Consider the following 72,089-nt stretch of genomic DNA (forward strand, 5'->3'; position numbering starts at 1 on the left):
TGGGGGAGATGACGGTCACCCTAGAGGATGTATACTAGATACTAAGGATACCGATCGATGGGGAGCTAATTCCTTACGATCGAGAGGGAGACAGGGATGCCCTGAGATGAGTGTTCTGGGACCTAGGACTAGAGATGAGGGCAAGACATGTGGCATGGGATACCATGATCGCAACAGGATTGGCACTACCAGCAGTGGTAGGAGGAGTGATCAGTGGGTTCCTGTGTCCAGACAGGGTGACACGAGGGTTGGTTGTGGGCTAGGGGAGCACATTGGAGACACTGGTGACTCAACACACCAGATATGCTTGGGGATCGTGTGTGCTGGCACACTTATATTATGAGCTTCATCAATTTGTCTATCATGGATCAGTGGGATTGGGCTGTGGAGTCACATTGTTACAGGTGTGGGCATATGAGCATCTGCTGGTGACATGATCGATTCATTTCAAGGGCAAAGGTCACGGATGTAGTTTTGTACATTTGTATGACATGATCACCTCGCAGCCATGGATTGGCAGGTTGGAGTACTGGTGATGGGTTATTGATGAGATTGACATGGTTATATGGAGGTCATACCTGGGATGCGAGCAGTGGGAGGATGATGCAGTAGAGCTACCCTACACCTTCGAGAGCAGATATCTGATTGGGCGGATGCCCTATGTACTGGAGAGGTAGCTGGTTGACAGGGTGGGCAAGCAGTTTGGTAGGATCCAGTGGATGCCATGAGGTTCAGGCATGTATGTGCAGACAGTCAGGGATCAGGCACATTTTCAGCCATTGTTTTGTATGATCAAGCCATTACACAGTTGGTGGAGATGATTCCCTTACCCTGGGATATGTGGCAGAAGATCGAGGATGTCGGCATGGATGTAGAGTACACAGGGTATTGGGCCGACCATCCATTTCCATGCCTGATAGATCCGGGAGAGCCACTAGACGGAGATGGTGGTGGGGATGGTGATGATGATGGAGATGGTGGGGGGAGATGCCGATGGAGGAGGTGGGGTATAGTTGGAGAGAGGAGAGTGGCACCGCGGAGGGAGGGGGAGAGGAGAGACATGCTCAAGTGGTGAGGGGTCGTGGTGGATTGCCTCTACAGGTGCCAGCAGCACAGGGTCCTAGAAAGGTGCAAGGATAGGGACAGAGGTAGGTATAGGTATAGCCACCGATATAGGCATAGGCACAGGGGGGCCATAGGCAGAGCCATAAGCAGAGGGGGCTAAGGAGGAGGAGGATGAGCTTCTTGAGCGAAGAGAGATTTGCCTGGGATAGGCAGATGAGATTCGGGAGTTGGAGAGGGAGAGAGATCGACTGAGGAGATAGCTCAGAGACACTGAGTGAGAGAGAGAGATCAGGCCATTCAGCACTACACAGAGGCTGAGACAGCACTGAGGGTTGGGAGGCAGGCGGTAGAGGACACAAGGGCAAGAGAGGAGATAGGTTACTGGCAGGACCTATATTATGGTGCAGTGCCACCAGATCAGCAGACGAGGAGCTTTCGTAGACCATCGCGGACAACGACAGCTATGGGAGGGAGCCAGAGGAGACAGGCATCTAGTGGTGGGGTTATGGGTCCTCCACCACCACTAGAGAGAGGAGACAGGAGGGATGATCCTGGGGTGGGTCCTTCTAGGGTTCAGACTCCGTCGCCGCTAGGCAGCAAAGAGGGAGGGAGTTCATCATAGCCGTAGAGGGCTCCCTATGTATCAGTGTTTTGTACTATTTTGTTTTATGATGTAGACACCTTCAGGTGATTTTGTAGCCATATGATTTTGACATCATTGTATCATGACACTTTGTATATATATATGAGATGATTCATCTTTGTAGCAGCTATATGCATGTGTACCTATGTGATGTATGTTTCATGATGCTTATGATATGGATGCAAATACGTACATAATGAAATGCAATAATTTTGTTCTTTTATGTTTTTAAATGTTATGCAAATGCAAATGTGAATGTATGAAATGCAAATGAATATGAAAATGCAAATAACTATTTAGATGATGAGAATGTAAAATGTGCTAACATGTGTTGTGTGCAGGATGTGATGTAATTGTGATATCTATATGTATGTATGAAATGTTTATATGTGGTAATGCAGGTGCAACTACATGAAATGCAAATATTTTTGGTGTGTCATTATACTCAGTCATGTGATAGTAGGCTACTCGGACTTGAGAAGGATGATGGAGGTCAATCAAGAAAGGGAGATGAAAGATAGAAGATATGAAAATGAAAGAGCTTCTTGTGCGTTATCATCATTGAGCTTTATTATGGCAAGATAGGTTATGACAATCGAGGCATATGTTTGACCTAGAAAGTCATTGTACTTGTTTGCATGGAGATAAGACAGTCACAAACAAGGAATGCCCCAGTTCACACTAGACTCATAGTGTCCTCATATCCTTAGACAATTCATAGCATTACTAAGAGACAATCCACAGACAGCAAAAGAAAAATAGGTGATGATACCCCATCCTCGCCTTTCTAGTCAAAGACATCCTGGAGATGAATCTCTAGTCAAAAACATCCTGGAAAAGCTGAAAGACATGTCACCAAAAGATAAAATCAAAAGAAAACCAAGACTTGACACCAACATCCACTGTAGTCCTCAAGTTTAGTGTCTCTTGTCACTTGTATAAGTCTTATTTGATAGTGGTCACAATGTTTACTTTCACAAAAAGATAGATTGCACTGAACCATATGTTGTCTGAGTCTGCTAAAAGATTTGTTTTGTTGAAGCCCATTGTTGCTATTGTGTCTCATCCGAAACTGACTGAATCCATGAAACTGATACTTTATTGTGGCGAAGATGAAACTTTATTGCGGATTAGTGATAGAAATATTTCTTTATTGTGGATTGTGCATAGATAGACTGAAGAAAACTGGAAGAAACTGTACTCCTCTAAAACATGTGATGCTCTTAGTTCCACACCCATCACTAGACATAGGATTTGCCTTAGCCACAGATAAGAGCTGATTTATTATGAATTGAAACAGAGTGAAAGTAAAGGTTTATTAGGAATGGTGAACCAATCTTTGGTAGATCAATAACAAGCCACGATGGGAATGTGTATGTTTATTGTGGATGAATAGGTTGTGAGTGTGTGCAAAGTGAAAGGATGAAATGGAATCCTAAAGGAGGGAGGAGCAATGTCTCTACACATGGCATCGGTGACCCGGTTTTCACCATGGTACTTGCCCAGGACGCCACCAAAGTGGTTTTCACCGTTGGACGAAAATGTTTTTCTTTACTTTTTTCTTTTTTTTCAATTTTTTTTTTGTGTCACAAGGCGCCTGTTTGCCAGGTTTTCACCAAGTAACAATTTTTTATGTTTTATGATTTTTTTGTATTTTTGAATTTTTTTTATTTTTTTGTATTTTTAAATTAGGATACTCTAAAGAGCTATGTGTAAAACCTGCGAAGGTGCATGCTGTTGATAGGATCCTCCAAAGGTTCACCCTCTGTGGTTGAGAGTTGATATGCACCAGATCCATATGTTGTTGTGATGATGTAAGGACCACGCCAGTTTGGTTCGAAATTGCCCTTCTTCTCTCTGTCTTGTTGATTTCTTGGATTCTCTCTGAGAACTAAGTCACCTATCTCAAATGTACGAGGCTTAACCTTGTGATTTTAGGTGCGACTCATTCAATGTTGATAAGTCTTGAGATGATTAAAAGCAGCTTGTCTTCGTTCATCCAATAGTTCAAGTTCTTGTAAGTGAGAGACCCTGTAGTCTTCATCACTGATAATGTTTCATCAAGATACTCGTAAAGAGGGTAGCTCGACCTCAATAGGCAAGATAGCTTTAGTGCTGTAGACAAGTGAATAGGGTGTAGCTCCTCTAGGTGTGTGAACACTTGTTCGGTAGGCCCAAAGTGCGGGATTAAGTTGGATATGCCAATTACGGCCAGCATCGTCGACTATCTTTTTAAAGATTTTGAGGATTGTCTTATTAGACACCTCATCTTGACCATTACCTTGGGGGTAATATGGCATGGAGAAATGATGGGTAATATGGAAATGATCATAGAGTTCACAAACATCCTGATTTTTGAAGGGACACTCGTTATCGGTAATAATGGAAACAGGAATACCATATCGACAAATGATATAGTTGAGAATGAATGTAGCAATTTGTTTTCCAGTGACTTGCGTGAAAGGCACAGCTTCAATCCATTTTTTGAAATACTCTGTGGCAGTGATAATAAATTTATGATCGTTGGAGGATGGAGGGTGAATCTTGCCTATGCGATCGAGTCCCCATTGACAAAAGGGCCAAGGAGTCACAATTGGTTGAAGTTCTTGTGTTGGTGCATGAATGAGGTCTCCATGAAGTTGACATTGCTTACATTTCTTAACAAACTGATATGAATCTTTTCCCATATTGGGCCAGTAATATCCAGTCTTGATAAGTTTCTTGGCCAAGGTAGGACCACTAGAATGTGGACCACATATCCCTTCATGCACTTCACATAACGCAATCTGAGCTTCCTCACTTTCTAAGCATCTAAGAAGAGTGCCATCTAGACCTTGACGGTATAGGATATTGGCTAAAATGATGTATCAAGAAGATTGGCGAATGAAAGTGTGACGTTGGTTATTGGATAAGTAGGAGGAAGGGTATTGTCACGAAGGCATGTGAAAACAGAACCATATAACTAGGACTCAGGACTGATGACACATATCATCTCAGTAGGAGTGATTTCATATGAAGGAACCAAAAGGTTATCCACCAAGAACTCATAGCAGGTCTCATTCGGAGGTAGATCAATCAGTGAAGCAATTGTAGCCATGGCATCTACAACTCGATTTTGCTCTCTTAGTATCTGCTCAAAGTCTATTTTTGTGAAATGTTGTTTCAAGTCATCCACTATTATTTTGTAAGGCATTAATTTCTCATCCTTTGTTTGGTAATCATCAGTTGCTTGATGAATTACAAGTTGAGAGTCCCCAAAAACACGAAGTTCTTGGATCTTCCACTGAATTCCAATCTGTAATCCAGTTGTTAATGCCTCATATTCTGCTATATTATTAGTGGAGGGAAATGATAATCGATATGATTTTGTTATAGAATCCCCTTGAGGAGTTATGAAGAGAATGCTAGCTCTTGCCCCATGCTATGTGTATGAGTCGTCAAAGTATAGTTGCCATGGCTTTGCCTGTGATACTGTTAAAATGGATTCATTTGAAAATTCTGAAATTAGAGGAACATCATCTATCATGGGGGCATCTGCTAATTGATCTACAATGGGTTGTCCTTTTATTGCTTTTCTATCCACATACTCGATGTCAAATTCACTCAGGATCATTACCCATTTGGCTAGTCGCCCAGTAAGCGTTGCTTTATTGAGAAGGTATTTCAATGGATCGATCCTTGCAACCATCTTAATCTTATGAGTTAGCATGTAATGTCGTAATTTCTGTGAAGCAAAGACCACGGTGAGACATGCACGATCAATTGGTGTGTAGTTTAGCTCATATCCCACTAATGTGCGACTAATACAGTATACTACGTTTTCTTTGCCTTCAGCATCTTGTTGTGCTAAGAGTGCCCCCAGTGTTGTTGAAGTAGTTGATATGTATAGTAATAAAGGCTGATCTAGAACTGGTGGCATCAAAACTGGTGGGTTCATAAAATAATCTTTGAGTATTTGGAAAGCCTGTTGACAATTATCATCCCATTTGAATTTGATGTTTTTATGTAGCAAGTGTTGAAAAGGATTACATTTATCTGCAAGTTGCGCTATGAATCTTCGTATAGACTGGAGTCTTCCTTGCAAAGATCGAAATTGACTGATGTTTCTTAGTGGTTGCATCTCTAGAATAGCCTTAACTTTTGCAGGATCGGCTTCAATTCGTCTTTTTGATACAATGAATCCTAGAAGATTCCTGAAAGTTACTCCAAAGACACATTTCTTGGGGTTTAATCTTACTTTATACTTTTCCAACCGATGAAAGTTGATTGAAAGTATGTCCAAATGTGATTCTCTATCGAGTGATTTACCCAAGAGATCATCAACATAATCTTTCATAGTTACGTGCATGAGATCATGAAAGATTGTAGTCATGGCACTTTGATATGTAGCGCTCGCATTTTTTAGCCTAAAGGGCATAACATTCCAATAGAAAGTTCCCCAAGGACAAGTGAATGCTATTTTGTGCTCGTCTTCGGATGCAATTTTTATTTGATTGTAACCAGAAAATCCATCCATTAAAGATAACATCGTGTGACCTGCTGTGAGATCGACAATCAAGTCAATATTTGGTAATGGAAAATCATCCTTAGGACAAGCTTTGTTGATGTCTCTGAAATCTATACATATTCTAATGCTATGATCTGGTTTACTGACAGGCACTAAGTTGGAGATCCATTCAGGATAATCAATCGGGTGTATGAATCCTACATCCCATAATTTCTCAAGTTCTACTTTGACTAGTAATGCCACTTGTAGATGCATCTTTCTTAATTTCCATTTCATTGGTTTTGCCCCCGGTTTAACTGTTAAATGATGCATTACCAAATCCGGATCTAAGCCAGGCATATCGGTGTATGACAATGCAAAGTTGATTTGTCGTTCCATGAAGAAACTTATGAATTTTGACCTTTCTAACTCTGTCAAAGATTAAGCCAAGAATATGTTGTGTGGAACTTCTTCTATACCAATTTTTGTTTTGATAGTCTCCTCTACCAACATTGATGACTTCTCCTCATATGATGCTGGGAGGATGTTGAGCCTTCCATTTTCGGGTGCCTCAGGGAGGTTTTCGCCCTTAGATACATCCTTTCTTTTAACTTTTTTGGGGTTAGATAGTACCACAGTGTGGTTTTCACCATAAGACTGACCCTTGATTTGTTTTTATTTTTATATTTTTGTGACTAGAAGGTCCGACAGCCTCACCAAAATATGCCACACTATTGAGTTCTATAGTGTATCCCACTTTATGGTCCCCAGGGGGAATATCCTCTCAGATGCCAAGATAGTCAATAAGGGCTTCATCATTTTCGAATGTGTCAAACTCTGCAGGTCCTTCATGGTCCTAGTCAATAACTTGGTGGTGAACTAAGGGAAGGCCTTTGATGTCGTCAAAGCTAGTGGGGTTAAGAGTGAAGATGCAGTTATATTCAGGTATGTTGAGGTAGTTATCAAGGTCATCATTGGCACTCTCCTCATCAGTCTCGATTGTGAATGAATCCAAATTATCATCACTAGTAGCACATTTCGGGATAGGTGTTCTCATTCTATGTGATTTCAACCTAGGACCTAGAGACAAAGACTGTATGGGTTCCTCTGGAGTTGTTTCTTGACCAGTTTTGAATTTCCTATTAAATTCCTCTTCTTCTATTGGTTCACTTGGTTCTCTGAATGTCTCGGTGAGCTCATAGTCACTAGAGGATTTGTCTGAACCCCATTCCCATTCATTGGAATCTGTGGAATAGCAGTTTTCTTGTTGAATTTTGGCATCTTTGATTTGTAATGCTTCTTCTATCTTTTGAGTATGAACCTTGGAAGTCATGAATCCAAGTCCCATGGAACATTCATTTTTGAGTGTCAATTCAGGTTGTAAAGGCTCAATGAGGCCTTCTTTTCTTAATCCAAGAGGACTTTTTCCATCATACCCGAATTTTTGTAGGATCTTGAACCCTTTGCCATACTTTTCACATGGTATACTGATGTGATCTTGTGTATCATTTTCAAGGTCTTTGTAAAGCATTTTGTATAAGTCTTCCTCATCCAGTTCACCCCATTTTGGGAAGGTAGTAGTGTCCCATTTGAGTATAATGATAGATACCTGCTTATTAGGATGTGGTCTTCCATATTCTTTTGGTGAATTCATGACTTGTTGTAAGTAAATGGTCTGATTAGAAGTGTATTCACCCATGCCTTTGTCCTGGAATTTTCCTTTAAGGTCACCTTGTTTTGATGTTGAAGGCTTTAATGACTTAGGATCATTGTATGCAGAAGAAGGAACAGCTTCGCGATTGCTAGGAATGATGGTCTCAGTTTTTGGTTTCAAGTTATTGCAATATATGAATGGATTAGGATCTCCATTAACTGTTATTTCGACTCCATTGTGAGGAAACTTGATGCATTGGTGATATGTAGATGGGATCGCCCTCATTTCATGATTCCAAGGATGTCCTAGCAATATGTTGTATGTGAGATCCAGGTCTAGGACTTGACAAACCACATCCTTTGTAACTGGCCCAACTCTGAGAGGTAAGGTGACTGTGCCCTTGGAGGAATGCTCTTCATCATCATATGCTTTTATGGTGATTTTGTTTGTAGAATTCACAACTTTGTCAGAATATCCCAATTGTTTAATAGTGCTCAATGTACAAATGTTTAGACCTGCTCCTCCATCTATCAGGACTCAATTGATTCGATGTTTGTGTATGAAAGCTTCAATATGTAAGGGTGCATTATGTGGCTGACTTATGGAGGCATCATCAGCTTTTGTGAATGTAAGAGAGTGTGGAATGGAAAGGTATCCCACCATGGCTTGAAACTGGTCCACGTTCAGATCAGTGGGGATGGAATTTTCTCTCAAGATTTTGTCAAGAATCGCTTTATGTGCAGGAGATATGCGCAAGAGCTCAAGTATGGAGATGAGCATGGGTGTCTTCCCTAACTGTTCTACAAGGTCATACTCAGGCTTGGTTAATGAGGAAGTAGTGTTTTTAGATGGAGCACCTTGCAAAGTGAATTTACCTTGACGAGTTGTAATATTGCATTCAGAGGTAGATTCGAAAGAAGATCCAACACCTTTTAGGACAATCTTGGGTCTTTGGGTAGAATTCTTAGGGGCTTTGTCCTTGATGATAATGGTAGAGACATGATTGTCCATCGAGATGTGATTGATAGTTGAATCATAGTTATAGGATGTTCTGGTATAGTTGGTTTGATCATCTGTGGCTTTGGCTTTTCCCTTGTCATGTTTTGGGAATGGTTCCTTAAACATCTCATGCTCCTAATTGGATGAATGCCCTTCAATTTCAATGTCACCTCTATTAATAAGATCATGTATGATATTCTTGAATCAATGACAATTTCCTATTTTATGACCTTTTCTCTTATGAAATTCACAATACTCATCATCATTCCACCAATTCGGTTTAACCTTTGGTTCATATGGAGGCAAATCTAGAATTGTGATTATCTTGTTTTCCACTAGCTTCTTGAAAACTGACTCAAGTGGTTCTCCCAATGGGGTGTACTTACTTCATGATTTTGAAGTTGTTTGAGTATTCACTTGACTGTTCATGGAGCTTGATCTAGAAAAAAAAAAATTAGGTCGCACTGTATTGGCATCAACAACACCATCATTGATTGTGTTCTTGTTTTTGTTCCAAAATCTTGGCTTATCTTTTCCTTTAAAGTCATATTTGTTTTCTTTGAATATTTTAATGACTCCTTGTTCAATTAAGACTTTTTCTATCGCTAAGCCTTTTTCAATGACGTCCTTGAAGGTGGACAAACAATCTTTTCTTAGGTCATAACCAATGTCTTTGTTAACATTCTAAGTGAACATCTCTACCATTTGTTTTTGTGGAATTTCACAAGAGCATCTGCTAGCTAAATTTCTCCATCTTTGTAGAAATGATGCAATAGATTCCCCATCCTTTTGTTTGGTGTTGCACAAAGTAGTGACTGATATGTCTGTCTCTATGTTGTATGAGAAATGTTGGATAAATGCCTCTGCTAAGTCACCCCATGACTTAATTCTGGGTGGAAGTTGGGAGAACCATTCCATAGCTTGATCACCTAAACTCCGTGGGAATAATCTCATCAAATATGTATCTTTTGTTGCTACTTCAATGCAGGATGTGAAAAAATGTCTTATATGTGCTTTAGGATCCCCTTTTCCTCTGTACTTATCAAACTTAGGTGTCACAAAGTGTTTAGGAAATGGAGGCATTGGAATGCTCTTGTCAAATGGATATGGACATATGTCTCTCATTGTATAACTTGGCTTCAGTGTATTCATGTCCTCTATTTTCTTTTGTAAGTCCTTGATTTGCGGCTCCAAATTGTTCTTAGGTGGAGATCAACCTCTTAGACCATATCCCATGCCTGAAGTGCCAGGTGGAGGTGGAGCATACTGCATATATGGATGATATTGATCATACACATGTTCATATGGAGGAGGTCTATAGTGATGCTACGTGTATGGACCACTAGGTATAGAGTCATGATGAGGCATAGAATATCTACTTTTTCCATGTATACCATACTCTACAGGCATGTCATGAGTTTGTTCAAATGTGTTGCCCCCAAATTTGACGCAGGGTTTCCTTGTGTCCAAATTTTGAACATGTCCTTGAATATCCAATTGCTTTGGTGGTTGGTCCTTTGCGTTGGTATGTGATTGAGTATATTTTTCTACATAAGACTTCCATAATATTCTGCAAAAGTGAGCATCATATGCTTGACCATGTGTATGTGGGACCTTAGGTTTTTGAAACAAAGATGATGGTGATTCAGGCACCATATGTGGTCCTTTATTGCCTCCACTATTAGGCCTCCTTTGATCCATGTTGGGGTGAGGTTGTTGCAAAGGTCTATTTTCCATTATTTGAGACATGTCAAAATCATGAGGAATCTTGGCTCCAGTTTGTGCCATCACTTGTAAGAAATATTGTCTATCTCTCCTCATTAGTTCCTCAACCAATCGATTAAAATGGGGATCCATAATGGAGTCTTCCACATCTGCTAAAAGTATGGAAAAGCTGTCCATATTGTCATTGTGTGTATCATTGTTGTTTGTAGTGTCAATGTTCTCAACATTTGAAATGTTTCTATAAGCATCCATGTCGGGTAATGTAGTATGATCAGAATTGAAAATGATATCATTATCATACTCATAGGAACTCATGTTTGCGGACTCTTGAGCCTCTTTAGCTTCTCTCCTAGATTTTTGGGAATGGGTTTCAACCATGAAATAGGTATTGACCAAGATGTTTGAGACTAGATGAAAATGGAAAAGAGTATGGAAGACCAAGAGTTGGATGGAATGTAAATGAATCTGAAGTGTACTTTCAATGTCCAAAGTGTAAGACCAAGTATGCATATAGTAGACTAGGTGTGGCTTCCAAAGAGATGATAGTTTCTCTTGATGAGGTAAGTTGACCTTGACTCTAAGTAAGACCAAATGAGACCCAAAGGTGATAGACCTTGATGAGGGACCACTTAGCAAAATGTTGTTGTATGTAGTATGTTGACAAAGTATGATGAGGACAAGCAAGTGACTTTTGACTCAAGTCTAGACAAATGTGTATGTAATGCAAGGTGTAAAGAAATGATGGACTTTGTGAGACCCAAAGACAAGTTGAATACTAGATGAAAAACCCAGAGAGATACCTAGGAAGCTCAATAATTTTGAAACTGACTATGTTTGTTTGCTGGACTATAAAAAATTTTCAATTCTGAACACAGACGTGCCTGTATACTGCACAGACGCGATTTCCTGACATAGACGTGGTTCTGCTTAACCCAAACGCGATTCTGAGACTTTGCAAATGCAATGTTGATACTAAGAACACAGACGTGTTGTTGCCCTTCATAAACACAACTATACAACATAGACACGGTTATATCAGACATAGACGTGTTTCTGCAAAATTTTTGCAATTTTTTTCCAATCTGTGAAATTGTTTTGTGACCAAATCTGAATGTTTGACTATTTTTCATGATAAGAGGACACAGTGTTGATGAGGACTTAATGTTTGCAAGTGTTTAGACTCAAAAACGACTCCAAGAAAGTGTGTTGTTTGATGTAAAATGTTTTGCATGCACTTGAAGACACAAAAGACACAATGTTTGTTTGTTTGTTCTTGAATGTTCGAATGTTCAAAATAAGACAACACAATTCTTATGGCTAGCCAAGACAATAGTTGTTGATCCCACATGGAGTTTCCCCCCAGGCTATGTTATTCAAAGTAGATACTTAGATGCTTCACCTCACTGGCTCCACCCTCAACACTCACTTCTCGGGTCAGCCAAGCATCAGTCCCCATGAAAACTCCCCATGGTGAACTTTGTATCTCTACTAAGAACCGTATGTGTGTGGGCCACTACAAGAGGTCCGACCTCCTGCCCCAACAACTAGAAGGATTTGGGCTTCTAAAACATAAAGGTGCTAGTAAGGGCATCCGCTCGCGTGGCCATACATGCGGCACTTTTAGCTCTATAAATACAGAAGGCTCCTAGTCTGTAGGGGTTACACCCTACAAATGATCAAATAAATTTGATCAAATGGGTTTATGGGGAGACATAGTGTCGGTATGAACTAATTAGCAAACATTATCCATAGCTTTCACCATGAATATAGTTATTTATAGTGGTTTGGAAGAAGATGGCTTTTCTTTTGCTACCACTTGGGTCGTTCTCTCCTCACTAGTAGTCCTAATGACCACACGGGGAGATAGGCCCTCTAAAGATGAAACAAAAAGAGCCTATTACTCAAGACACAAAAGACAATGGTTCAATTTTACTGCACCAATTGAAGTGTTTTCTAATCTATGAAAACAAGGCACACAATGTAAGATCAAAAACCCTTGCCAAGGTCCTACAACAAAGATCTATTAGTAGTTTGGATTGTTTCAAATGATCACCCCTTCCTGCAAGCACACAAGTTAGCTAAATTTTAGATCCAAAAGACTTTGTGAAAATAGGGGCCTTCAACAAAACGATTTTTGCTTTCAAGACAATCTGCACCAATTTCGTTAGCTAGATCTGCAAATGTTAGCTCAAAATAATCCAGATCTAAAAATAAAACCGAATGACTAAAAATTGAATCAATAAAACCCAAAAAATGAAATCAATGCACACAGATGCGGTTACCACAAACATAGATGCAACTTTTTGACATAGATGCGCTTCTGTGAAACACAGACACGGTTCCAGAATGCAGATGCAGTTTCTGGACACAGACGTGCCTAAAAACCCCACAGACGCAACTAAGGAACATAGACATGGTTTTCGGAATCTACAAATATAAAATACTATCAAGGATGTAGACGTGATCTGAGATGTCACAGACATGGCAAAAAACCAAAAACGTGATCCAAAAGTACGCAGATGTGAAAATACCAAAATGTTGTCGAAAATGTCAGATCTGCAACTTCAAAATACAAAATCTGCAACAAGGATGTTAAATGCAAAAGGGACAAGGGTCCCACCAGGCATGCCAAAATGTGTATGGTGAAAATGAATACAAAAATAATAATGTTGAAAGACTAAAATAGATTCAACCACAAAACCCTAGCCTAACAACAACAAAGATCCACCATAACATATGAAGATTACCTAAGACAATGCAAATCAAATGAAATCACAAAGATTATACCATCACATGTCCAATAGGGTTTGAATCTCCATTCTTCCTATCTCCATTGATCTTGCTCGATATATTTGCTCTCAAATTTTGTGTGCACAAGAGCTCAACAAAGAACGGAATGTGGTTGCAAGTAGGATCTCATATGCAAAGTGTAGTGTAGTCAAGTGCATAAGTGTAATAGCCAAGTAGTAGTTAGTTAGCTTGATTCATTAGGGTTTGATAATGAAGGAAGCATCTCCTTATATAGAAAACACAATATGAAATGGAGGGCTAAGATTGAGACGTGTAAAAGAGGTTGGCTATGATTAGAGGGTAGGTAGAGAAAATAAGAAAATAATGAGAGGGTAGGTAGGTAGTGTAGGAATTAAGAGATGAATGACAAGTGTCATGAGTAGAAAAGGTTAATGAATTAATTAAATAAGTAAAGATTCATTTAATTAATAGAGGAAGTGAGATCAATTAAATAAATAAGATATTTATTTAATTTAGGAAAAGGAATAATTTAAATAAATAAAAGTATTTATTTAAATGAGAAATAAGGCTAGAAGTGGATAAATAAATTAATTAAATAAATAAAGATTTATTTAATTAATAGAAGAATTAGGCTAAAGTAATTAAATAAATAAAATATTTATTTAACTAGACTGGACAATTTTAGGTGTCTACAATTACATTTTGAGAAATTGGTCTATTTCCCTTGAAGGTTTATTTTATTATTTGATGAAGCATTTGAAATAGTTTTGCCTCAAAAGTTTACCATGGGGATTATGTTTTTAAAGCTTTTAAATTTTATCCCTAATGTGAATATTTTGATTTATCATTATTTGTTTTATTTATCATCTGTAAAAAACACAATAATTTTATTCCTTGCAAAATTACTTTGGTAAGAATAATATTCATTTTTAGTTACCTTTTGAATAATTATAAATGAATATATCTTATCAAAGGGAAATTACATAGATGCTCTGAGGTAGAAGTACCTGTTGATATTTCTTATCATTTTTTCATAAATATTGACACCCTAAATTAATAAATTGAATAATTTATTGAATTATTTATTAGGGTAAATTATAAAGAGTTTGATTCGCTTTATGATGATACGTTTTCCTAAATTGAAAAGTGAAAATAACCCTAGCAATATGAGTTTTTGATAAATAAATATATTAATTACATTATTTAGTGTGCAAGATGTTCGCATATGGAAGTTTACATTTATGACTAAAAGCACATATTGAGGAGGGAGTATTTCTCACTAACAATCTTTATTTACTTGCAATAACATAATGGAAAATAAATATCATTTATAGCATTTGACATAATTATGATAATTTTTTATTTACCTTGAGGAATTATAAAGGTATATATGTTTTGCCAAAAGGGAGATTGTATTACATAATTAATATTATTTTGATATATTATTTATCATTCTTTCTACATTAATATTTTTACCCATAAATCATTAAATCGAATATATATTGGGAAAAGTATTATGTCTTATTATATGGATGATGCTTTTAAAGATCAAAATATTATATTTGGACCAAAAGAGAAAATGTGTTTTATTTTGAAGAGTTCTTTTTTACCTTGAGTAAAATGATGAAAATAGTGTGTATTAAAATGGACTTATATTGCATATGCTTATTATTTGCCCTAGGTCATAAAATCAAATGTCTATATTAGGGTAAATTATTATTTTATTATGAATAAATATTTACAAGTGTAAAGTGCTTTGAGTTTTATGAGGGAATAAAGATTACTAATACTTGAAAAGTAAAACCTAATCAAGAGTAATATATGATTTATCAATGAAATTGATTGGTTTAATTTATGTGCAAGATATTTCATCAAAGCTTGATGACGAGGAATATCAATGAATGCATAAATGGAAATGGAATTTTATCAAAGTGAAAGATTGAAAAGAGTATTATTAAAGTTTTTATTTAGTATGTATTTAAGGTTCTTATTGGTTCATTTAATAAACCAAAGGGTGTGTCCTTTGGAAGGCAATTGTTTGTAACTCCCTCCTGTGTGTGAAAGGGTGTGTCCTTTCATATGTGCGTGTTGATTTATATATTTAAAGGGAGTCAATTTGGAAGGAGGGAGATTTTCATAGAACATCATGTTGCTATAAGGATTTAAAGTCATTTGTATTGGGGAAGTCTATTGGAAGAAGAAGTATCATTGTGTGCAAGCAAATTGTAATGAAGTATCTCCAAGTGTAGCTTTTGTGTGCTGTCATTTCACAAAGGTTCGTTGTTTCTACTTCAAATATAGTGTATACTTCTATGTTGATGAAATATTCTTTGTCCTCTTGATAAATTTGTTTAAGGATTTTCTATAATATGAATCACATGTTGTTACATTAAATGTGAGATTGGGGTCTTATCATTTAAGTGACACATACTAAACCTTTATAGTGATGATTAACATTATCTCCTGAGTTGATAAAGTTATTTGTCCACAAAGTATCATATATATTATTGGATAGAGGCACTGGCCTGTTATTCATTCTTTGAGATTCTGATTTGATATGCATAAGGTCCTTGAGAGAGAAAAATTCTTCTAAAGCCTTTTGAACTAATCTATTGCATATTTTGTGAACATCCTAAAAGCATTTTATTTCCAAAATACAACAATCTTTATACACAATTATCTTTATATTCAGTTTTCAATTTCAAAAGCATTCAAATAAAAGAACTCAATAGTAGCAGGAAATTATTGCGATTCTTGCAAAGAGTTGTTTTAGCAAAGTTTAAATCCACTTTAAATAACTCTTGTTGTGCTTGAGAGGGGGAGGTATACCCACCTAGGTTCAGTGGAGCCTAAAGTGTAGAGGGATTTAGTCTTTGACTATCCCTGTTCGATGGCCAAGGCTGATTGGACTGCTTTTGCATTTGGCAAGTCTTTTGGTTTTCCAATCCGTGGTTTTGGGCACCAACAGAATTGATACCTTTGTGCTACGAAATTTGGTCAATTAACTCTTCCACTATTTTGGTGGGCATTTTTTAATTGGGGATTCCTTATAAAATTAGTTTTTTGATCCAAATTACCTGGACTCGTATGAATCTTTTGATCTTGTTTTATCAAAATTTGATACTTGTTGCCCTCTAAAAATTAATTTTTGTTCTTCCCTTTTCTGAGGCCCTACAGGACCTTTCTTGTCTTTTGCAGCTTGCCAGGGGATAGCCATGGGAGCAATATTTTCCTTTTTTGTTGTGTGGTACGAATTTAGGAGGTTTTGAGATAATTTTTGAATTATTCTTGTCCTCGTAGATTTAACCAACTGCTACTCATTTTTTGAGCTTAAGATTTTAGGGATGAATTTTCCCTTGGATTGCTTACTCTCCCAGGATGCAGTTCTTAAAGAAGGGTTGTTATCTTTTTGTCACTAGTGATTAAAATTTTGTTGCATTCCTTTGCATTTATCCACCCATCCTCCATTTTTTAAGACCCATTGAGGTCAATATTCTTGCTTTCCAGTGGTTTCCCATGGGGCTAACATGTTTGCATCTGCTCTATGATTTCTCATTTTTACTACCCTATCATTGATTGCTCAAATTGTTTGGTTCAAATTATTAAAATAAATTTTACCAAAACATATTTATTGTGTGTTATGTTCTTAATTAAATTTTTAATTTTTATTTTCAAATTAATTTAAAAATTGAAATTTTTAAACTTTGGTTTTATAATTATTTTTAATAGGATTAATTTTATGAACTTTTATAGTGTGTAAGACTTATTGTGTGTAATCTAATATAGAATAAGTTGTGTCATTGAAACTAGGTTATGATTGATCTTTCATGATATAACATAAAATACAGAGAGATATTATTATAGAGGATCTATATTAATCGCATTTTTCTTTATCTACATTTTTCATTATTTTTTATTGAAATGGTTTTTATTAAATACATATTATCTAATTTGATGAATAAAGTAGTATATATTTGTATACTTAAACAAATAAATAAAAAAATAGTCTCGTATGTTTTAAATAATTTTTAATCACATTATGTATTTTATTTTTATTAGAAAAAATTAGTTTTTGATAGTTCGTAAATTTGTATACAAGTTTTTGAGTTATACTATGTGTAGTTTTTAGAATAGACCAAGTGATTCATCATTAGGAAGAGATGAAAGTAGGAAAGGAAGAGAATAAAGTAATAAAGTATGACAAAAAAATTGTATTTTTTCTTTTTCCTCATGATGAATCATTGGATTTGTCCATTCTGAAAAATACACGCACTCTTCCTAATGACGAATCATTCGATGTATAGAGTTTGAAAAATACACACAATGTAACCCCTCTTCCTAATGATGAATCACTAGGTGTATAGATTATAAAAAATACATGCACTATAACCCATAAAATTGAATATGAATAAAAAATATTTTTATTGTTCATGAGTACCATTTTTAATATTTTTTTAGAAAAGTCAATTATATTTTTACAAAAGAGTCATTTGGTTTAATTAGGATTTATTTTATAATTAGTATATTCCTTTAAAGTTTTATTTATTTATTTTTTGTCATTTCATGTAGCTATTTTATGATTTTAGTTTTACTTTTTTATTATTTTCGTATGTTGGCTCTATAGTTATGAATATCATTTTTAATATTTACTTAAAATTTTTAATTATATTTTAAGTTTTTAAAAATATTTATTTTATAATTTGCATATTTTTTATGTTTGCTATATTTTATTTTATTTACTTAATATTTCTATTTTTTGATATTACTGTCTTTTTTATTATTTTTTGTTTGTAAATTAGTGTGTGCAACAAACATGATCAATATAGCAGGACTATGAAGTTATGAAATCGATGTTTCTTTATGAAGAATTGGATTGTGTATTCTCCATGAGAACATTTATTTAAATCTAGATAGAAAAATGTATAAAAGGTAACAATTTGGTACATTATAGTAATTTAGAGTGTTTTAAATTACTCAAAAAATAATGAATATTATTATTATTTTTCTCATAATATGTCATAATATTTTATCCATCATAGATTATAAGTGAATATGAAATGCATAGTTTAAATTTGATAAAAAATATTTGCCATGATATTCTCTCATACTATCGTTAATACATAAATTCAAATTTATTTCATAAATTAAACAAGTGCCATGTAGTGGCAAGTACTTGCCTTTATAGTATTGTAATAAAAATATTTATTAGAATTCTTAATTAATTATTATAATTTTAAATTATTGTTATTTTAAAATCATATTCTTTTAATTATATTTTTACAATAATAATTAAAACTGTTACTCCAATAAAATAAAATTAATAATTATAGTCTAATATAATATAATATAAATATTATAGTGAAAATATATATTTTTCATAAGAATATAATCCTAACTTAATTATAAAATCTACAGAATTATAATTATAATAATTAAATTAATCTTAAACTTAATTATTAATTATTAGTTTAAGATTATATATTATTTTAAATATATTATCATAATATTAATTATAATTGATTTTTATAAATAACTATTAATATTTATAAAATTATATAACATAAATAATAAAGTGAATTAATGACAAAATGAAAAAAATTTAAACCAATATATGGAGATTTCTTGAAGAAACTTGAGATAGAAAATAATAATTTATTGTGGTGTTTCCAAACCTCCAACCATAGTCTTTGTATCCCACAGTTGAAAATTAGTGAAGTATGACTATTTCACTGAATAGTCTATCAATCAAGTCTTTGGTCCAAATAGTGGTGAATATATATTAGATGATCATGTGGTTGTCGTATGATACTTATTAATTTATATGTTCATATTTTTTATAGTTGAAGATAGTTAGGTTTGAGTTCTTGTTGGTTCAGTGATAGAGTACCAATATGCAGAAATGCATTGCATTCCTTTGCCTTCAATTAGTTAAAGTTTAATGTTATTTGTTGTTTTGGGTTCACTGATGTTTTGTGTAGCTATTTTGGTCATCTATGAGTATGTTTGGTGTATGCTTTGAATATAAAATGAGTTGTATTGGTGCACATTAACAAAGTTATTATTTACAATCGATATATGGTATTTTGGTCCAAGTGGTCGCATGCAGTTGCATAAGAGCTAGTTTGGAAGTGTCTAGAAGGTGTGCCGACATGGTGTGGTCCCGCACACATTTCATTTGTCTTCTACATTGTCTTGGAGATTGGCTTTTGGTTTGACCATTCTACTTATACATATTACACTTGTTTTGGCCAACCTAGTTGTGGATGATATATAAAAGATGCAATGTTTAAGTAGATAAATTAATGAATTGTGCAAATTGTGTGAAGAAAATGTGAAGCAGTATAGAAGTTCAGATGTATAGAAGACAAATGATCAACATTTCAATGAATGTGATTCTTTGTAGTTTAACCTTTTTGATGTTTTTTAATCAAAAGTCATGTATCCTACCCTAAAGAAGTAATATTTAGTTTTTGCAAGTCCTTATTGTATCTTCACCTAAGATTGTGTTCCTTAGTTTTGCAAGTCCACTTAGGTACAATGAGATCCTTGGCCTTTGGTCTAAACATGATAATCAGTTTAATGACTTGTGAGTGTGATTCTTGTCATATTTTTTCTCAGTTTAGATTTTCCACATAAAATCGATATCTCATAATATATAAAATTATAAGGATAAGAAAAAATATTAAATAAAAATATAATGATATGATACTATAATAATAATAATAATAACAATCAATTTTAATATTTTTTTCTTTTCTCAAGAGTTTAATAAAAATATAATAATAAGAATATAATAAAACAGAATAACATAATCATATCTTATAATACTTTAATATTAGTTATAATATAATTATATATTTATTTTTGAAGTCGAATAATGAACAAATATTTGACATAATTTACCTACATTCATCAATAAATATTTTAGTAGAAATATTTCTTGTGTAATGCTTGTAATGAAATAGTTTAATTATTTATTTAAATTTTTACTTTATAAAATTTAAATGGGTTGAATAAAATCCCTATGTAATAGTTAACTGATTTTGTTACCTATGAAAAAGTGCAATACAATCCTTATTAAAGGATATTAGCAACCCTAAAAGTGTGCAACCCTAAATATGTGCAACCCTAAAGAAACCCTAAAGGGATAATGAGTATTTACTAATTAGAATAATTATTAAATATCTACAATATTATTAAATGCCTAAGTTTAGCTTAAGCGTAGAGTATAATAAACTAATAATTAAATAAATAATTATTAGCTAATACAAGATAAATTTAACACCCCCCTTAAGATGAACTTAGGGAGTAGCTAAAAAACTAAATTCATGAAAGCCAAAAACAACTACATGATGAAGGCAAATTTGGGTCCTAGCAACAAGGTATGATGAGGTACCCAATCACAACGAAATCTCTATGAACTGGAGAAATAGAGAAAACCACGTGGGAAAAAACTCTTCTCCAAAAGGAGATGGAAAAAGTAAGAATGTTTCAAAAGATAGGAACAAAATAAGAGCAGAAGAATCACTGAAGCATGAAGAACCTGCAAACATTGTCGAAGAATAACTGTCGATCTAAAGAACCTTCATGGAAATAGAAGATGATTAGGTAGAGAAGATTGTAATCTGCATGAGTGCCCTCAAATAAAATTACTTGAATCAGATGGCAAACAAAGACAAACAACTAAAATCGAAGATATAGATGGCATAAAACACCAAATCCTAAAGAGTTAATCCTACAAACCAAGGAAGCATTAGAACAATAGAAGATTCCTCCCTATAATGTTGACAAGGGAGAGGGGTAGGTACACTAAAAAGAATGGCCAACAAGAACTACATGATGAAGAACCAGGAACATCGAAGATGCAGAGAAAAGTACATAGTGTCATGGAAGGAACACTCACTTGACACACATGATGAGGCTAATGTCATGGAAGGAACACTCATGTGACAAAGGTAGATGGAAAAAAAATCCAAACATCAACCCCCCCATGGCACTTTATAATGTAGTGCATGTACAATAAGACACAAGATGTGCAAGATCCCAAGTATACAATGCATAGTGTCACTTTATCTCACTCATTTGCATTAATAAAATGCTTAAAAAAAATATCTACAATGATCAGAAGATACACAAGGTTGAAAATATAGAAAAAACAACCAAATTGTTCTCTGAAACCTTCTTGGTAACCTCTGAATATCTCTGTCAATCTTCTTGCTTCATTCTTGACTGTATCATTCATTTGTATCTCCACTCTTGATTGACATATAAAAAATACTCAAATCATTCTGTTTATATAGATCTCTGAGATGGTGATCTATTCATGCTTCTATCATACAAATATGTTTTATCGAATGAATAAACATAGAAATTATTTCATTGGATATTATTCCTCAAAATCATACAAAATCTGTAAATGCAATTTCCTATGTAATAATAGTTTCATCTTCTCAAAGCTTGTAACACGTTTCACATGTGTGTCTAGGTTCATTGAATCTAGTAACACATTTTCACTTGGTTCAGATTAACTCAGTATTCCTTCTTTGCTGCTCGGTAGACATATGAACCTTACTCGCTAGACACTCTGTATTCGTCTCAGTTCATAGTATTTCAGTGACTTGTCTCTCTTCTGTAACCGACACCGGTAACCTTTGATATTTACTGACTGGACTATTCGGTAGTATTAACCGACTAGTGTATATAGAATGACTTTGGGCATAAAACTAATGACAACTTAGTAAATAGAAACACCTAGAATGTATATACAATATCATATTGATGAACTAGGTGATGATGAAATTAAAAATATGTATGACTGTAATCTGTGATGAATCTAGAAATGTCAAAGCTGAACATAATGTGATAGAAACCCTAGGTTTCACTGAAATTCTTAGTATCCCGGATTTCCCCAAGGATATCATAAGAATTGTGTTAAGCAGACTGCATGGTGAATTTTTATGGTTGGACTCTATTCAGAAAATCACAAAAGAAGCAGTAAGAGGCGTAACAGGGTTACCTTCCACTGGTAATAGACTAGACAAAACTAAGAAGGTCTCAAATGACTTAGTGATGAACCTAACCGGTGCAACATTTGATAAGAGATCACTAAGGGTAAATGATGTAAAGGATTTAAATATCAGATTTATCAGTATGATCTTAGCTAATAAGGCTAAACATACAAATAGGTTAAACTCAGTTTCTAGCCTATGTATTAATAGTGCCTATGATATGGTAAATGATAATACAAGGACAAACATATGTGAATGGCTTAAAGATGAGCTAATAGACAATCTTGGAAAGATTAAGAAGGATAAGAAAGGTACATTCAGATTCGGAAGCCTACTTGTTTGTCTGATGCTATACATAACCAAACAAGTACCTGGTATTGGCTCTAAAGACACTGGTTTTGATATACTAGTAGGTAAACAACTATCAGACCTACTGAACAATATGGGAGAGAACAAGGAGAAAAACATTAATTAGTATTTTCAAATACTAAAAGCTCAAATGAAAACTAGAGTAAGGTTATCACAAGCCATTGTGGATAAATATCAAAAGGAAATTTGTTTTGTGATCAAGAAAGATGAAATTTGGATGGAGGCAGTTATCCCAAGAACTATTTGGGTAACTGAAATGGGCTATGAGACAGATGATAACATAATAGAAACCTATGCAAAAGCCCTCTTGGAAGCTCCTAAGGAACCGAAAGAGAAAGTATTTGGTGATGCAGAGACTATAGAAAGCCAAATTGAATCTAAGAAAAGGGTTAAAAAGGTTAAGGCAACTGTGAGGAAAGGAAACTGGCAGGCTAAAGCAATCAAGGAAGATGTTTTGAAGCAAACCGGTATAACTGAAAATGAGTTGGAAGCACTTCAACCAGAAACTCACCTTTCACCGGTTGGAACTTCTTCAGAAAGTGACATGCCTGCTGTATTCGAGAGAGTTGAAAGGAAAAGAAAACCTTCACCAGCACCTTCTCCTATACCTAAAAGAACAAGATAAAAGCAACAGGCAGTGAGGCCTCGAACAAAGAAATTAACTCTAAAGAAAAAGAAGGTAAGTTGAAGAACATCAACAAAATATATGACACACTATCCACTGATGACAAAGAGAAAGTAGTGAACAATGTAATCTTACACTTGGACATTTTCAAGAAATTTTTGATGCAAGTTGTTGATGAAATACCAACTGGTCTATATTATAGACTAGAAGCTAGAAGAGTAGCTATTATAGAACTAGAAAAGAAAATAAAGGGTGAAAAACTACTTTCAGTGCACCCTGTAAACTCACTTGAGGAAATAGATCAATTAATCTCTGAGGCTAACCAGTCAGTATTCTCAATTGCTCACCGACATGTAGCACTGATGGTCGGGAGAGTGAATGAAGTATCCAAAGAAACTGCAGATGCATGGGATATATTCCTGGTAGAAAAAGAGAAATAGGAAGAGTATCAAAAACCTAAAACGTTCAAAGTATATCAAAAGGATAGGGATAAGGGAAAATGTAAGGTAGGTGGACCTCCCAGTATAAAGATAACTAATAAATTACCTCTACTACCTTTGGATACTCCACCAGTAGACACAACTGACAATCAACCGGCAACTGAGAGTATGGATACACCACATGAGGATACAAATCCTAATTCTGAGGTGTTATATACAATGAAGATTGACACTCAGGAAATCAATATTGTGGTGGATAAGGAATCCACTAAGAAAACAAATGTGGCAACAAAGCCACTGACAGGAAATGTTGAAATTGAAAACATTGGAATTGGGGAACAACAACCAACTGATGTATCAAATGAACCTCTAGACACTGGAAAGGAAAAGACCACAGATGTACATACTAATGCATCCACTGAGCCACCGACACATACTGAAACTGGAAAACCAACTGAGTCACCAACAATAGGCAGCACAGGGGTAAACGAAGAGAAACCGACAGTAGACACCACAGAGAAAAAGGTAGAGCAACACGATCCTTCACACGTACCTACTCAAAATATACCACCAACTACATCTGAAAAACCCAAGCCTTTGCTAGTGGAAATGCAAACTCAGATAGATCCTCTAGAGAAAGAGGTAAGCACAACCAGTAGAGTATAGATTGTGAATACAGTTGGACAGTCATCCGACAAGTCAATGACTCAATTCAGGCCAACAAATGTAATAGAGGTACTATTGGACTCAATAAAGAAAAAAACAAAATGCAATGCACGAGCTTATAAGGCTATAAATGACACTTTACCAATTTTGAAGATGTTAGCTCCAAAGTGTAATATAGATGATAAAGATTATTTGAGCCAATTAGACACATTGTCTAAGTATATAACTGACAACCTAATAACACTAGACAAAATAAATGAGGATAAATTTAAGGAAAGGATTACAAAATAAAAAGAGAAATTCTTTGAGGACATTGTAAAGAAGTTTAAGGAAGAAATGGAGACCCTTTTACCAGAACTTGGAGAAATAATTCTTGACTTCGAGAAACTGTACAGGGACACTTGCAAAACAAATGTATTAATAGAAGATCTTGACAAGGAGATCAGCAAAATACAAGAGAAGATAAATAATATTGCTGATAATCTGATTGGGACATCAAACTCATTTTTGGAATTAGAGAAGAAAATTGCAGGGCAGGAAGAGAAAATCAAGAAACTAGAAAATGACAAACAGGGAATAAAGGACAAGACTAAGGACTTGAGATGCAGACTTAGTCCACGAATTGAGTATCTTATTTCTTTAAGAAAAGAAATATCCGAGGCTCTAGTTCTTTGACTGAAGACAACGGAAGAGAAAATGCACATACTCATCGGTACATTGTAGAGAACACAAGAGGCAATAAAAGAAAGCAAAATATTTAGTAATAGCGTACATCAAATTTTGAAAGACATTTTTCAGATTGTAACCCACCAGTTACAAGAATTTAGGCAGGAATCCACTAAGAACAAATGACAACCTTTGTCATTGATGTCAAAGGGGGAGTAGTGGTATAAGAAAAATAAAAAAGCAGAGATCATCCGCTCAGGGGGAGCACACATCAGGTAAAATTTTGGCACAGTTTTTGGAAATATTTTTGGACTTCAATTTTGGATACATTCTTGAAATTTTTTCTCATGAGTGTTGCCATCAATGCCAAAGGGGGAGATTGTTAGAAAATGCACACTCCAATGAGAATTGTAGGTGATTGAAGGTTTTGTCATTGATGGCAACCTTGCAAATAGATGATACCAACAAGACAAATATACCAGCATCAGCAACGACAAACTCTACACCGACACACAAAACACCGGCAGTGAAAAGAGGGATACTGACATCCAGGCTGATAGGAATTTTGTTGATAATATATTTTGTAATTAATTGTTAAATCATTGTAAGTCGACATGGTGAGTTGTAATATGGCTCATATATGTATGAGATCATTTTGTAATAAACATATATGTGTGAGTGAGAGATAGAAGCAAGATGCAAAGTATGATGTATAATTTGTAGACCTAATATGTGAATTATTGGTTAAGGGTTTTTGCATGTAGCAGAGCTGAAACTAGTACTGAATCTAGCATAGCAGATGCTTATTTGAAAAGTACGAGGCATTGGATTTATACAATCCATTTTTGTAAGTCAGTGTGACTTCCTTTTGTATTTGAGCAGTGAGCTCTAGGCACTTGGCCTTCCTGAATGTGCAGGCCCCTATTGTAACAGAAATATTCTCTTATTGGCCAGTAAGAGAATATTGTGGGTCACAAATCTCACCAAGGTTTTTCCCACATCGGGTTTCCTCGTTAAAATATTGTGTTATGGTGTGCTCTTTATGTTGTGGTTGTTATTCGTGGTTGCTGCATTAATTTCAGTTTACTGGTATATAGTTTTGATATGCTCTTCATGTTTTAAGTTAGTAAATTTATATAACCAGTTAGATATTGATTCACCCCCCCTCTCAGTATCTCTAGGAATCCTAACATGAATCTCCAAAATTAATTTTAGAATTAAAATATACTTTTGAGCATTGCAATTTCAAGTGGATAGATGGCAGTTAAGCTTCTTTCATGACCTAAGTAGAATAATTTTTGACATTACAAGAGAATTACTGTCATTTAAAATAAGATAGCAGAAATTGTTCAAAGTATAGATCTTAATTACTAAAGCATACATTGAAGATATTTAGATATGAAATCATATACCTAAATTCAGTTCATATTATACAAACTACTCTATTTCAGTACAAAATTTACCATTGCGGATACATTAAACTCATACAATTAACATATCTTTAAAAATATAAAATAATATCACAATGATACTTAAATCCAATATATAATTTAAAGATACGAAAAGGATTGCTGACAAATTCGTATGACTGATACAATTGTGTGGAGCTTTGTATGCCTATAAAACATTGCTTTGTAAAGCCTACCTATCTATTCTAACGTGCAAATTGGTTTTTTTTGAGATGCAAAATGGTTGTTTCTAGAGATGGGGAACGACTGAGAAAAAATATGATAATGCTCTAACTTAAATATGCATCCATACCAGAACATAATCCAATGCATAAGGTTTAAAACATATTTTTTTTTAGGGTTTAGATTGTACCTTTTTTTTTTTAAACAAATAAATAACACATCCTTTTTTGGTTGTTTATTTTTAAGGATAAAAATTGTTTTGAAAATTATTAGTGTAGAAAATTTCAGAGAAGAACAACAATATATAAAACTTAGATTTTGTGAAATTTATATAGGAGCTAGAAATGCAAATCGAATAGACCAATGTAGGAGACATGAAAATTTCTTTTTCTTTCTATTAAAATGACTAGAGAAATCTTCAAAAATAAAAATTGTAAAATAACTATAGATTACAAATCTACAGGGCAATGAGTGGGAGTTGCATTCAACTACACAAAAAAAATCTTCTCTAAGCTCATACAAACACAAATTCTCACTTGGAGGTACCTACAATCAGGAGCAATCACCGCTCAACTGATAGACCATACAATCTAGAGCTATCTTTCTCTACTAACAAAGCACACATGTACACACAGGCTACTATTGTGCACAAAATCATCTGCACTCAATCTTGAGCTGCACTTCTTTTGGATCTTCTACTGAACTCTCTCTAAACTTTTCTACCCCTAAACTGCAGAACATTATCCCTTTTGTCTATTTTCTATCTACTTTGAATTCCTCCAAAATTGAAAATTCAAAAGTTCAACTACCTTCATTAATTCTCTATATTCATGTTAGCGGTTGTTGTTGGCATTTGATTGAAGATTGCATTCATTAAGTTTTAGTATTGTCATTGATGTCAATTGTAACTGGTAATGATGTTGTTATGCAACCGGTAGTTTTGCAAGTGATGGTAACTGATATTACTTAAGAAGCAAGGAGATCAACCGGTAACCCTACCTGTTGATATGTCAAACCCTAACCGATGGAGCTTGGTGAATCGATTGTGTTGATTTGTGTTGGTCTATGATCAAATGGTGATAGGTGATGATTATGTCACATATGCATGATTGCATGTGATGAGTTTCAAAGTGTTTTTGGCATGTAGAGATAATTGTTTTATCTTGGGAATCAACAAGAGCATTGCATGAAGCGGAAGCCTCATGATGAGGTACAGGTTTCAATTTGTGATGATCAAGGAGCGGTCGAGGTTGTCTTGGGCAATGTGCAATGATTTCTATGTAATCCAATGACCATGTTTGAACATATTTTTGTTTGTAATCTCTATGAGATCTTAGGTTTGTGATGTGTCACTGACCTATCATTTTTCCTATAAGGTCGATGAGTTGTTTTGTTGTAGTTTTGACAATTTTTAGTTAAATTTTGGTGTGGTTGATTGTCAAACCAAAAGGATTATTTGCAAAATGTTTGAAGGAAGATAGGACCATGAAAAGGATATGATCAAGTAGGTAGTGCTATTTACTAGATCAACATAAACCATGTTGTTCTCTAACAATTACAGTAGTTAAATTCCTTAACCGGGTAAGCTTTCATAGGGTTGGTGTTTTCTAAATCCTCTAACTAGGTGATCCATTAGCTTGGATTTTCAAATCCTCTACCGAGGTTACTCTTAATAGGGTAATGCTTCTAATGGGGCATTATAGTCAATCCCTTGACAAGGTGATCTTTAATAGGATTTGTTCCTAACAAGACATTTTGTAAATCTTTAACAGGCTTGGCTCTTAACAGGGAAAACATCAGAAGAGTTCACAATATTTGTGGGTATTCAACCCCACCGTGGTTTTTCCCATTTGGGTTTCCATGTCAAAAATCATTGTATCAAGTGGTGAATGGTTTTTGTGGTTATGTTTTTGATATGGTTAATTTGCTTAACTGATAAAGCCACTTAGATGTGTTAAGATGATCGACAGTAATATGAAATGTGCTTTTACTATTGTTAGTAAAGTGGTTTTATTTTTTGGTAAAATGGTTTGATGTTTTAGATCTGTTATTCTATTATATCAGTCAACCGGTAAACTTGTAAGTTTAGTTTCAGTTTATTGTTTAGTGTTTGAACCGGTTAGTTCAGGAATTGTTTTATGAGTTGGTTTTTAAGTTTGGTGAAAATTTAATTTTTTTTCTATCTACTGATTCATGCTCCTCCTCTCAATAGTTATCTCGATCCTTATTGATTCATCATACCATCAATTGGTATCAGAGCATTTAAGGTCTTCTAGTGTCTAAGCCTAATAGCTTGAAGTAAAGATCTAGGAGAACATGATGAAGAAAGGAGGTCCAAAGTTCAATGGGGAAAACTACAGAATCTGGAGTGATAGGATGAAAATCTATATTAAGAGTCTAGGAAGCCAATAATGGGAACATGTGGTTACCAAATATACCTTACCTAGTTGGATTCTATTTGGTGATCAAAACAAGGAACTACAAGAGAATAATCAAGCATTGGAGGCAATAATCAGTTCCCTATCCGATGCAAAGTATATTGATGTCTATGGTTTGGAGACTTCTTATGATGTGTGGAAGAAACTTGAAGACATTTACAATGGTGATGAGCATGAGAAGATTGCCAAATAAGAGAGTTTGAGAGGTAAATTTGATGACATGTAGATGGCTGAAGGTGAGAATATCCAACAGTAGAGTCAGAGGATCAATGAAATATTCGGTGAGATTAAAAGTATTGGTGGTAAAGTGGAGGATACCACAGTGGTATCCTATTGGTCTATGCTATCCAAGTTGCACCCATTCAAAAGCTAAAGTCTATTGATAAAACTAAGATAACTCTTGACTCCATCATTGGCAAATTGACTACTTTTTAGATAAATAGTTATGATGGAAGTATTAAGAAATCAGACTCTACATTTAGAGCTTCAATTTCTAATCCACCGATAAGGAAAAGTAGAGAAGTCGGTCATAGTCATGAGGCTCTATCCAGTAGAGAAGTTGATGATGAAGACAGTTTGGTTTAGCTTGAATCACTATGGGACAAGCACTTACCCAGAGGTACTAGTAAGTACAGAGGTAAATTACATTTGAAGTGTTTTGCATGTAACTTGATTGGACACATTGTAGATAACTATCCAAAAGAAGATAATGATCATAAGCAAGAGAAGTATAAGAAGTACAAAGACAAAGGCAAAAGAGATTGTCTCATTACTATTGATGGAGGAATCATAGATGAGGAATCCAAAGATGATGCAAATGAGGATATTATCTTTGTTGCCATTAAAGAGGAGACATCTGGTAAGAAGGCATTAGTCTCTCACATGGATAGCTCTAAAGATTGGATTATTGACAGTGGTTGTTCACACCACATGACCGGTGACCGAAGTAAATTTATTACTCTAAAGGAATTTGATGGAGGTGTAGTAAGATTTGGAAATGACTCACCTTGCATGGTAAAAGGAAAAGGAACCATTTACCTTAATGGGAAGAGCAGTGCAGAAGATGTCTACCAGGTTGAAGGCTTGAAGCACAATCTTCTGAGTATTGCTCAACTCCATGATAGAGCTTATCCATTGGAATTCAAGAATGGAATGTGCAAAATATATGGAAGCAAAGGTGAACTAATTGCAACCAAAAAGTAGAAAAAAGGTAATCTGTTTCACCTAAATCCTAAAGTCAACAACTATTTAAATTCTAAAGTAGATCATAGTTGGCTTTGACATAGGAGATTCTATCATGTAAACTTTGATAACATTTTCAAAGTCAGTAAGTGTAAAGCGGAAAATCGTGATCGAACCCTTGTTGCTCTCCCCTCTTCCAACTCCAAGGAGGGAGAAGGGAGATTCACTAGGGTTGATGGTTTTCACTTAGGGGAGAGACTTTACATTCAAAAGAGGGGTTGAAACCCACAAGATCCAATCCCACACAATGCAAGATTGGATGCTAAATGTGTTTCAAGGGTTAAGAAAGCAAGGCTACCCTCTTTTGTAAAGAATGTGCATAGAAGAATTAAGCTAGCAATGCATAGAAAGTGACAAAGATTCACTTATAAACTGAGATAGGAATACAGTATGAAGCTGCGGACCTGGAATTAGCAGTGAAATGTCGATACGGCGTTGTCCTGCAAATTTGAGCAAAAGTCGCTGGGACGATGGCGCCCAACCGCCACGGTCCTCCGAAAAATCCGCGAAACGAAGGGGGATTTGTTCGTCTTTGCACAAGGATTCCAAATCTTCAATTTCAGTCACGTACCTGCAACCTACACACAGAAAAGCGAAGACGATTGGGGGGTTAGGGATTAGGGGTTTGCCTTTAGGTCAAACCCCGGTTTTGGAATTAACCAAGAAATGAGCAAGTGCTGTAAATGTAAATGTATGTAAAACAAGTACTAATACCTTGTTCTAAGGATGTTTGTATCCTTATGTGCGAAGGTATAGATGTTGTATGTTGTATGTTGTAGCATGTAGTATGTGATCTCCTCTTCAATGGTTGAATCCTTGACTTGAATGCAACACTTAGCCTTGAATGGAGACTTGAAATGATCAATTGCTTGAAGGAATGCTTGAATGCTTGAATGCTTGAATGCTTGAGTATAGTTTCCATGCTTTTACATATATCCTCTTCATGCCAAATGAGAGAGAAAAATGTAGTTTATATACTTGTCATTTAGGGCTGATAGACTGATTTTCCCGACCTTAGGCCGACCAGGAAAGTTAATTTCCAAATTGCAAACAAAAAGACCCGAGACCCCTTAGGAGACCGGGCCCAAAATAGGACCCAGGGACCAGGGCGCTGGGCGCCCTAGTCCTGAAGGACCAGGGCACTGGGCGCTCTGGTCCCACCTCCCGGGACAGCAGGGTGCAAAGGAGGTTCAGGCTAGGGTACAAGAAAATGCAGTTTTCAGTGTCATAATCAGGTTTCGGGGTCTCCATTCAGGTTGCGTGTTGCGTCGCCATCGTGAAGACCGAAATGCAGTCGAAATTGCAAGTGTCGCAATTTTAGGACGCTACATTTAGCCCCCACTTTAGCGGGAGTATGTATGCTCATACTTCCGGTAAAGTACAAGGAAACAACATTGAAAGACTTTCACCACATCAAGGAGGCAAGACACACCAAGCCCCCAGTGGACTAAGGATCTTACGACTTCGATTGACAAAGTAAAAGGGAAGATCACGAGGGAGAACCATGACTGTCAGTAGTAAGGTTCCCTCACTATGAGTCATGCAAGAAAGATATCAAAAATTTTCAAGGCAAGGCTAAATTTGCCAAGAAATTTCCAAGTATCTTGAAAAGATATGGACGGGATGTATGCCCCCCTACGTTAAAGCGATCGCACACGCCTCACCGGGGGTGTTTGTTTTAACGTAATGATACATATAAGAAATGAGAAAGGAGCACGTTATCGCAAGGATTTAGCCCCCAAGTGTGAGATAAACCCAAGGATAATAGACACAAAACACAAAGCACGAGGTGACCTCGCTTTCCTCGGGGTCAGTATGCTGTATGATAATTCATGTATATCATATGTATGTATGCATAATTGTTCTTCATTCCCCAATCAAGGAAGGTCACCTAGAAGAAGGGAACACATGTGTCTTTTGAGTCAACATGAGAGAGACCAAGAGATCTCAATGCTTTGCATCGTCCTCAAGTAGACAACACTAAGGACAACAAATAGAAGAATGAGAATAACATATAGAAGAAGTAACAAAAGAGAGGGGGAGAGAATCTGCTATGCTAATGTAACTAGTCTAGCATGTCATCTACCCCCCGATCTTGCTGATCAATGTTTCGGGAAGGCAGGGAATACGCTAGAGGAGGAACATCCAACATAGCAGATGGAGCTATCACAAGATCCAAACAAGGGCTATGTTCATGTTCCGAGCCACATTGTTCTTGTCTAGGAGCTAGGATAAGTGCTTTAGAAAATTCATTAGATAAATGGTTATCAACATCAACAAGTTCATATTCACTATCAGAAGCAAGAGGAGTAACATTTTCATCATGAATAACATTTTTATCTATATCATCATCAAGATTTATAAAAATAGGATCTTTAACTCACACAGGATCAAGACCATCATGCATCTTATGTTTAGGAGATTTAGGCTCAACGTCCGGCTGAGGAGAAAATGGAATAATGCTTGTTGAAGGTGTTTTTGGTTCTTGCAAAGTTTGAGCTCTAAGACGACGCTTTCGCCAGTGTTCACGTGCCGAATGATTTCGTCTAGTCTTAGTAGGAAGTGGAGAAGATTGAGGAGGAGGAATGTTCTCATCCTTAGCACTTGGGTGTTTAGGTTGTGGTCTCTTAGGCTGGATAATAGGAGAAGAAGAAGGTCTCTTCTCTCTATAAAAAGAAGGAGGAGGGACTGCTCCATACAAACGAGGAATATTTGGTTTAGGAAGAAGACCAAGTCCATCATGACGAGGAGGTATAGGTCTACTTTTAGAAGGTTTATTAGGCATAGACATAGTCACATCCATAGGGATGGGTTGAGAATCTTCTTGAGGAAAGACATTAGTTTTATCTTTCAAAGGAAGAACTTCCTTCTCAAGAATGATAGGAATATCAAGTTTAGGTGTTCTAGGTTCACTTAGAGATAGGATCATATCTTTTTTCCACTTTTGATAAGATTTGAAAAGATGATCACTTCGCGGAGGAAGAGATTGGAATTGTTTAGGCCAAAAGTAATCAATAGGAACACTAGAAGTTCTTTCAGCTGGTTTAAAGAGACTATGATTGACAGTAACAACTTCACCATTATGGGGAAATTTCAAACACTTGTGAATAGGAGAAGCAATAGCTTTCATGGAAGATAGCCAAGGATAGCCAAGCTTCACACGAAATTGTTCGGAAGATGGAATAATAGCAAAGTTCACATCAAGAGATTTGTTATGGACTTCAATAGGTAAAGTAATAGAACCAATTGCAGGAGAAGAAAATGCATCAAATAATTTCACAATCACATCTGTTTTGTCATAGATCACTTGATTCAATTGCAAAGTAAAAAGAAATTCTTCAGTAATAACATTAACCATGCACGAAGGATCAATAAGCACTCCACGTCAAGGTGTATTCTTGACTTTTGCAACTATGTATAAAGGACCATCAGGTGCCCTAATGGTTTCACTGGAATCAAATGTGATGGAAGGTTCTTTAGGGATTTCTTGCTGCTCTACAAAGTTAATCACATTCGGAGTCATAGACACAAGACCATCAGATGAGAGAGAGGAATCATTAGCCTCAATTGCATTAGAGGTATGAGAAGGTAATGGATCAGTGAAAATCTGAAGATTTTGATTAGGAGGAGCTACAGATGTATTGCCTTTATCATTTACTCCAGAAACAGAAATAGTGTTATTATCAATCAAATCTTGAATTTTACCCTTTAAAGAAAAACATTTTTCAGTATCATGCCCAGGCTGACGATGAAATTGACAAAAAGCTTTGTTATCAAAATAAGGTGAAGTAATCTTTGCAGGATCAATTTGTCTTATAGGAGGAAGAGTAAGCACATTTTGTTCCAATAACTTATTCATAATACTATGCAATGATTCATTCAAAGGAGTATACTTTCTTTCTTTCTTGAAAAATTTAGAAATAGGAGGCACACCTGATGCTGCATTCACATTGTTGTTGATGATGTTTTCATTGAATTTGATGGAATCTTTGTTCGGTTTAAACTTCCCAAATGGTTGTTGACTGCTATCACCCTTATCACTCGGAGCCATAGGATGTGATTGTTCCATTTGACTCACAGTCAGTTGATAATTGTGAAGAGTGGCACACAACTGTTGGAAAGAAGTAAACTCAGAAAACAGAAGTTTGTCTCAAATATCTTTTTGTAAATTAGAAATAAAGATTCTTTGAATATCATTGTCAGGCACTGGAAAGGAAATTTGAGCATACAAATGCTTATATCTACCAATGAAATCAGTCACTTTTTCTTTAACACCTTGTTTACAATGCATTAAATCAATCAAAGTAACTTTAGGACTTATATTGTTTTGAAATTGTTGAATGAAAGCATTTGCAAGTTGTTAAAAAGAAGTAATAGAATAAGAAGGCAACGAGCAATACCATTGTAAGGCTTTGTCTCTTAATGTTCTGGTAAACAGTTTTGCAAGCAACCTTTGGTCATAAGCAAAATCGGTACATATTGTTTGAAATGTCTTAACATGTGTTAGAGGATCACCTTTACCATTATAAAGCTCCAAATGTGGGATTTCAACATTTTTAGGAGGGATAGCTCGAACAATGTCAAGAGAAAGTGGGCTCGCAACATCAAATGTGGGCACACTAAACTTAGATTGATTCATAGAGGCAATTTGTTGCTGTAAAGAAGAGACAGTTTGTGCAAGATTGTTAATGGTCGCTTCAGTCGAAGAATTCATATTAGATGTGTTAGATTGAGATGGAGGTGTTATGTTATTGAAGGAAGGTAGAGAGTAAGGTGGTGGGACCCTATGATAATTAGTCATAGGAGATGATTGGACAGGAGGAACACTACAAGGAGGAATGGAATGGTTAAATGAATTGCCCCCTTGCGTCATGTTCATTTGTGGAGATGTAATAGGAACACTCATTGAAGGGACGAATGAAGAAATCGGATTGAATGAAGGAAGAGGGTTAATTGAAGAAGAAGGATTGCCCCCATGACTGGTGATCACAGGAGGAATGTCTTGTGTATAAGTACCCATTATGTTTGATGTAAAGGTAGGTATGCTAGCAATAGAAGTCATCAAAGGAATAGAATGATTGACTTGAGTAGGAGGTTGTGTATAACCCAAATTTTCAGCACAACTCTTCATAGGCATCACATTCGAATCCACAATGTGTGCAATACCACGCAAAATATCAATTCCATTCTTATCACTTTGAAGCATACGTTTTAGACCCTCAATTAAAGGAAGAGCTTGACTATCGGGATACTCATGAGACATCCATTGGTGAAAATCGTCAAATTGGTTATCCAATTTCAAAAGTTGTTCTACAGAAACCTCATGGAGAGCTTCTTCATCATTAGGAGGATTAGAGGAATTACCCATGTCCTCGTTAAAAAGGCTATTCAAATTAGGTTCCATCTCCTCAGTAGTTAAACCTCGGAAAGACTTAATTCTACGGCTTTGTCTAACGGGAATAGTGTAAGTAGGGCTTATTGTTGTAAAACTCATGCACTAGAAAGAGAGAAGATTTTGAATTTAGAGGTAGCAATTTTCAGTAAAATCAGCCAATCTTCTGGATTTAAGCTGTTAAATGCAATCACGACAGTCTCCCGAAATTTCGGAAAAAATGTCCGGGACCGTGGCGCTCGGAGTGCAACACGGTCCTTGCAACTTTTTTCGAAATTTGCAGGGATGAAAGGTATGATGATTTTAAAGCTAATCTGAAAAAATTGAGTGATTTTACAATCTGTAGATAGGCCAAATTAAAGTTGCAATCTCGAAATTGAACCCTACCAAGATTGTCGAAAAATGCAAAAATTTGAATTTTGAAAAAGAGAGGGAAACTGAAATTTTGAATGTTATGATTTTAGAGGGAATGTCAAAAGCAATGCAAATTTTGAAATTCAAAAGTTGACTCAATTTCACGCAAAATTCAATTTTGAAAGCGGAAATTAAAGTTGTTGTAATTAGGCATTTAATTTCAAAAGTCACAAATTGCAAGAATTTGAATAAAGCACTGAAATTTTTAATGAACGCAAACACACTTTTCAGATTTAGGACAGTAAGAACACAATTTTGACACAAAATTTCAATTTCAATGATTTTTGAATGATTAGAAGCGTTAATCCAAGCAATCCCTAGACCAACTTTGACTGTAATTTTGAAAGTGTTATAATTGATAAAATCAGCCAAAATTCTGGATTTTAGCAGGAAAATACAGTAAGATCTCGCTCCCGAAATTTCGGAAAAAATGTCGGGGACGATGGCGCTCGGAGTGCACACGGTCCTCGCAACTTTTTTCCAAATTTTCAGGGATGAAAGATATTGTGATTTTATTGCGGAATCCAAAGTTACAGCTGATTTGGAGATGTTTTGATTAGTGAAATTGTCGGACAAAGGTTGAATCAAGAGGGTTTCAAAAATTAGGGTTTTGACACTTAACCACTTAATTTTCAAAATTAAAGCACAAATATGAATTGATAATTTGTAATAGAAGGGCAGATCTGAAACAAGCATTAACATTTAGACATTTCACAAGCTTGATTACTAAAAAGAAAATTTAGGGTTTTTATGCAATTAACCTCTAAAATTTTGCAAAAGATCAAACATGGAAATGCAATCAAGGAATCCAATTTTCAGATCTAACTATGAATAATCAGAAAGGATGTTCACGTCGGGTTCACCAAAATGTAAAGCGGAAAATCGCGATCGAACCCTTGTTGCTCTCCCCTCTTCCAACTCCAAGGAGAGAGAAGGGAGATTCACTAGGGTTGATGGTTTTCACTTAGGGGAGAGACTTTACATTCAAAAGAGGGGTTGAAACCCACAAGATCCAATCCCACACAATGCAAGATTGGATGCTAAATGTGTTTCAAGGGTTAAGAAAGCAAGGCTACCCTCTTTTGTAAAGAATGTGCATAGAAGAATTAAGCTAGGAATGCATAGAAAGTGACAAAGATTCGCTTATAAACTGAGATAGGAATATAGTATGAAGCTGCGGACCTGGAATTAGTAGTGAAATGTCGATACGGCGCTGTCCTGCAAATTTGAGCAAAAGTCGTCGGGACGATGGCGCCCGACCGCCACGGGCCTCCGAAAAATCCGCGAAACGAAGGGGGATCTGTTCGTCTTTGCACAAGGAATCCAGATCTTCAATTTCAGCCGCGTACCTGCAACCTACACACAGAAAAGCGAAGACGATTGGGGGGTTAGGGATTAGGGGTTTGCCTTTAGGTCAAACCCCGGTTTTGGAATTAACCAAGAAATGAGCAAGTGTTGTAAATGTAAATGTATGTAAAACAAGTACTAATACCTTGCTCTAAGGATGTTTGTATCCTTATGTGCGAAGGTATAGATGTTGTATGTTGTATGTTGTAGCATGTAGTATGTGATCTCCTCTTCAATGGTCGAATCCTTGACTTGAATGCAACACTTAGCCTTGAATGGAGACTTGAAATGATCAATTGCTTGAAGGAATGCTTGAATGCTTGAATGCTTGAATGCTTGAGTATAGTTTCCACGCTTTTACATATATCCTCTTCATGCCAAATGAGAGAGAAAAATGTAGTTTATATACTTGTCATTTAGGGCTGATAGACTGATTTTCCCGACCTTAGGCCGACCAGGAAAGTTAATTTCCAAATTGCAAACAAAAAGACCCGAGACCCCTTAGGAGACCGGGCCCAAAATAGGACCCAGGGACGAGGGCGCTGGGCGCCATGGTGCTGGGGACCAGGGCAGGGTGCTGGGCGCTCTGGTCCCACCTCCCGGGACAGCAGGGTGCAAACGAGGTTCAGGCCAAGGTACAAGAAAATGCAGTTTTCAGTGTCGTAATCAGGTTTCGGGGTCTCCATTCAGGTTGCGTGTTGCGTCGCCATCATGAAGACCGAAATGCAGTCGAAATTGCAAGTGTCGCAATTTTAGGACGCTACAGTAAGTCCAAATCAATAAGAGGTTTTCATCAGTTGAACAAAATGGTGAATTCTCTATGTAAGGAATGTTAGTTAGGAAAGATGACATCCTCAAATTTTAAGAGAAAATCCTTTTCAATAGAACATTTGCTAGATTTGGTTCATACAGATCTCTGTGGACCAATTAGGACTAGATGCATTCAAGGTGATCGGTATTTTATGATCTTCACTGATGATTGCTCAAGAATGATATGGGTCACATTCTTGAAAGACAAAACATAAGCCTTTACCAAGTTCAAGGCATTCAGGGCCTTAGTTGAAAAGGAAAGTGGAATGAAGATAAAGTGTCCTAGAACAAATCAAGGTGGTAAATTTACATATGAGGTATTCACTAAATACTGTGAAGACAACATAATTAAGAGGCAAATTTCTATACCAAAGACATCACAAAAGAATGGTATTGCATAGAGGAACAATCGGCCAGTTGTTGAAGCTACCATAAATATGCTAATACAAGGTGGTGTTGCTAAGACTTTCTGGAGAGAAGTTGTCAGCATAACTGTCTACACTATGAATTGGGTATTGGTTAAAAGATGTAAGGATAAAACTCCATATGAATACTGGTATGGTAGATCACCTAATGTTAGTTACTTTAAGGTTTTTGGTAGTAAATGTTTTATCAATAAAGGTGACTATGTTGGTAAGTTTGATGATAAGTGTGATGATCCTAATCAAATTATTGGTGATAAAGATGTTGGAGTGTTAGCCAGAAGAATAATTAGAGAGAATTCTTATATGATCTCCACTATTGAGCCCAAAACAACAAAGAAAGCTTTTGGAGATGATCACTGGTTCAAAGCAATAGAAGAAGAGCTTGACCAGATTGAGAAGAACAAGACATGGACCCTAACACCCAGATCGGTGAACAAAAATTTAATAGGTACTAAGTGGGTTTTCAAGAATAAACTAAGTGAAGATGTTGTAGTAGCAAAAACAAAGCTAGAATGGTATGGAAAGGTTATGCACATGAAGAAGGACAAGACTATGGCAAGAAATTTGCACCAGTTGCAAGATTGGAAGGTGTTAGGACTCTACTTGCATTTGCAGCATATAGGGGTTTCAAATTATATTAGATGGATGTGAAGTCAACATTTCTAAATGAAGTACAAGAATATGAAGTCTACATTGAACAACCAGATGGTTATGCTTTTACTGATGCAAAGGATATGGTGTGAAAACTGCACAAGGCATTATATGGACTAAAGCAAGCACCAAGAGAATGATATGAAAGACTGCATTCACATTTGGTGAAGATAGGTTTTTAAAGAACCAATGAAGACAACAATATATATCTCAAGACTGAAGGAGATAAGATGCTTTTAAGTGAAGTGTTTGTAGATGATATTATTTTTGGAGGCAATGATGACATGAGTGATTACTTTGCAAATGAGATGAAAATTTAATTTGAGATGTTTCTAGTGGGAGAGATTACATTCTTTATAGGTTTGTAAATTTAATAGATGAAGAATGGTATCTTCATCACTCACTCCAAATATGTGAAAGAGGTATTGAAGACATTTGGAATGGGAGACTATAAACTAGTTGGGACACCAATGGTTACAGGTTGTAAAATATCTAAGGGGGATGATGCTACATCCATTGATGGAAAGGAGTATAGGTCAATGATAGGAAAAATGCATTTGTTGTTCAGAGCAGACCAGATATCGCTCATCCAGTTGGATTAGTTTCTAGATTTTAGAAGAACCCAAAGCATACACACATTTTATCTGAGTAAAAGGATATTCCGATACTTTAAAGGTACTATTGATGGTTTTCACTTAAGGGAGAGACTTTACATTTAAAAGAGGGGTTGAAACCCACAAGATCCAATCCCACACAATGCAAGATTGGATGCTAAATGCGTTTCAAGGGTTAAGACAGCAAGGCTACCCTCTTTTGTAAAGAATGTTGATAGAAGAATTAAGCTAGGAATGCATAGAAAGTGACAAAGATTCGCTTATAAACTGAGATAGGGATATAGGATGAAGCTGCGGACCTGGAATTAGCAGTAAAATGTCGATACGGTGCTGTCCTGCAAATTTGAGCAAAAGTTGTCGGGACGATGGCGCCCGGCACCACGGTCCTCCGAAAAATCCACGAAACGAAGGGGGATCTGTTCGTCTCTGCACAAGGATTCCAGATCTTCAATTTCAACCGCATACCTGCAACCTACACACAGAAAAGCGAAGACGATTGGGGGGTTAGGGATTGGGGGTTTGCCTTTAGGTCAAACCCCGGTTTTGGAATTAACCAAGAAATGAGAAATGCTGTAAATGTATGTAATGTAAAACAAGTACTAATACCTTGTTGTAAGGATGTTTGTATCCTTATGTGCGAAGGTATAGATGTTGTTGTTTGTTGTATGTTGTATGTAGTAATATGTGATCTCCTCTTCAATGGTTGAATCCTTGTCTTGAATGCAACACTTAGCCTTGAATGGAGACTTAGAATGATCAATTGCTTGAAGGAATGCTTGAATGCTTGAATGCTTGAGTATAGTTTCCACGCTTGTACACATATGTCCCTCTTTTATTTCCTCTACCCAAATGGGAGAGAAAAATGGAGTTTATATACTTGTCATTTAGGGCTGATAGACTGATTTTCCCGACCTTAGGCTGACCAGGAAAGATAATTTTCCAATTTGCAAACATAAAGACCCGAAGTCCAAAAGAGACCGGGCCCAAATTAGGACCCAGGGACCAGGGCGCTGGGCGCCATGGTCCTGGGGGACCAGGGCGCTGGGCGCCCTGGTCCTGAAGGACCAGGGTGCTGGGCGCTCTGGTCCCACCTCCCGGGACAGCAAGGTGCAAAGGAGGTTCAGGCCAGGGTGCAAGAAAATGCAGTTTTTGGTGTCGTAATCAGGTTTCGGGGTCTCCATTCAGGTTGCGTGTTGCGTCGCCATCGTGAAGACCGAAATGCAATCGAAATTGCAAGTGTCGCAATTTTAGGATGCTACATTTAGCCCCCACTTTAGCGGGAGTATAAGCGTATGCTCATAGTTCCGGTAAAGTACAAGGAAATGACATTGAAAGACTTTCACCACGTCAAGGAGGCAAGATACACCAAGCCCCCAGTGGACTAAGGATCTTACGAATTTGATTGACAAAGTAAAAGGGAAGATCATGAGGGAGAACCATGACTGTCAGTAGTAAGGTTCCCTCACTATGAGTCATGCAAGAAAGATATCAAAAACTTTCAAGGCAAAGCTAAATTTGTCAAGAAATTTTCAAGTATCTTGAAAAGATATGAACGGGATGTATGCCCCCCTACGTTAAAGCGATCGCACATGCCTCACCGGGGGTGATTGCTTTAAGGTAGTGATACATATAAGAAATGAGAAAGGAGCACGTTATCACAAGGATTTAGCCCCCAAGTGTGAGATAAGCCCAAGGATAATAGACACAAAACACAAAGCACGAGGTGACTTCGCTTTCCTCGGGGTCAGTATGCTGTATGATAATTCATGTATATCATATGTATGTATGCATAATTGTTCTTCATTCCCCAATCAAGGAAGGTCACCTAGAAGAAGGGAACACATGTGTCTTTTGAGTCAACATGAGAGAGATCGAGAGATCTCAATGCTTTGCATCGTCCTCAAGTAGACAACACTAAGGACAACAAATAGAAGAATGAGAATAATATATAGAAGAAGTAACAAAAGAGAGGAGGAGAGAATCTGCTATGCTAATGAAACTAGTCTAGCATGTCATCTACCCCCCGATCTTGCTGATCAATGTTTCGGGAAGGTAGGGAACACGCTAGAGGAGGAACATCCAACACAGCAGATGGAGCTATCGCAAGATCCAAACAAGGGATATGTTCATGCCCCAAGCCACGTTGTTCTTGTCTAGGAGCTAGGATAAGTGCTTTAGAAAATTCATTAGATAAATGGTTATCAATATCAACAAGTTCATATTCACTATCAGAATGAACAGGAGTAATATTTTCATCATGAATAACATTTTCATCTATATCATCATCAAGATTTATAAAAATAGGATCTTTAACTCGCACAGGATCAAGACCATCATGCATCTTATTTTTAGGAGATTTCGGCTCAATTGTCGGCTGAGGAGAAAATGGAATAATGCTTGTTGAAGGTGTTTTTGGAGATTGCAAAGTTTGAGAGGCAGCTGCCTGAGCTCTAAGACGACGCTTTCATCGGCATTCACGTGCAGAACGATTTCGTCTAGTCTTAGTAGGAAGTTGCGAAGATTGAAGAGGAGGAATGTTCTCATCCTTATTACTTGGGTGTTTAGGTTGTGGTCTCTTAGGTTGAACAATAGGAGAAGAGAAAGGTCTCTTCTCTCCATAAGAGGAAGGAGGAGGAACTGCTCCATATAAGGGAGGAATATTTGGTTTAGGAAGGAGACCAAGTCCATCATGATGAGGAGGGATAGGTCTACTTTTAGGAAGTTTATCAGATATAGGCATAGTCACATCCATAGGGATGGGTTGGGAATCTTCTTGAGGAAAGACATTAGTTCTATCTTTCAAAGGAAGAACTTCCTTCTCAAGAACGATAGGAATGTCAAGTTTGGGTGTTCTAGGTTCACTTAGAGAAAGGATCATATCTTTTTTCCACTTTTGATAAGATTTGAAAAGATGATCACTTCGCGGAGGAAGAGATTGGAATTGTTTAGGCCAAAAGTAATCAATAGGAACGCTAGAAGTTCTTTCAGCTGGTTTAAAGAGACTATGATTGACAGTAACAACTTCACCATTATGGGGAAATTTCAAACACTTGTGAATAGGAGAAGCAATAGCTTTCATGGAAGATAGCCAAGGATAGCCTAGCTTCACACGAAATTGTTCAGATGATGGAATAATAGCAAAGTCCACATCAAGGGATTTGTTACGGACCTCAATAGGTAATGTAATAGAACCAATTGCAGGAGAAGAAAATGCATCAAATAATTTCACAATCACATCTGTTTTGTCATAGATCACTTGATTCAATTGCAAAGTAAAAAGAAATTCTTCAGTAATGACATTAACCATGCACGAAGAATCAATAAGCACTCCACGGCAAGGTGTATCTTTGACTTTTGCAACTATATATAAAGGACCATCAGGTGCCCTGATAGTTTCACTAGAATCAAAGGTGATGGAAGGTTCTTTAGGGATTTTCTGTTGCTCCACAAAATTAATCACATTCGGAGTCATAGACACAAGATCATCAGGTGAGACAGAGGAATCAGTAGTATCAATCGCATTAGAGGTATGAGAAGGTAATGGATCAGTAAAAATCTGAAGATTTTGGTTAGGAGGAGCTACAGATGTGTTGCCTTTATCATTCACACCAGAAACAGAGATAGTATTATTATCAATCAAATCTTGAATTTTACCCTTTAAAGCAAAACATTTTTCAGTATCATGCCCAGGTTGACGATGAAATTGACAAAAAGATTTGTTATCAAAATAGGGTGAATTAATCTTTGCAGGATCAATTTGCCTTATAGGAGGAAGAGTAAGCACATTTTGTTCCAATAACTTATTCATAATACTATGCAATGATTCATTCAAAGGAGTAAACTTTCTTTCTCTCTTGAAAAACTTAGAAATAGGAGACACACCTGATGCTGCATTCACATTGTTGTTGATGATGTTTTCATTGAATTTAATGGACTCTCTGTTCGGTTTAAACTTCCCAAATGGTTGTTGACTACTATCACCCTTATCACTCAAAGTCATAGGATTTGCTTGTTCCATTTGACTCACAGTCAGTTGATAATTGTGAAGAGTTGCGCACAACTGTTGGAAAGAAGTAAACTCAGAAAACAGGAGTTTTTCTCTAATGTCTTTTTGTAAATTAGAAATAAAGATTCTTTGAATATCATTGTCAGGCACTGGAAAAGAAATTTGAGCATACAAATGCTTATATCTACCAATGAAATCAGTCACTTTTTCTTTAACACCTTGTTTACAATGCATTAAATCAATCAAAGTAACTTTAGGACTTATATTGTTTTGAAATTGTTGAATGAAAGCATTTGCAAGTTGTTCAAAAGAAGTAATAGAATAGGAAGGCAACGAGCAATACCATTGTAGGGCTTTGTCTCTTAATGTTCTAGTAAACAGTTTTGCAAGCAATCTTTGGTCATAAGCAAAATCAGTACATATTGTTTGAAAGGTCTTAACATGTGTTAGAGGATCACCCTTACCATTATAAAGCTCCAAATGCGGAATTTCAACATGTTTAGGGGGAATAGCTCGAACAATGTCAAGAGAAAGTGGACTCGCAACATCAAATGTGGGCACACTAAACTTAGATTGATTCATAGAGGCAATTTGTTGTTGTAAAGAAGAGATAGTTTGTGCAAGATTATTAATGGTCGCTTCAGTCGAAGAGTTCATATTAGACATGTTAAATTGTGATGGAGGTGTTATGTTATTGAAAGAAGGTAGAGAGTAAGGTGGTGGGACTCTATGATAATTAGTCATAGGAGATGATTGGACAGGAGGAACACTACAAGGAGGAATGGAATGGTTAAATGAATTGCCCCCTTGCATCATGTTCATTTGTGGAGATATAATAGGAACACTTACTGAAGCAATGAATGAAGAAGTTGGATTGAATGAAGGAAGAGGGTTAATTGAAGAAGAAGGATTGCCCCCATGATTAGTGATCATAGGAGGAATGTCTTGTATTGAAGCAGTCATTATGTTTGATGTAAAAGTAGGTATACTAGCAATAGAAGTCATCAAAGGAATAGAATGATTGTCTTGAGTAGGAGGTTGTGTATAACCCAAAGTTTTAGCACAACTCTTCATAGGCATCACATTTGAATCCACAATGTGTGCATTACCACGCAAAATATCAATTCCATTCTTATCACTTTGAAGCATACGTTTTAGACCCTCAATTAAAGGAAGAGCTTGACTATCAGGGTATTCTTGAGACATCCATTGTCGAAAATCGTCAAATTGGTTATCCAATTTTGAAAGTTGTTCCACAGAAACCTCATGGAGAGCTTCTTCATCATTAAGAGGATTAGAGGAATTACCCATGTCCTCGTTAAAAAGACCATTCAAATTAGGTTCCATCTCCTCAGTAATTAAACCTTGGAAAGACTTAATTCTAAGGCTTCGTCTAACGGGAATAGTGTAGGTAGGGCTTATTGTTGTAAAACTCATGCACTAAAGAAAGAGAGAAGATTTTGAATTTTAGAGGTAGCAAATTTCAGTAAAGCCAACCAATCTTCCAGATTTAAGCTATTAAATACGATCAGGACAATCTCCCGAAATTTCAGAAAAAATGTCCGGGACCGTGGCGCTCGGGGTGCATACGATCCTCGCAACTTTTTTCGAAATTTGCAGGGATGAAAGTTATGATGATTTTATAGCTAACCTGAAAAGATTGAGTGATTTTACGATCTGTAGATAGGCCAAATTAAAGTTGCAATCTCAAAATTGAACCCTACCAAGATTGTCGAAAAATGCAAAATTTGAATTTTGAAAAAGAGAGGGAAACTGAAATTTTGAATTTTATGATTTTAGAGGGAATACCAAAAGTAATGCAAGTTTTGAAATTTGAAGGTTGACTCAATTTCACGCAAAATTCAATTCTGAAAGCGGAAATCAAAGTTGTTGTAATTAAGCACTTAATTTCAAAAGTCACAAATTGCAAAAATTTGGATAAATCACTGAAATTTCGAATGAATGATAACACACTTTTCAGATTTAGGACTGTAAGAAACACAATTTTGACACAAATTTCAATTTCAACAATTTTTGAATGATTAGAAGCCTCAATCCAAGCAATCGCTAGACCAAATTTGACTGTAATTTTTGAAGGTGTTAAAATTGATAAAATCAACCAAAATTCTGGATTTTAGCAGGAAAATACAGTAAGATCTTGCTCCCGAAATTTCGTTAAAAAATGTCGGGGACGATGGCGCTCGGGGTGCACACGGTCCTCGCAACTTTTTTCCAAATTTTCAGGGATGAAAGATATTATGATTTTATTGCGGAATCCAAAGTTACAGCTGATTTGGAGATGTTTTGATCAGTGAAATTGTCGGACAAAGGTTGAATCAAGAGGGTTTTAAAAATTAGGGTTTTGACACTTAACCACTTAATTTTCAAAATTAAAGCACAAATATGAATTGATAATTTGTAATAGAAGGGCAGATCTGAAACAAGCATTAACAATTAAACATTTCACAAGTTTAATTACTTAAAAAGAAAATTTAGGGGTTTTATGCAATTAACCTCTAAAATTTTGCAAGAGATCAAACATGGAAAATGTAATCAAGGAATCCAATTTTCAGATCTAACTATGAATAATCAGAAAGGATGTTCACGTCGGGTTCACCAAAATGTAAAGCGGAAAAATCGCGATCGAACCCTAGTTGCTCTCCCCTCTTCCAACTCCAAGGAGAGAGAAGGGAGATCACTAGGGTTGATGGTTTTCACTTAAGGGAGAGACTTTACATTCAAAAGAGGGGTTGAAACCCACAAGATCCAATCCCACACAATGCAAGATTGGATGCTAAATGCGTTTCAAGGGTTAAGACAGCAAGGCTACCCTCTTTTGTAAAGAATGTTGATAGAAGAATTAAGCTAGGAATGCATAGAAAGTGACAAAGATTCACTTATAAACTGAGATAGGGATATAGGATGAAGCTACAGACCTGGAATTAGCAGTAAAATGTCGATACAGCGCTGTCCTGCAAATTTGAGCAAAAGTTGTCGGGATGATGGCGCCCGGCGCCACGGTCCTCCGAAAAATCCGCGAAACGAAGGGGGATCTGTTCGTCTCTGCACAAGGATTCCAGATCTTCAATTTCAGCCGCATACCTGCAACCTACACACAGAAAAGCGAAGACGATTTGGGGGTTAGGGATTGGGGGTTTGCCTTTAGGTCAAACCCGGTTTTGGAATTAACCAAGAAATGAGAAATGCTGTAAATGTATGTAATGTAAAACAAGTACTAATACCTTGTTGTAAGGATGTTTGTATCCTTATGTGCAAAGGTATAGATGTTGTTGTTTGTTGTATGTTGTATTTAGTAATATGTGATCTCCTCTTCAATGGTTGAATCCTTGTCTTGAATGCAACACTTAGCCTTGAATGGAGACTTAGAATGATCAATTGCTTGAAGGAATGCTTGAATGATTGAATGCTTGAGTATAGTTTCCACACTTGTACACATATGTCCCTCTTTTATTTCCTCTACCCAAATGGGAGAGAAAAATGGAGTTTATATACTTGTCATTTAGGGCTGATAGACTGATTTTCCCGACCTTAGGCCGACTAGGAAAGATAATTTTCCAATTCACAAACATAAAGACACGAAGTCCAAAAGAGACCAGGCCCAAAATAGGACCCAGGGACCAGGGTGCTGGGCGCCATGGTCCTGGGGGACCAGGGCGCTGAGCGCTCTGGTCCCACCTCCCGGGACAGCAGGGTGCAAAGGAGGTTCAGGCTAGGGTGCAAGAAAATGCAATTTTTGGTGTCATAATCAGGTGTCAGGGTCTCCATTCAGGTTGTGTGTTGCGTCGCCATCGTGAAGACCAAAATGCAGTCGAAATTGCAAGTGTCGCAATTTTAGGACGCTACAATACATATGCAGTCTAGGTAGGAAATATTGATGACAAAAAAGTGTACAACCAGAGGTGCATTCTTTCTTAGAGGAAGACTTGTATCTTGGAGTAGCAAGAAGAAAAGTTGTACATCAGAGTCAACTGTTGAAGCTGAATATGTTGCAGTGTATATGGATTGTACCTAGGCAATCAGGATGAAACACACTCTAGAAGGTTTTAAGTTGAAGATCACAAAACCGGTAAGAATTTTTTGTGATAACACCAGTGCAATAAATATTTCAAAGAACCTGGTGTTTCATGCTAGAACCAAACATATTGAGTTGAAATATCATTTCTTGAGAGAGAAAGTGTAGAGTAAAGATGTGATACTAGAGCACGTGTCCATTGAGGAACAACTGGCAGATATATTTACTAAACCTTTGCCTAAGGCTACTTTTGAGTTCCTTATAAGTTAGCTAAGGGTTGTGCCCCTACATGATGTTAGTTGAATAGATGTGGAAGACATTAGTCCTGGTGCTAACTAAAGAATCTTGAAGCAAGATTGGTGTAGAGTAGAGCTACTCCACATGGGGAGAAGCTTGATGCAAAAAAGTGAAGTATGATACTATATGTTTTACTTTCACTTTGGCATTGTTGTCAAAGGGAGAGAAGAACTGTATGATTATGGGGAAGAAGAACTGAGAGAAGAACTGTAGCCAGTTACCAGTTGAAGACATGGAGAGTTGAAGGAGAGTACATGGTAAACTTTAAACTAGGATCCCTATACATTTGTATGTGCATTGTCTCAATCATCACAATATAAGCGTATTGATATTTGTATTTCCATTAATGCCAAAGGGGGTATATTGTTGGCATTTGTTTGAATATTACATAAATAAATATTTAGTATTGTCATTGATGTCAATTGTAATCGGTAACGATGTTGTTATGCAACCGGTAGTTGTTCAAGTGATGGTAACCAATATTACTTAAAAAGAAGGGAGATCAATCAGTAACCCTACTCGTTGATGTGCCAAACGCTAACCCACAGAGCTTGGCAAATCAGTTGTGTTCATTTGTGTTGGTCTATGATCAAATGGCGATAGGTGATGATTATGCCATGTATGCATGATTAAATGTGATGAGTTTCAAAGTGTTTTTGGCATGTAGAGATAACTGTTTTATCTTGGGAATCAGCAAGAGCATTGCATGAAGTGGAAACTGCGTGATGAGTTACAGGTTTCGATGAGCAGTGATCAAAGAGTGGTCGAGGTTGCCTTAGACAATGTGCAACGATTTCTCTATAATCCATCAGTCATTATTTGAATTGATTTTTGTTTGTAATCTCTATGAGATCTTAGGTTTGTGATGTGTTACCAACCTATTATTTTGCCTCTAAGGTCAATGAGTTGTTTTGTTGTATTGTGGAAAAATTTTAGTTAATTGTCAGTGTGGTTGATTGTCAAACCAGAAGGAGTATCTGCAGAATGTTTGAAGGAAGATAGAAGCATGAAAAGGATATGTTCAAGTAGATAGTTCTATTTACCAGATTAACATAAACCCTATTGTTCTCTAACAATTATAGTAGTTAAATCCTTTAACCGAGTAAGATTTAATAGGCTTGGTGTTTTCTAAATCCTCTAGCTAGGTGATCTATTAGCTTGAAATTTCAAATCCTCTACCGAGGTTACTCCTAATAGGGTATTTCTTCTAACAAGGCATTATAGTCAATCCCTTGACAAGGTGGTCTTTAATAGGATCTATTCTTAATTGGACATTTTGTAAAGCTTTAACAAGCTTGGCTCCTAATAGAGAAAACTTCAGAAAAGTTGAGAATACTTGTGGGTATTCATCCCCACCATGGTTTTTCCCATTTGGGTTTCCATGTCAAAAATAATTTTGTCAACTGGTGAATGATTTTTGTGATAATGTTTTTGATATGGTTAATTTGCTTAACTGATAAAGCCACTTAGATGTGTTAAGATGACCGACAATAATATAAAATGTGTTTTACTATTATTAGTAAAGTGGTTTCATGTTTTGGTAAAATGGTTTGATGTTTCAGATCTGTTATTCTATTATATCAGTCAACCGGTAAACTTGTAAGTGTAGTTATAGTTTATTGTTCAGTGTTTGAACCGATTATTTCAAGAATTATTTTATGAGTTGGTTTTGAAGTTTGGTGAAAGATTAGTCTATTTTCTATCTACTGATTCACCCCCCCATCTTAGTAGCAGTTTAGATATTTATTTATTCATCATACCGTTAGTTTGGATGGAGATCTTAACCAAATCCTCTGGGTTGTTCATGCTACAACTATCCTGACGGGTAGGTGGGGAGTTATGTGGCGAATTGACTACTTGGCTCAAACACTAATAAATTCCAACACTCCCCCTTTGTCCCAAGCCAACAAAATCTTTCAAAATCCAAATCTACTACACCCATATTTCTCCTTTTGTGCTCAAAGCTATCTCTGTGCAATGGCTTGGTGAAAATGTCTTCTAGTTGCTGCTAAGACCTACAAAAATTGAATTTTATTTTACCATTATCAACTAAAATTCTAATGAAGTGATAGTTGATTTCAATGTTCTTTCTTCTTCCATGAAGCAAAGGGTTTTTTCTTAATGCAATTGATGAAACATTGTGACAAAATATTGTTGTTCAATCCTCTTAGTTTTCCTTCAAATCTCCCAAGATTTTTCTCAGCCAAATAGTCTGACACGCTTCTACTTTTGTTGCTATATACTCAGCCTTATTTGTTGATACAAAAATAATGGGTTTCTTCTTAGAATCTCATGATATTACACCTGAATCTAAATCAAGCACATAACCCGATGTTCTCTTCTTATCATCCAAACTTCTCGTCCAATCACTATCTGTGTAACCAATTAGCCTGAAATCACTTACAACATTATAAAAAATGCCATATTCCTTGGTTCTATTCACATACCTTAGGATTCTCTTACCGACTTGTCAATGGGTGTCCTTTGGAGTCTCCATAAATCTGGAAATCAGACTCACTGCATGTATTATATCAGGCCTAGTTACTGTCCGATACATTAAACTTCCAAATAATTTTCTATACCTTGTCAGAACAACACTACTAGTGTAATATTTCTTGTTCAACTTAATACCTATAGCTATTGGAATTGGTGCAGGATTGCTACCATGCATTCTAAATCTTTTCAAGATCTCATTAGTGTACCTTTCTTGAGAGATAAATATACCATCATGCATTTATTTTACTTCTATTCCTAAAAAATTCCTCAAGAGACCTAAATCTATCATTTCAAACTCTCTTTTCATGGCCTCTTTAAAATCAACAATGAGGAAATCATCATCCCTAGTGAAAACTAAATCATCAACATAAAAGACAACAATAATAATCTTACTATTAGTTGTCTTGATGTAAAGAGTGGGCTCATCATCACTTTTGCCAAAGCCATTGCTCATCAAATATGTGTAAATCTTGTTGTACAATGCCTATGGAGAATGCTTGAGCACATAAAGAGCTTTCTTCAGCTTATATATCTTGCCTCCATGACTAAAAACTTCATAACTAGATGGGTACTCCACATAAACCTCTTCTTTTAACACTCCATTGAGGAAGGTGGACTTCACATCCATTTGATTTATACCTTACTTTTTTGTTGGGATGCAATAGCTATGATTTCCCACATAGTCTCCATTCTTGTGACAAGGGCATACGTCTCTTCATAATCTATTCCAGATTGTTGTTTGTACCCCTTGACCACTAATTTTTCCGTGTCTCACTCTATTATACCTTCAATATTTCTTTTGTTCTTGTAGACCCATTTAACACCATTGAATTTGTTGCTCGGAGGAAAATAAATTAACTCCCAAGTGTCATTCCTCTCTATTGAATCTATTTCCTCATCCATGGCCTCACACCGTTTCTCCTCTTTAATAGCATCCTCAAAATAAATCATATCACTATGAGAAAATAATGCAAATCTCACATTTTCATCAAACCCATCATAATACCTTTCATTTTGGTAGATCTCCCTTAGACTCTTGGTCTTCTTTGGCATTAGGGAGGTGAGAGTGGAGTTTTAACTCTCACTAATGCTACTGCTTTGCAACACTAGACTCTAATTTGTATCATCCAGAGCATTCAGGAGCTAATTCTCTAGCTGTATTTGGCTTCTTATGTCTTGATTCTTTTAAGAGCCATCTAGAGCTATTGGGAGTTCTCAGGGGGTGTTCGGATCTAAAGAGAGCTCACTGAACTAAGAATTCTATGAAAATCTGCTTAACTGCCTATTCACACTAGGAGATGTCGAGAGATCTTGGGAGTTGTCAAGATATTCCTAATCCTCATATTCATCATCATCATCATTGATGGCCATGCTTTGTGAGGTGGATGAAGAGGTATCCACTGAGCCATCCCATGACCCATTCTCGAAGAACTCAACATCTCTACTAATGATGATCTTCTTGGTGATGGGGTTGTATAATCTATAGACCTTAGAATCAACATTGTAGCCCGTGAAAATTCATTTCTTACCCTTGTCATCAAGTTTTGTCTCTTCTCCTTTGGCACATTGGCATATTCCACACACCTAAACACTCTAAGGTTCTCAATCATCCACTTGCACCTAGACCATGCCTCTTACGAAATATTGTCATGAACTGCCTTGGTTGGACTTCTATCTATCAAATATACTACTATTGCTACAACATCTCCCCAATATTCATTTAGCAATCCATTTGCTTTAAGTGTACTCCTTTCCATATCAAGAATGGTCCTATTCTTCCTCTTAGCCATGACATTTTGCTATGGAGTATAAGCGGTTGACAGCTCCTTCTTAATGCCATTTTTCTTGCGAAAAATCATAAAAGCATTTTGAGGTATACTCTCCTCCACAATCTAATATTAGAACCTTTATGCAATGTCCACTCTCATTTTCAACTTGGAATTTAAAGAACAAAAAGTTAACAAAAGATTCAAATTTATGCTTCAAAAACTAAACGCATGTACCACAGCTGAAATCATCAATAAAGGTCATAAAATATTGGTTGCTTCCAATAAACATGATTTTCATAGGGCCAACCAAATTAGTATACACCAGTTCTGATGGTTCTATTGCCCTTCTAGAGTTGCCTTTTTGAAAGGGAAGCCTATGTTACTTACCCAAAATGCAAGCCTCACATTTGCTACTATGCTCTTTTATCCTTGGTAACCATCTAGCATTCTTTTCTTGGACAATAAACTCAAACCAGCATAACCCAAGTGTCCATACCTGAGATGCCATAGCTTGGAAGGGTGTTCAGTACTTCTCTCGAGGGCCTTTAATGGTTGCACTACTGTACATGCTTGCCTAGGAGGTGCACTAATGGACTGAGAAGAGAAACATGTCTTTATTATCAAACGAAACATCTGATTCTTTGTCATTTGTACTGCTGGAACAACTTTCAAACTCCCATATTTGTCAAAGATGACAGACTCACCCTTTCTCTATTAGCAACTTGTATCCATTTTGGATCAATTGTCCAACACTCATGAGATTTTATTTATGTCCTAGAGAAAAATAAACATTCTCATTCTCCTTCTTCTCACCTTGCTTGGTGAGGATGATAACAAATCCTTTTCCCACAACTGGAGCTATTCCATTCTTCCCCATTTTGATCTCAGATTTGACATTTTTGTCAATAAAAGAAAACAAACTCTCATTACCACTCATGTGGTTACTACAACCGTTGTTGAAATACCATAGTTAAGGGATGCCTTTAATCACCAATGTTGCAAATGATGAAGGTCGTGGATTGATTATTTTGATCCATATTCACATAAGCCACGTTAGCATTTTTCTTTGACTGATTACCTTGCCTTTTCCAACAATCTCTAGAATAATTCTCTGGCATAATGCCCAAATTTATGATAGTTAAAGCATTATACATTACTCTTGTCATACATTTGATTCAAGTTGTTGCTCTTCTTGCCTTTTTTGGAGCTATTTTGAGAGCTTCTTACTACCTCTTGGTTGTAAGCTCATCCAAAATTATCTTCATTTCCTCTACCTCTACCTCTTGAACTCCTTCCATCATTTCTTCTTCTCCCTCTTCCTCTTGCAATGACTTGAGATTTGAAAGCTTCCTCTTGTGAAGAAGTAGTAGACCTATTTAGGCATTGCTCATGGGTTTGAAGAGAACTCATCAACTATCAATACTGACAAATCCTTTATCTCTTCAATAGAAATCACTATTCAATCAAACTTTGATGGCAAACATCAATGGATTTTCTCCACAATCCTCTTCTCCTCCATGGTTTCTCCATTTGTCCTTAGTTGGTTCAATAAATTAGACTCGCATATAAAATTCTCAAATGGACTCACTGTCATTCATTTGTAGAGTCTCAAAATCTCTTCTAAGCATTTAGAGCTTCACTAATATGACTTTCTCAGTCCCCTTATAGCTAGTTTGGAGTATTTCCCAGACTTCCTTAGCATAGTTAGTTGCTACTATTTTGGAAAATATTGCCTCTATTAAGGCTTCTTTAATCATACTTAATGCCTTATCATCTTTCCTCCTTATCTCTCTCAACTGGTTATTCTAATTGTTTGTGAGGGCAACATATTAAGTTGGGTCAGTTGTATCCACAAACTTAGTTGCACAAAGTTCCCACAAATCATTTGCAACCATGATGGTCTTCATCCTCTTGGCCCAAAAATCATAATTATGTCTATTAAAGGATAGTGGCTCCTACCAGCTCTTTCCTTCATCCCTAGCCATTCCTCCTACACACAAAACTCAAACACCGAGGAGAAAAGAAAAACCCTGCTCACAAGGATTTAGACTCTATATAGCTCTAATACAATGTCAAATTTATAAAGGGGTTGGAAATGCAAATCCAACAGACCAATGTAGGAGACATTCAAATTTCTTTTGTATTCTATTAAAATGACTGGAGAAATCCTTTAAAATACTAACTATAAATTAACTATAGATAACAAATCTACAGGGCAGCAATGAGAAGCTGCATTCAACTACAAAAAGAAAAGCTTCTCTGAGCTTAATACAAATTCTCACTTGGATCTGTTTACAATTAGGAGTAATCACTGCTCAACTAACAAACCATACAGTCAGAAGCTATCTTGCTCTATTGACAAAACACACACATACACATAGATTGTTGTTGTTCACAAAATTCTCTACACTCATTCTGGAGTTACACTTCTTCTAGAGCTTTTGTTGAACTCTCTCTACACTCTGCTACACTTGAACTGGAGAACATTCTCCCTTTTGTTTCTTTTTTGTCCACTCATAATTCCCCCCAAATTCAAAATTCAAAACTTCAACTATCTTCATTAATTCTCTGGATTCACGTGAAGAGCTATTGGGATGGAGATCCCAACCAAAACCTCCAGATTGTTCATGTTACAACTCTCCTGACAGGTAGGTGGGGAGTTATGTGGGGGCTTGAGTAGGTGACTTAGACAATAATAAAGTCCAACAGATTTAAGTGAAAAAAATTGGTAGAATTATACCAAGAAAAAAATCCTAGGCAAAAAAAAATTCAGAGTTACAACAATCTCAAAACTATACATCAAAACATGATTTCGACCAACATATAACAACGGAATTGTAGAGTCCTAATTGAAAACAACATACTAAATATAGTAAGTATAACTTGCACAACTACATGTATAACACATCTCGAAATTACTATTTATACTAAATCTCCTAACAAAACTTGCTATTTATAGTAAGTCTCAAAAGCTTCCGGAAGGATGCTAGATGAGAGCAACTACATCTCGATGAGATCAATTTGGATTTCACATTCCAACAAAAATATGATAAATGAAAACTAAAAATAAACATTCCAAAAATTAGCGGATTTTTTTTGTTTAAAATAAGAGTGCCATGGCCACCAAAATTATATTAATAATAAAAAGTATTACAAAGAAATAAGTCGTACAGCCCCAAAGAGAGTTGAGATATAAAAAACTGTACCAGACATGTATATATTTGTATTTTTAACAAAGCCTCAAAGACATCACATTCAACCATACAAGTCGAGCATATACAAAATACCGAAATTATAAAACCCCAAGAGTAACATTACAGATCTGTGAACCTGCGAAGATAAGAAAAAAATTGCCAGACAAGAATAGAGTGCGAGTGATACATAGGATTACAAAATTTAGAAAAGAGGAGAGCCCAACAATTAAACCAAATAAAACCAGTTACTGGAACCCACATTTGGAGGGATCAGTTGAAGAGGCTCCACCAGAATTAGTAGTTCCTTGTCATACTCTAGTCGATCCAGAAGCTTATGTATGCAAATAAAATAGTCCAAAGCCACCGTCATGACATTACCTTGCGCATTGTCCAGCATACTCTCTAATCCAGAATTGAGCCATCAAAGTCATCGCAAACTACACCAGCTATGATCACAAATAACAAATCAAAAATAAAACCATTAGCCAATAATTCAGTAAAATCCAGAAACCACTAATAGGAAAATAATTATGACCTATAGAATATGAAAGTAAAGCTCTTTTAAGAACTGCCGAGGATAAAAGATCGGGCTGAATATAAGTGAGCCACTAGAGAGACCATTTCTTAGTCTAAAACTAAGTCGGTGCAGACGGTTAAGAAGCACGAGGTCACCTCAGTGAAGTATAATAATTTTTCCATTCAACCATTCTTTACCAACAATTGTTCTTGTCGCATGACAGGTGTGTAGTGTAATAATTTTTCCCAATTTGTCATGGTTATAAACTTATAAGGGTCTTAGTCCAAGTATCCTAGTAGTAAGCGGGAAGAAAAAATTGATATTCCATGAAGAACAAAATTAGCAGACCACAGAGAGAGATTGATGCAATGAGATATGATGCGGACTGCGTGACAGGAAAAGAAGGCATATTGCCATATAAATAGACAATAAAGCCCATCAACTACCACTTCAAATAAGTAATTTTATCGGGAATGTGTAATTCAAAACATAAAATCTAGGCCATTTTTCATACAACACTCTTCATAGAAATCGAAGAGGATAGGATGATCAAGAAATGATTACAATACAAACTGTCGGTTGCTTGAGAGTGAGCTGAAAGATGGCAAGTGTCCACTTAAAGCTTGTAAACAATCTAATTTAAAATCAGATCATAAGGACTGAAGTAATTAATTTCACATGAAAGGCACGACTAACCAAAGTAACCAGGATCCATTTACAAAAAAATACGTCCGGTGATGGTGACATGTGTAGAAAAGTCAAGTAATCATTTTGTGTGCAACAATTTTAGGGGAATGAACCCTTGACCTGCCAAAATTTAATGAGCCTTGGATGAGCATATTAAAGAACGACTATGCTTAAAAATAAATGCAGGCATAAGTCGATATGAGAGACCCACAAACATTTATCCCCAATTTAAAACTTAAAAATATAACTGGCACCATAAGACCATTTTCAAAATTTCTTTGCACTACTTGAACTATTTCATTTATTGCCTTACGAAAATAGTAAAAAATTTCATAAGACAAAATTTTTTAGACGAGAAGAAAAATCTTGGAAAATTTTATTAATGACTATATTGACAACAAAGATAAAGTCCTTCAATTACTAAAGTTTGCACCGCCAATTTAGAAGCCTATTCAGGACCTAGGCTTGGAGCTTCTAATTTCTCTGTATTGTTTGATTCTTCCTTTACCATTTTACATATTGTCATAGCAATTTACTACAGGAATAATCATTATAGCACGAATGTAAGATTCTCTACTACTGGAATAATCATTATAGCACGAATGTAAGATTTTCTAGGATTACCCTTAGAAGCACTGTCAAAATTGAGTATCCATTTATTCTTTTATGGAGAGTATCCATTTATTCTTTTATGGAGAACCATTTACAACTTTTTCAAATGGTGATGACATAACAAAACTATCAAGAGGCAGGAGGTGGTTGAAGGAGTGGCCATCTCTTTAAAAGTGAATTATCCCAAGAAGAGAAGCAATTTAAGTTATTAGCATGTCTACGAATGTAACTCATTGCAACTTCTGAAATTGAATGCTCTATTGAGAGAATAAAGTCTTCTAGAGAGGAGGGAGTTTCCTAAATATTAGGTTATTTATTTCAAGCCATAAATTCTAGATAAGAATGGAAGGACAAATATCTGAGATACACACAAATATATAAGAATGTAGGGATTTGGCTAACTTTGAAATTGTGCTAGGAGATTGTGACAAAGAGGGGAAGACCATGCTAGTTGAAATTGGAGCCAATACCAACACATTGAGCAAAATCATACTAACAAAGAAGATGGTCAATTGATACAATAAAGTGACCACAAAAGGTACAATGGAATGCAGTAAGAGTAGACAATCTATCTAATCTCATACCTATATTAATTCTATGTTGACTAGCTAACCAAGAAAAAGTCTCAGCCTTAGGGAGACAAGAAAATCCCTAACATAGTTTAGAGGCCCAAGCTGAGTTAGGTCAAGTAGTGACAAGGGAGTTGTAACCATATTTTACAATGTAGTGACCTAGCTTTTCTTTCAACAAAATAATTTCCTCTTCCAAATCTGAAAATATGATCTCTTATATTCATCTCTATTAGAAAAATACTTCTAAGGTCTTGATGCATAGGAAGGAAATCAATATATTTCCGTGAAGCCACTGGGTAGGGACCAAATCGTTCTATTTGTAGATAGTCAAAAACATAACTTCCTGAAAACCTTTTAAGAGTAATTTTCAATTTAGACTAATCTCTGATATGGCAAAGGGGTATGTTATTGTTTCATGCATATTCCCAAATTTTTTCCCTTTTACCATTATGAATTAGCCAAAAAAATATGGGGAATAATTACCTCTTGGCAAGAAGAGGGAAAATTCCAAATTTTTGATCCATTTGGTTGAAATATTCATTCTCTATCATTACAGTCTAGATATTTTGAGACCATTAACTTGCACCATTTGGGGTTGGAGTTCTGCTAATGTCTCCATAACATCTTAGCTCCAAGATCTTTATTCTAGAGATCAAAATTGCAAATACCTAAGCCAAGTCTGTCTTTGGGTAGACACACTTTATTCCTAGTGAGAAGTGGAATTTTGTTTTTGATGCACATTATTAGACCATAGGAAAGTTTTGAGAGTATACTATAAATCATTCAAAGTGTCCTCATAGGATTTCTGAAACAAACGTCAAATATGTGGCCTGAATAGAATTTAAAATAGATTTGATCATAGTAATCTTGCTAGCAAGAGTCAACCATTTATGTTTCCATGAAAGGATCCTCTTAGCAATGGTGAAGATGATTTTGTCCTTGAAATTATGCTTTTCAGAACTAGAGAAGAAAGGGATACCCAAGTATTTGCATAAAAGAGATCCTACGAGAAAATTCCTAAACTGAGAGATCCTCTATTGGATTAATAGGGGCACATTTGCAAAGAAAAGTTTTATTTTTTCACTATTTATCAACTAGCCATAAGAAACTAAATATTATGTTATAATTTTCCTTATAGCTCTTGATTCTACAATTGTTACTTTACCAACTAATAGTGTGTCATCTATAAATAAATTGTGCTTGAAAGGCTCTTCAATAGTGGAGATTTTTTACTCACTTCCATAATATGAGATTATTAGCTACTATAATTGCTTTACTTTTAAAACCGTTTTTCATGATAATGAATATAAAAACAGATCAAGAATCTCCTTGTCTCACAACCCTTGTGGAAGGGGAAATCCACAAGGATACCCATTAATTCAGATAGAGAACCTCACATTAGAGATGCATGAAATGATCCATTTAACCCATTTTTCACAAAATCCAATTTTCTTAAAATTGCAACGAGAAAATTCCAATTCACCCTATCATAAACCTTTATCATATCTAGTTTTAATATCACCCAATGAATTTTTCAATTGAAATTGAGTGCAATACTTCATGAGCTATAGTAGCTCCATCTAGAGTTTCCCTAACTAGGACAAAACCCCCTTGTTCTTCAGAGATGGTGAGAGGAATTGACTTTGCCGGTCACATTGACATGGCCTTCGTGAAGATCTTATACAATGTATTGCATAGTGATCTTAAGCTAAAATTAACAAAAGACACAGGGGTATTAAAGGAATAATTGCAATGAATGTACTATTTAATTATTTTATAATTTATCTATTTATTATAGCATCATCTACCACTAAAATAATATTCAAGTCCCAACACTCATTAAATAAAATGTTAGTGAAACCATTTGGGTCTAGAAAATTTTAGGTCACTTTAAAAAATAAGATTTTTCAATTCTTGGAGAGAGAATTTTTTCTTTAAAAGCTTCTTATCGTCATCCAAGACACATTGAGGAATAAAACATAAATGCTTGATTTGAAAGAATATTTCTAAAAAAAGACAACTTCTTGTTCTATTTTTGTTTTATCAACAAGTAGTGTGCCTTGATTGTTATGAATATATTCTATCCTATTGTGTTGTCGTCTTAGTTTAGTCAAGGCATAGAATCTTTTATTTATTTTTGTCCCCATCCTTAAGCTAGAGTTTGTATATTTTTGTTTCCAATAACATTCCTCACAAAAATATGCATCCCTTTTCTAATGATAGTATCTTTCTGTATATGGTGAAAATAGATAACAATAATAATGATATTGAAAGGCTAAATGAATTCAACCACAAAACCCTAGCCTAACAACAACAAAGATCCACCATAACATATGAAGATTACCTAAGACAATGCAAATCAAATGAAATCACAAAGATTATACCATCACATGTCCAATAGGGTTTGAATCTCCATTCTTCCTATCTCCATTGATCTTGTTTGATATATTTGCTCTCAGATTTTATGTGCGCAAGAGCTCAATAAAGAATGGAATGTGGTTGCAAGTAGGATCGCATATGAAAGCGCCAAGCATAATGTAGTCAGTCAATTGATCAAGTAGTTAAGGTTTGATAATGAAGGAAGTATATCCTTCTATATAAAACACTATAATAAATGGAGGGATAAGATTGAGAGGTGTAAAAGGAGGGTGGCTAGGATTAGAGGGTAGGTAAAGAAAATAATAAAATAATGAAAGGGGTAGGTAGTGTATGAATTAAGAGATGAATGACATGTGCCATAGGTAGAAAAGGTTAATGAATTAATTAAATAAATAAAGATTTATTTAATTAATAGAAGAAGTGGGATCAATTAAATAAATAAGATTTTTATTTAATTTTAGGAAAAGGGATGATTTAAATAAATAAATGTATTTATTTAAATGAGAAATAAGGATAGAAGAGGATAAATGAATTAATTAAATAAATAAAGATTTATTTAATTAATAGAAGAAGTAGGCTAAGATAATTAAATAAATGAAGATATTTATTTAATTAGACTGGACAATTTTAGGTGTCTACATTTTGCCCCTCTTTGAGACAATGCGGCTTGTCGTGTTGTTTCAAAGAAGATAAGATGAACTGATACAAAGTTGCCCCAAGATGGGAATGATATGCCCCCTTGAGAGATTGGATGAAAAATGTCTAAAAAGATCATAGACAATCTCTCGATAAGAAAGAAAGGCTAGAATAGACTGGCCAAATAAAGTGACAGAGTCACGGGATAATGAAGACTGACACAGGAGACTAGGGCTAGGATAGTCTATAAGATAGACCATGAGGGGAAAACATCCTCATTTTCATCGACACATCCAAGAGATCAGAGTGCAGAGCGAGATAGAGCAGCAGCAGTCAGCAGCGATGGCAAGGGCTCACATATTCGATCACGTTCGTCGATTTCAGAGGCCAGCAGAGGCAGGAGAGACAGTAAGTACCACAAAACCTCCTTGTACTTTGATGCATTTATTGTTGTCATTAATGCATGCTAGGTAGAGTAATAAATGCGCTTAGAATAGGGTCCAAAAAATATCAAAAACGTGTAGGCGCGTCTGCGTTGGTGCCAAGCGCGTTTATTCGGTCTAAAAGAGTGTTTATGTCATGGAAGCACGTTTGTGTCCAAAAATGTGAATTTGTGTCTTCTAGGTCAAATCAGTAGTTCTATGATGAACATACGTTGTTGATTGAACAAGCTGCTAAGAGGATACACTCAAACAGGTCCTCTAGGGAAGACTAGGATAACAAATAGGGCTAGGATTGACAATTCTGTGATAGAACATACGTTGCCAATTAGGAAACTTCTCAAGAGGATTCACTCAAGAATAGGCCCTAGGATAGGATAGATCAAGGCACTTTGTGATGAACAGTGAGTACCAAGATATAGTACTTTGTGATGAATAGGGAGTACTAAAATATGAGCAGCACTTTGTGATGAACAGTGAGTGCTAATGTGAGTAGCACTTTGTGATGAACAAGGAGTGCCAAACACGTAGTACTTTGTGTAGAACAGGGAGTACCACTAGGATAGAACCAAAACTTTACGATGAACAGTGAGTGTCACTAGGACTGAGATGATTGATTTGTGTGACTGCAGGAGTATTTGCCTATGCTAGAGTCATGGGAGAGATTCCCATTGACTCAGAGGTTGTGACCTGAGTTGACAGTCGAGGACCGAGTTGTGATTGAGGCTATGGGATTGAGACATATTTTGTATGTGCCTGAGTTTCGAGTGAACATGGGATTGCTGACTGTACTGGCTGAGAGATGGCACTCAAAGACATGCATGTTTCATTTGCTGATGGGGGAGATGACAGTCACCTTGGAGTATGTATACCGGATTCTGAGGATACCAATCGATGGGGAGCTGATACCCTACGATCAAGATGGAGACAGGGAGGCCCTGAGATGAGTGTTCCGGGACCCAGGACTGGAGATGAGGGCAGGGCATGTGGCATGGGATACCATGACATGGACAGGATTAGCACTACCAATAGTGTTGGCAGGAGTTATCAGTGGGTTCCTCTATTCGGATAGGGCGACATGAGGGTTGGGTGTGTAGCCATATGTATTTTGACATCATTGTATCATGACACTTATACTTTTTGATATATATATATGAGATGCTTCATCCTTGCAGCAGCTATATGCATGTGTACCTATGTGATGTATGTTCTTATGTGATGCTTATGATATGGATGCAAATATGTATATGATGCAATGCAATATATTTTTTTGTTCTTTTATGTTTTATATGTGTATGCATGATGCAAATGTGAATGTATGTAATGCAGATGAATATGATAATGCAAACATAAATTGTGCTAACAGGTGTTGTGTGCAGGATGTGATGTAGTTGTGATATCTATATGTATGTATGAAATGCTTATATGTGGTAATGCAGGTGGAAACTACATGAAATGCAAATATTTTTGGTGTGTCATTATACTCAGTCATGTGATAGCAGGCTACGTGGACTCAAGAAGGACGATGGAAGTCAATCAAGAAAGGGGGATGTAAGATAGAAGATATGAAAGTGAAAGGAGCTTCTTGTGCGTTATCATCATTTAGCTTTATTATGGCAAGTAGGTTATGACAATCGAGGCATATGTTCGACCCAGAAAATCATTGTACCTGTTTACATGGAGATAAGACAACCACAAACAAGGAATGCCCCAATTCACACTAGACTCTCAGTGTCCTCATATCCTTGGACAAGTCATAGCATTACTAAAAGACAATCCACAAACAACAAAAGAAAAATAGGTGACGATACCCCATCCTTGCCTTTCTAGTCAAAGACATCCTGGAGATAGAATCTCTAGTCACAGACATCTGGGAAAAGCTAAAAGACATGTCACCACAAAGATAAAATCAAAAGAAAACCAAGAATCGACACCAACATCCACCGTAGTCCTCAAGTTTAGTGTCTCTTGTCACTTGTATAAGTCTTATTTGATTGTGGTCACAATGTTTACTTTCACAAAAAGGATAGATAGCACTGAACCATAATGTTGTCAGAGTCTATTGAAAGATTTGATTTGTTGAAGCCCATTGTTGCTACTGTGTCTCATCTGAAACTGACTAAATCCATGAAACTGATACTTTATTGTGGAGAAGATGAAACTTTATTGTGGATTGGCATTGCAGATGCTGCTTTATTACGAATTATGCACGGATAGACTGAAGAAAGCTGGAAGAAACTGTACTTCTCGAAACATGTGATGTTCTTAGTTCCACACCCATCACTAGACCTAGGATTTTCCTTAGACACAAATAGGATCTGATTTATTATGGATGGAAAGGAGTGAAAAGGGAGGTTTATTATGAATGGCAAACCAATCTTGGGTAGATCAATAACAAGCCATGATGGGAATGTGCAAGTTTATTATGAATGAATAGGTTATGAGTGTGTGCAAAGTGAAAGGATGCAAGAGAATCCTGAAGGAGGGACGAGCAATGCCTCTACACATGGTGCTGGTGACCCATTTTTCACCATGGTACTTGCCCAGGGCACCACCGAAGTGGTTTTCACCATTGGACGAAAATGTTTTTCTTTACTTTTTTATTTTTTTCAAATTTTTTTTTTTTTTTTGTGTCACAAAGGCGCTTATTTGCCAGGTTTTCACCAAGTAACGATTTTTTTATTTTATGATTTTTTTGTCTTTTTAAATTTTTTTGATTTTTTTTTTGTATTTTTTGAATTAGGATACTCTGAAGATCTATGTGTAAAACCTGCGAAGGTGCATGTTGTTGATAGGATCCTCCAAAGGTTCACCTTCTGTAGTTGAGAGCTGATATGCACCAGATCCATATGCTGCTATAATGATGTAAGGACCAAGCCAGTTTGGTTTGAACTTGCCCTTCTTCTCTCGGTCTTGCTGATTTTTGAGGTTTTCTCTGAGAACCAAATCACCTACCTCAAATGTGCGAGGCTTGACCTTGTGATTGTAGCTACGACTCATTCGTTGTTGATAAGCCTTGAGATGATTAAAAGCAGTTTGTCTTCGTTCATCCAATAGTTCAAGTTCTTATAAGCGAGAGACCCTATAGTCTTCATCACTGATAATGTTTTGCAAAGGGACTCATAAAGAGGGTAGCTCGACCTCAATAGGCAAGATGGCTTCAGCGCCATAGAAAAGTGAATAGGGTATAGCTCCTGTAGGTGTGCGGAAACTTGTGCGGTATGCCCAAAGTGCAGGATCAAGTTGGATATGCCAATTACGGCCAATGTCGTCGACTGTCTTTTTTAGAATTTTAAGGATTGTCTTATTAGACACCTCAGCCTAACCATTACCTTGGGGGTAATATGGCATGGAGAAATGATGGGAAATATGGAAGCGGTCACAGAGTTCATGGACATCCTAATTTTTGAAGGGACGCCCATTATCAGTGATAATGGAAATAGGAATACCGTATCGACAAATGATATAGTTGAGGATGAACGTAGCAATATGTTTTCCAGTGACTTGTGTAAGAGGCACGACTTCAATCCATTTTGTGAAATACTCTGTGGCAGTGATAATGAATTTATGACCATTGGAAGAAGGAGGGTGAATCTTGCCTATGAGATCGAGTCCCCACTGACAAAAGGGCCAAGGAGACACAATTGGTTGAAGTTCTTGCGTTGGCACATGGATGAGGTCTCCATGAATTTGACATTGCTTACATTTCTTGACAAACTGATATGAGTCTTTTTCCATATTGGGCCAATAATATCCAGTCCTAATGAGTTTCTTGGCTAAGGTAGGACCAATAGCATGTGGACCACATATCCCTTCAAATACTTCACGTAAAGCAATCTGAGCTTCATCACTTTCTAAACATCTAAGAAGAGTGCCATCTAAACCTCATCGGTATAAGATATCAACTAAAATTATGTATCGAGAAGATTGGCGAATGAAAGTGCAACGTTGGTTATTGGATAGATTCTTGAGGTAGGGTATTGTCGCGAAGGTATGTGAAGATGGAACCATATAACTAGGACTCAGGACCGACGACACATATCATCTCAGTAGGAGTGATTTCATATGAAGGAACCAAAAGGTTATAAACCAAAAACTTATAGTGGGTCTCATTCAGAGGTAGATCGATCAATGAAGCAATTGTAGCCATGGCATCTGCGGCTCGATTCTGCTCTCTTGGTATTTGCTCAAAGTCTATCTTTGTGAAATGTTGTTTCAAGTCATCCACCATTTTTTGGTAAGGCATTAATTTTTCATCCTTTTTTTGGTAATCATCAGTTTCTTGATGGATTACAAGTTGAGAGTCCCCAAAAACATGAAGTTCCTGGATCTTCCACTGAACTACGATCCGTAATCTAGTTGTTAATGCCTCATATTCCACTATATTATTAGTGCAAGGAAATGATAAGCAGTATGATTTTGGTATAGAATCCCCTTGAGGAGTTATAAAGAGGATGCCAGCTCCTGCCCCATGTTGTGTGTATGAGCCGTCGAAGTACAGTTGCCATGGCTTCGCATGTGACATTGTTAAAATGGATTCATCTGGAAATTATGAACTTAGAGGAACATCATCTATCATGGGAGCATCTACTAATTGATCTGCCATGGCTTGTCCTTTTATTGTTTTTCTGTCCACATACTCAATGTCGAATTCAGTCAGGATCATTACCCATTTGGCTAGTCGCCCAGTAAGTGTTGCTTTATTGAGAAGGTATTTCAATGGATCTATCCTTGCAACCAACTTAGTCTTATGAGTTAGCATGTAATGTCGTAATTTCTATGAAGCAAAGACCACAACGAGACATGCACACTCAATTGGTGTGTATTTTAGCTCATATCCCACCAATGTGCGACTGATATAGTATACTGCTTTTTCTTTGCCCTCAACAATTTGTTGTGCTAAGAGTGCCCCCAGTGCTGTTGGAGTAGCTGATATGTATAGTAACAGAGGTTGATCTAGAACTGGTGGCATCAAAACTAGCGGATTCAGAAGATAATCTTTGAGTGTCTGGAAAGCCTGTTGATAGTTATCATCCCATTTGAATTTCATGTTTTTATGTAGCAAGTGCTGAAAAGGATTACACTTATCTGCGACTTGCGCTATGAATCTTCATATGGATTGGAGTCTCCCTTGTAAATACTGAAGTTGACTGATATTTCTTGGTGGTTGCATCTCTAGGATGGCCTTGACTTTTGCTGGATCAGCTTCGATTCCTCTTTTTGATACAATGAATCCTAGGATTTTCCCGGAGGTTACTCCAAAGACACATTTCTTGGGGTTTAATCTTACTTTGTATTTTTCCAACGAATCAAAGATGACTGAAAGTATGTCCAAATGTGTATTTCTATCTATTGATTTGCCCAAGAGGTCATCGACATAATCTTCCACAGTTACGTGCATGAGATCGTGGAAGATAGTAGTCATGGCTCTTTGATATGTAGCGCCTACATTTTTTAGCCCAAAGGGCATGACATTCCAACAGAAAGTTCCCCAAGGACAAGTGAATGATGTTTTGTGTTGATCCTCAGACGCGATCTTTATTTGATTATAACCAGAGAATCCATCCATCAACGATAACATTTCATGATCTGCTATGAGATCTACAATCAAATCTATGTTTGGTAATGGGAAGTCATCCTTAGGAAAAGCTTTGTTGATGTCTCTGAAATTTGTACATTTTCTGATGCTACGATCTAGTTTACTGACAGGCACTAAGTTGGAGATCCATTCAGGATAATCAATTAGGCTTATGAATCTGACATCCAATAATTTCTCAAGTTCTGCTTTGACTAGTAATGCCACTTGTGGATGCATCTTTCTTAATTTATGTTTCACTAGTTTTGCCCCCGATTTAACTGTCAAATGACGCATTACCAAATCCGGGTCTAATCCAGGCATATCAGTGTATGACCATGCAAAGTTGATTTGTCGTTCTTTGAAGAAACTTATGAATTTTGACCTTTCTGACTCCATCAAAGATTGGGCCAGGAATATGTTGTGTGGAACCTCTTCTATACCAATGTTTGTTTTGATAGTCTCTTCTACCAACATGGATGACTTTTCCTCATATGATGCTGGGAGAATGTCGAGCCTTCCATCTTCGGGTGCCTCAAAGAGGTTTTCACCCTCAGATACGTCCTTTCTTTTTACTTTTTTGGGGTCAGACAACGCCATAGTGTGGTTTTCACCATAAGACCCTTGGTTTGTTCTTATTTTCACATTTTTGTGACTGGAAGGTCTGACACCCTCACCAAAATATGCCACACTATTGAGTTCTATAGTGTATCCTGCTTTATGGTCCCCAGGGGAAAGATCATCTCGTATGCCAAGATAATCAATAAAAGATTCATCATTTTGGAATGTGTCAAACTATGTAGGTCCTTCCTGATCCCAGTCAATGAGTTGGTGGTGAACAAGGGGAAGACCTTTAATGTCTTCAAAGTTAGCAGGGCTAAGAGTGAAGATGCAGTTATATTCGGGTATGTCAAGGTAATTATTGAGGTCATCGATGGCACCCTCCTCATCAGTCTCGATCATGAACCAATCCAAATTATCATCACTAGTAGTGCATTCTGGGATAGGTGTTCTCATCCTATGTGATTTCAACCTAGGACCTTGAGACAAGGACTGTGTGGAATCCTAATGGGTTGTTTCTTGACCTACTTTGAATCTTTTATAAAATTCCTCTTCTTCTGTGGGTTCATCGAGCTCTCTGAATGTCTCGGTGAGCTCGTAGTCACTAGAGGATTTGTCTAAACTCCATTCCCATTCGTTGGAGTCTATGGAATAGGGATCCTCTTGTTGAATTTTGGCAGCTTTGATTGGTAAGGCTTCTTCTGTCCTTTGAGTGTGGAGCTTGGAAGTTAGGAAACCAAGTCCCTTCGAGCGTTCCTTTTTGAATGTCAATTCAGGTTGTAAAGGTTCAATGATGCCTTCCTTTCATAACCCAAGAGGGCTTTTTCCATCATACCCGAATTTTTGTAGGATCTTGAAACCTTTGCCATATTTCTCACATGGTAGACTGATGTGTTCTTGTGTATCATCTTCAAGGTCTTTGTAAAGCATTTTGTATAAGTCTTCTTCTTCCAGTTCACCCCATCTTTGAAAGGTAGTGGGGTCCCATTTGAGTACAATGATGGATACTTTCTTGTTACGATGTGGTCTTCCATATTCTTTTGGTGAACTCATGACTTGTTGTAAGTACATGGTTTGATTTAAAGTGTATTCCCCCATGCCCTTGTTCTGAATTTTTCCTTTAAGCTCACCTTGTTTTGATGTCGAAGGTTTTAATGACTCAGGATCAATGTATGCCGAAGAAGGAACAGCTTCGTGATTACTGGGAATGATGGTCTCAGTTTTTGATCTCAGATTATTGCAGTATATGAATGGATTAGGATCACCATTAACTATTACCTCCACTCCATTGTGAGGAAACTTAATGCATTGGTGATATGTAGATGGGATTGCCCTCATTTCATGAATCCAAGGATGCCCTAGCAATATGTTGTAAGTGAGATCTAGGTCTAGGACTTGACAAACCACATCCTTCATAACTGGTCCAACTCTGAGGGGTAAGGTGACTGTGCCCTTGGATGAACACTCTTCATCATCATATGCCTTGATGGTGATTTTGTTTGTAGAATTCACAGCTTTGTCAGAATATCCCAATTGTTTAATTGTGCTCAATGTACAAATGTTTAGACCAGCTCCTCCATCTATCAGGACTCATTTTATTTGATGTTTGTGTATGAAGGCTTCAATGTGTAGTGGTGCATTATGTGGTTGGCTCACAAAGGCGTCGTCGGCTTCTGTGAATGTAAGAGAATGTGGAATGGAAAGGTATCCCACCATGGCTTGAAACTGGTCCACGTTCAAATCAGTAGGAACGACAGTGTCTCTCAAAGTTTTGTCAAGAATGGCTTTATGTGTAGGGGATATGTGTAAAAGCTCAAGGATGGATATGAGTGCAGGTGTCTTCCCTAGCTATTCTACAAGGTCATACTCAAGCTTGGTTGATGAGGAAGCAGTGTTTTTAGCTGGAGAACCTTGCAAAGTGATTTTACCTTGACGAGTTGTGACATGACATTCAAAGGTATGTTCGGAAGAAGATCCAACACTTTTTAGGATAATCTTGTGTCTCTGGGTAGAATTCTCAGGGTTTTTGTCCTTGATGATAATGATAGAGACGTAATTGTCCATCGAAATGTGATTGATAGTTGAATCATAGTTATAGGTTGCTCTGGTATAGTTGGTTTGGTCATCTGTGGCTGTAGCTTTTCCCTTGTCATGATTTGGGAATGGTTCCTTAAACATTTCATGTTCTTGATTAGATGAGTGTCCTTCAATCTCAATGTCACCTCTATCAATGAGATCTTGTATGATGTTCTTCAGTCAATGGCAATTTCCTATCTTATGACCCTTGCTCTTATGAAATTCACAATATTCATCATCATTCCACCAATTTGGTTTAACCTTTGGTTCATATGGAGGAAAATCTAGAATTGTGATTACCTTGTTTGCCACTAGCTTCTTGAAGACTGACTCAAGTGGTTCTCCTAATGGAGTATACTTCCTTCATGATTTAGAAGTTGTTTGAGTATTCACCTGATTGTTTTTAGAACTTGATCCGGAAAAAATGAATTTGGGTCGCATTGTATTGGCATCAACAACACCATCATTGACTGTGTTCTTGTTTTTATTCCAAAATCTTGGCTTATCTTTTCCTTTAAAGTCATCTTTGTTTTCCTTGAATATCTTAATGACTCCTTGTTCAGTTAGGACCTTTTCTGTCACTAAGCCTTTTTCAATGACATCCTTGAAGGTGGAAAGACAAGCTTTCCTTAGATCATAGCCAATGTCTTTGTTAACATTCTGGGTGAACATCTCCACCATTTGTTTTTGTGGAATTTCGCAAGAGCATTTGCTGGCTAGATTCCTCCATCTTTGTAAAAATGATGCAAAAGACTCTCCCTCTTTTTGCTTGGTGTTGCACAAAGTAGTGACTGATATGTCTGTCTCTATGTTGTAGGAGAAATGTTGAATAAATGCCTCTGCTAAGTCACCCCATGACTTAATTCCAGGTGGAAGTTGGGAGAACCATTCCATAGCTTGATCGCCTAGGCTCTATGGGAATAATCTCATCAAATATGTCTCTTCTGCTACTATCTAAGTGCAAGCTATGAAAAACTATCTTATGTGTGCCTTAGGATCCCCTTTTCCTCTATACTTATCAAATTTAGGTGTCACAAAGTGTGTAGGAAAAGGAGGCATTGGAATGCTCTTGTCAAATGGATAAGGACATATGTCTCTCATTGTGTATGTTGGCTTCGGTGTATTTATGTCCTCCATTTTCTTTTGTAAGTCCCTGATTTGTTGCTCCAAATTGTTCTTAGGTGGAGATCAACTTCTTGGACCATACCCTATGCTTGAGGCACCAATTCAAGGAGGAGCATGTTGCATAAATGGATGATATTGATCATACACATGTTCATATGGAGGAGGTCTATAGTGATGCTGCATATATGGACCACTTGGTATAGATTCATGTTGAGGAACAAAATATTTATTTTGTCCATGTATACCATACTCTACAGGCATGTCATGTTCTAATGTGTTGCCCCCAAATTTGATTCGTAGCATTGATATGTGATTGAATATATTTTTCTGCATAAGACTTCCATAATGGTCTGCGAAGGTGAGTATCATATGCTTGACCATGTGTATGTGGGACGTCCGATTTTTGAAACAAAGATGATGGTGATTCAGGTACAAGATGTGGTCTTCTATTGCCTCCACTATTAGGCCTCCTTTGGTCCATGTTGGAGTGAGGTTGTTGCAAAGGTCAATTTTCCATTATTTGAGACATGTCAAAATCATGAGGTATCTTGGCTCCACTTTGTGCCATCATTTGTAAGAAGTATTATCTATCCCTCCTCATTATTTCCTCAACCAATCAATTGAAATGGGGATCCATAATGGATTCTTCCACATCTATTGAATGTACTGAAAAGTTGTCCATATCATCATTGTGTGTATCATTGTTGCTTGTAGTGTCCATGTTCTCAACATTTGGAATGTTTCTATAGGCATCCATGTCAGGTAATGTAGTATGATCAGAATTGAAAAAGATATCATTGTCATACTCATAAGAACTCATGTTTGCGGACTCTTGAGCCTCTTTAGCTTCTCTCCTAGATTTTTGAAGATGGGTTTCAACCATGAACTAGGTATTGACCAAGATGTGTGAGACTAGATGAAAATGGAAAAAGTATGGAAGACTAAGAGTTGGATGGAATGCAAATGAATCCAAAGTGTACTTGCAATGTCCAAAGTGTAAGACCAAGTATGTATGTAGTAGAGTAGGTGTGGCTTCCAAAGAGAGGATAGTTT

Source organism: Cryptomeria japonica, chromosome 7, assembly GCF_030272615.1.
Source record: "Cryptomeria japonica chromosome 7, Sugi_1.0, whole genome shotgun sequence".
Taxonomy (NCBI): domain Eukaryota; kingdom Viridiplantae; phylum Streptophyta; class Pinopsida; order Cupressales; family Cupressaceae; genus Cryptomeria; species Cryptomeria japonica.